The sequence below is a fragment of the Siphateles boraxobius genome, unplaced genomic scaffold, assembly GCF_051911475.1.
Source record: "Siphateles boraxobius isolate OS27281-9 unplaced genomic scaffold, OSU_SipBor_1 25, whole genome shotgun sequence".
NCBI classification, from domain to species: domain Eukaryota; kingdom Metazoa; phylum Chordata; class Actinopteri; order Cypriniformes; family Leuciscidae; genus Siphateles; species Siphateles boraxobius.
This window is the reverse complement of record NW_027508866.1, coordinates 21,247,167-21,299,814: the sequence shown is the minus strand read 5'-3', so window position 1 is coordinate 21,299,814 and position 52,648 is coordinate 21,247,167. Positions and strand designations below refer to the sequence as shown.

Sequence of the window (52,648 nt, the reverse complement as noted above, 5' to 3'; positions counted from 1 at the left end):
TGTGAAAATTACTTAATCTAACTGGAATCTAACTGATTTCAAAGTTGAATTGCAACAGAAAAGCAACCCTACCTATCTTTTCACAAATTAGATTAGGAATTAAAACCACATTTTATTTTTGTATTGAAAGAAATGCATAATCAATCTATTCTTTCAAGCAGCTCTATATATCCACAACTCAACTTGATTGTGACGTCACAGCAGATCGCACTCAACTGTAGTGTATTATTTTGAGAATTAATCCCGTAATTGTGTATAATATATTAATTATGTTGAGATTTAATTGCATAATACTAGCTAATTTATGTTCACAGTCAAAGTTTTTCGTTTGTGTAATTTTATTTTTCTACTTATAGGATTTTATATATTTTCTCCAACTTATATGCGTAGCCTATAGAAACAAATTCATAAGGAAAAAAGGGTAATAAGTAGGCTAATTAATTATTAAATAATAAATCATCTCCATGGTGAATTCCAAGTGATCAAGGGCTTTTTTTTTTTGCCAGAGGAAGAATTGCGATAAATGTGGATATCCAGAAACAGTAAATCATATACACAGTATTACTAGAATGTATAGTCTAGCGTACAATAGAGAAAGACTTGAATTAATTAAGTCACTAAAGGATATATTAGGAGAAGGAACAAATTATATAATACACAATAAAGTATTACATTTTTTTAATGACACAGAACTGGTAAAAAATATATAATTACATTTTTTTTTTAAATGTTATACTATACTCCAATCCAGTAGGTGGCGGACAATGCACCTTTAAGTTGGACCTTTACCAACCGCCATTTAAACAACAGAAGAAGAAGGAAACAGAGGAAAGGCATACACATTTGGAGTGGAACGCAGCCTTTATTTGTACTTCAAAACAATTATTACCGTCGCAGATATTACTTTAGGTCGTATAATTATGGCACCCTGACACATTTTTTGCACCAAGTATTTCCAGCAAACTCGCGAGACTATTCACGTGTCACATCATCAAATGTCTATAATAAACCTTACCCGCATTTAATGGTTCCGCACGGATATATGAAAAGATTTATCCAACGTACAGTTGTCTCTGTGTGGTTGACATCAACATTATTTAAGTAAGTTGAATATTCACAATTAACACTGACTCAGTCAAAACACGTAGATATATTCTTCTCGTTTTTAACGCCAGCAGTTGTCAAGTTGTTTATGCCTACACTCAAGTTAAAAGTACACTCATGTTTTTATGCTAGCACGATGACATTAACGTTAGCCACTTCACATATTTTGTGATGCTGCTGAGTTACAACGTCAACAACTGTCTTTTTGAGTCTATTGACTGTTCTCGTTTCAAAATATATACAGTAAAACGTATTTTTAAAGACGTGTTAGGACACTCTTTAAAGTTTATGTGAAAGAGGTTTCAGATTAAATTATTTTCAAGTTAAAAAAAAAATTCTTCACTGGCTAGTCTTTGTCCTATATATTTTAGATATATCTGGCGTAAAACTTCATACAACATTTGTATTTATCGAAAATGTGTGCTGATGCTATCCTGTTTAATGGAAGTGATATTGTTAAAGGCGTTTGTAATACAACTCAATTCAGTTTGTTTAAAGAATCAAACACATCGCAAAATGGCACAATAATGTCATGCAAGTTGTAAAAACTACAACACATCTGGTTAAAAAAAGCATCTTTATATAAAGAGTAGTCACTGTCAGAGAATGATCAATAATGAAGGCTGTGAAGCGTGAAATCACGGCGGTTTGATCAGTGCATTTGAGCGCGTCCTGATGCGGCTGGTCGCGTGGCTCTATTGTTCGCGTCACTCACGCGTTTATTTAAACAATAACAGAGCAAACTCCCATAACGCCAATCATATGACGCGTCACCATAGAGACTTCACACCGCAGACATGTCTATGCTTCATATACCACTGATCTATTATACAGATTCTATCCACACGACGCGCGTTCTGTCGTGTCACGTGAAAAACGTCATCTGGAAAGAACTGCTCGCATGTGAATAATAGTAGTAAACGTATCTTTAAAGGAATAAACAGGAAGTTATATTATATTAACTAAATTAATAAAATATATTTACTTATTAAATGATATTTAAAAATATATTTTCTTATACTGTTGGCATGCATGACATTTATTATTACAATTAAGCACATTCTTCACAATTTTTTATTACTGTAAGTGACACACACAAACACACATTATATAGGCTAGGTATATAACATTTTATCTACATTTTAATGTATGATTTACTTTACTTGCATTTAAAATGATTATTATTTTTTGTTTTTTACTAGAGAGAGTCTACAAATGTGTGTTCATTGGAAAAATATGATTCATTGCGATAAAATTCTTGTGACAGTTAAATAATAAATAGGGTCCATTTTCTACTGCAGTTCTTGTTTTTAGTGTTAAATGTGAACCGGACATGTTCTTGATGATCTTTTCGATATTCATCAGACAATGCTGGGTCGATTACTTACAAATTGTAATCGGTTACTGATTTCAAATTACATGACAAATTACCGGGGACAAATTACACAAAATTACACAAAAATTGTAGTTCGTAAAATAATGAATTGCATCATAAATTGAAGGTAATATAATCAGACTATTTTTTAATTTCTTTTAGATTACTTTTGACCTTACAATATTACCAATAATATTGCACCATATTCATATAAAAATACAAAGAGAAAGAAAATATATTCCATTCTTTATCAACAACAACATTAGGTGCATTAAATATCACATTGCTTCAGGGTTTTCCAGACTGGGGTTGTGAGATTAATGAAAAGCTAATAAGTACTTAAATCATAAAAATGTAGGCTAAAATTAAAATAAATTGTTTTAAAATAAAAACAATCAAAATAAAACGCTTACTAAAAATATATATATTTTTTTGTTTACCTTCATGTCATGTGACCATTAGACAACATCAGAGAACCGTGAATTAACTTTATTTATTATTATTATTATTATTATTATTATTATTATTATTATTATTATGGGCTTAACTTATGAAGTTTAACTCTCAGGGGATTTCAAGTAAGTATATTAGGACAAAGAGGTTCAGCTGACAAAAAAAGTTGGGGAATCTCTGGATTGTATCTAAAGAGCTTCTGAACGTATATAAACGGTAGACTTTTATAGAAAGGAAAAAGGTATTAGACAGGGAGAATCAACGAATTATGAAAAATTTACTGCCACTTTAAAAATAACATGTAATCAATAGAAAAGTAACAGTAGTCTGATTACGAGTATTTTAAAAGGTAATATAATCTAATTACAAATACTTAAATTTTAGAGTCTGATTACATAATCCATAATCCGTTACTCAGCACTGGATCAGATGTATGTAAAACCAAACAGAATGTGTTTTAAAGATGAAAAATGAAGGTTGGTTCTTAACCATCCAAATTACATAGACTTGAGGAAAAAGTAACTTTCTAGTGACCGCTACATATTACATCTGTAGGTGGCCTCCATAGTATTCGTAAATCTGCTTTAGTCAAAGAATATACAGTGTAAGCAACCCCTGCTGCAACAGTTAATTAAACAGGATTTGATATGGCGTGAGCCACGTGTGTCCACTAGATGTCAGTGAAGGCCAGAGGTGTGTGTTGGTGAGGTTTGGAGTTCAGTGCCAGGAGCTTCCCCTGAGAAACAGTCCAGACTCCAGACTAAAAAACCCAAACATCCTCAGCCTGTAAAGCACGTCGCCTGGCCAGCTGGCAGACTGCCTTCTCTAGGGCTGCTGTTCCCACAGGGAGGGAGAGCAAACATGTACACGTGTGTGCGAGACACTCAAATGTGTACATGTGGGTACTGACACCTGAGGCACTTGTTCACATGTTGCTCAACACGAGTCAATAACTGTTACGTTAACAAACTAGGGGGGGGAAAACCCCTGTTGTACGTTTCATCTTGTTATCTGAGGGTAAATCTCAGCCCTGAAGCGTTGCAAATACAATAGGGAGGGAGTGATATATAACACTTTTTTGTGTGTTGTTGACTTGAGAGAAACTGCATGAGAATGTGTGAGAACAATATTAAGACCAGCTGCCAAACTGCACATTTTTAGGGACTGCTACATGGGGAAAAATTATTTGTTTTGAGGTCATATAGCAAATCCTGCAGTAACTGAGAGACAAAACTATGCATTCTGAAGTCATGTTTTTCTTTCTTTTTCAATTTTAAACCGGTGATGAATGTTAATAAAGTCCACCAGGCAGAAGAATTATGCAATGTTAGACATGTTAGAGTCTCCTAAGCACGTTCAAGCCTGTTAACCAGATCTGTGTTGGGAATCAGTTTTTCTATGCACTTTACAGTCATAACAATCACTCTTTCCTTTCGCACAGGGTGTGGAAGCGCTGAGTTCAGACAGCGCCACCAGGTGTACAAGAATGAGCTTGGGAGGACAATCAAGAGGTGAGCATCGGTCGACCTGGGGACTTTTTTAATTAGCATTGTGTGCTTAAGCTAGCATGAATATGACTGCGCATTCCTAGGGATAATTATAAAAACAAACTTCTCACTGTAGGCCCATGTAGTTAAGTCAATATGAAAACAAATAGGCATACAAAATAAATCTGAATCGTATTTTGGTTTAGAGGCCGCTACTTGAGTTTTTTACACTACCTTTCAAAAGTTTGGGGTCTGTAAGATTCTGTTTTGATAAAAATTAATCCTGCAATTCGGCAAGAATGTAATAAATTGATCAAAAGTGGAGAGATTTCTCATGTTAAAAAATTATATTTCAAATAAATGAAACTTTTTATTCATCAAAGAATCACGAGAAGCAGCACAACTGTTTTCAACATTGATAAAAAAAATAATAAATGTTTCTTCATCATATTAGAATGATTTGTGAAGGATCATGTGACACTGAAGACTGGAGTAATGATGCGGAAAATTCAGCTTTGATCACAGAAATAAATTACATTTGAACATAATATGAAAATAGAACAGTTATTTTAAATTGTAAGAATATTTCACAATATTAATGTTTTTACTGCATGTTGAGTATGAGACTTCTTTAAAAAACATTAAAAAATCTTTTTTATACTGTACATTATGATGTTGTGATGCTTAAGCTCACTTGTGTATGTAAAACAAATCATTTTAGTTTTTAGTTTAAAAAAATTTGATTTAGATAAAAAAAAGTATAGAATTTTAATACCGGCCATTTTGCGGTTGTCGTCAATAACATGAAAATAATTATTGATTATATAAGTATATAGGTAATATAAATATTGGACAGAATTTTCTGTGCATCCCCAAAATTTAAATTGACCCTTTTTACTTTCTTAAAGATCCCATTTGTCAAAACTGAAATTTCCTGGCTTTTTTCATGATAGCAGATGTCTAGGGGCTATGAAACTGCCATATAAGTTTCAAAACAGTCAATCCACAGACAAATGCACACAGCCTGCATAAAGTAGCTGTGTCTTTTCACGAGCTATTGTGACTTCCGTATAAATGTGATGCGTCTCGGCCATAAAGCTGTGTTTGAACACCAAAATGACTAAAGGCGATTGTCAAATAGCAAGTGTGTTCTGTGCCTTAGTGTAAGTAAATATTTGTCTATATCAGCAGGTATCAGTAGCCTATTTTTGTCATTCAAAAAGAGAAACCTAAACTAGGACTCCAGATAAACAAAGCCGCGCTTGCTTACCATTTTCAATATTAATCTTGCTGATCACTTTCTTCATTCCAGTCGGCTCCTGTTATAATGAAAATATATGTGTAATCGAATGCTCAGGTAAGATTGCGTTTTAGAAAAGCCTTCTGTCTGTGCCATCTTGACTTGTTTGCTTGCTTTCATCACTTTCGCTTTAATTCTTGTGCGCCGACTCCTTTGCTAAACTGAACAGCCAATCAGAGTTCTCTCCCTCACCGACGGCCCAAGGCAGATTCAACATGCTGATTCGAACGGTGCAGAACACACCGAAAATACTAAGCCCACCGATGCTCAAAAACGGCCCGACAGCCGACCCTCGGCTTGGTGTGTCCCGGCCTTTACTGGGAAAGTCAGGTCAACTTCAACATCGTGACGGCGAGTTTTGCACGTACGAAAAAAAGTGATAATCTAATCGAAAAAGAGCTTGAAGTGTAGTTCACTCCACAAGTGGAAGTCATAGATGATATTGACTTCTGTAAGTAAATACCTGTCTCCTTCAAGAACATTCTCACTTTTCAAACTTCCCATTGACTAGCCGCATAGTCTACATTCCTCAATGTCCTTCCGGCCCACTTTCCTCCCATCCGTGTGTGTGTGTGTGTGTGTGTGTGTTAATGCCTGTAAAAGAATGAGGTTAGGGTGGAGAAGAGACATACACCAGAGGATATCATGTTTTTGTGTTTCATTGCACTGATATGCGTGCGTCACACCAATCACAGAAGCTTTACTTATGGGAAAAGACTATCCTAAGTAATGTTTAAGATAACCCATGAAGTATTGCGGGCAAATACGATGATCCCCGTGCAGGACTGTGTGTGTGAGTGTGTGGTGGTGCTAAGAGTGGACGGAGAAAAGCCCTTTGCACCACTTTCCCAGGCTGTCGGTCAGGAAGGTTGGGTTTTTTACACCGTGACCACCTTGTTGCCCTTTCCGGGGGAAATCCGAGACAAACACGAAGAAGGGGGGGGCGGTCGGGGGGGACAGGAAAACCGGCCCTGGGAAGAAGGAGAAGAAAGGTGTTGGCCACACAGCATGAGAGAGGCAGTTGCTTTCAGGGCTTCTCAAAGGACCATATACCTCCCCTCCGTTACCCCATTGTCAACGGCCGCTCCTGTCCCGCTCCCCCTTCCTCCTCAAAACTGGCTCATCTTCTCACAGTTTTGAGGCCTGGAATCACTGCCCCAAAATACAAAGCCCCAACACCTCTAACACAACAATAGACTCCTCCTTTCTCTCCCTGTTACGCGTATTAAATGTTAATTTCTGACCCTTTTTTACTTAATTCAAATGCGGTGTGAAGTATCCACATGTAACAATAGCTGACTGGGAAAAAGGAGTCAAGGAGTGCATTACAAAGGAAGTAAAATAGTTAAGCCTGTATCCTGGATTTAAGGGGGAAGAGTTAGGAAAGTCTTACGGTGGTGGGAAAAGCGCATCAAAACAGTGTAGAAAGTGAGCATGGAAACAAAATTCTGTTTACTTTCTTTAATAAGCATTCCTGGTCTTCTTATGAATGATTCATTGCTGCATTTTTTTCTGAAGGAAATCAAATTTGGTGTTCGCATTCTTTTGTCTTTCGTTTTCAGCAGACTTTTTCAAATGCTCCCTTCCAACCACCTGTCATATAGACACCACTTTTCACGATCCAGTCAGGTTATACTTGTCAAATATTCTGAAAAGTGGGTTGCGATTACGAATGCGGTTGCATTTTGTCTCTTGCAGCTCAAGTGAAGTGTGCACATTTTGTGGCACTAGTAGCACCAAACAAATTTGCAGGAATATTGTCTGTTTTCAAACATTGCCTGGTCTCCATTTAGTCAGTCAAACAGGTATTCCTGCCCCAAAAAACTCACGCCATTGGTTTAGCCGGTGTTATTTTGTATAAATCAAATTGTATTTTGATTTAAAAATGGCAACGCTTTTGTAAAATCATCAGACCAACGAAGGTGCACATGCTCTCAGTGTTGGGTTTAATGTATTACTAAGTACTTAATAACTGTAATTGAATTACTTTTCCCTTGAAAAAGTAAAGTAAGGGATTCCTATTAATTTTCCTGAAATTTAATTAGTTACTTCTGATGTAATTGCATAAAATACTTTATAGGCTATTTACATCAAAATTTTACATCTAACGATAAAATGGATGTTTTAATGTAACCTTCTCCCTTTAAATACTTTGGTCAGTTGAAGAATAATTTATGTAATTTTATATTATTTATTTGAAAGATTTAAAAGAGCAGTTTCATGTTTATCTTTGTATTGTTCAACTGGTGGAGGCTTCTTAAAGAGAATAATTAGTACAGTAATCTAATTACTCTGTTGAAGATTAGAGTAATTAGTAGCTAGTATTCAATTACTTTTTTTAGAGTAACTTACCCAACACTGTTGTAAGCACAAATGGGAAAAACAAGGTACCTGTTACAACGTTGTTTGCAGTCTTCGAGGCTGGACAGTTACGATATTTCACTAGCATTTGCATTTCAAAATAAGAGCCCCGGTTTATTTTGGACTTCTTTATAATTAAAACTCCAGCATTATGTAGAATTTTATTCTGCCTATTGATTGTATTTGGGTTAAAAAAATAAACTGTACCTGGGATTTTAATCAGTTTTTAGAATATACATGATTATTCCATATTATTTAATTCCATAATTGTTAAATAAACAGTTTAAAGCCAAAATATTAAAAAAGTCTTAGTTTTTGTATTAAAAACTTGATGACTATTAAAAATGTTGCTCGTAAATATCTGCGTGTATTCCTTAATTAAGAAAAGCCAATTATTTAATACTTTTTCATTGCCCCCATTACAGTTTATTATACAAAAAAAGGGGGAAAGGAAGTAAACAGAATGAATGTGATTATCATTAATTTTGGTGATAAAAATGCAATGATATAATTTTGGTAATAATCTGAACACTGCACAAGAAAATGTTCAATACAAGGTAAACCCTATCAAAAGCATGGGGGGGGGGGGGGGAGAGTAAGCGTCAAGCCCTAATGACTTTTTTATGGCTGACTTTACTAATTTTCTTTTTAACTCTCCCCTCAAATTACTTTGATCCACTTTTTATGATCCAATCAGGTCTTACTTTTTGAATGTTTAGAAATGAACATTGCAGAAAGACATTTTGCAATTATGAAAGCAGATCATTTGGAATTTAAACAACATTTAATTTGACAAACAGATTTGCAGAAATAATGCCATTAGTCGGTCAAACAGGTATTCCCGCCTGTTTGACTGTCTCACACCATTGATTCAAAAAGTGTTAGTATTTATGAATTAAAATATGTTTTGATGAAAGATTTGTAAAATCATCAGAGCAATGGCAGTTGGTGCTGTGGTGCCCATATGGGAAAAACATGTTCGAGTCCAGCCTGCAACATTGCCACTTTTTATTAAACAGTTAAAGCAGAGAGTGACCGGAAAAATACAATACAATTGCATGAAAACCAGCATGCAGTGAAGAGCGTATGAGTGTGACCCGGGTGTCGTGTGTTTGTGCCCAGGTGTTGACCCGGCGGCCCTGCAGGAGCACCTCTGGGGCCTCTGGAACAGGAAAGAGCAGGAGGAGGTAAGGCACAGATGTAATTACACTCGAGCAGAGCGCGAGAGGTGAGATGCTGGCGATAAGATCACTTGAGAAAAGAGATGTGCATGAGGGGCATAGCAAACCACTAGCTAAATTCCTCCATTTCTACCCACAGTATTTAGGAGATAATCCATTACTTTTCAAAATAACTATAGTATGTGATACAGATATTGCTCCAGCATTTATGGGCATAATTTAGACTTCCAATGAAACGATCGAAGTTGTAACCGCAGTGAATTAAAAGGAGGATTTGAGTCGTACAAGTTGTTATTAATTAATTTGCATTTATGGTATAACAATCATTACAAAAGAAAATCCTTTCAACTCATCCCTCAGTTTTTTTTAGAGAGAGAGATGTAATTTTCTGTGGTAATCCACATTATATCACAAATGCTTTTGATAGGGTTTACCTTGTATTGAACATTTTCTTGTGCAGTGTTCAGATTATTACCAAAATTATATCATTGCATTTTTATCACCAAAATTAATGATAATCACATTCATTCTGTTTACTTCCTTTCCCCCATTTTTTGTATAATAAACTGTAATGCATTTCCAGTGCTTTACTCAATTCTGTATATTATTTGGTTCAGAATTCAATTAGTTTGGGCTCACTATTAAATATTTTTATATTATAATAATAACAACACAATTGTAACTCGAGGAACAAATCAAATCTTTGTGCAACGTTGACCCGGTTTAGATTTGTATTTTGGGCAATAAGCAAATTCAGAATACACAATATTAAGTAATGCATATTATTAAAGTAATTTAAATTGATTATTAATATACTTAATCCCTATTTTTATTTTATAAATTTTTTCTTTAAATTTTTTTTCTTTTTTACATAAAATTGACACCATTTATTATTTATTTACTTAATCCATATCTTGATTTTATTTTTTATTTTTTTTGCTAACCCAACCTAACCCTAACCCTATTTGATTTTTAAATATTTTTTTATTTCTTTTTTTTAATTATTATTTCCTTTTCCATCCTGTCCCATCTGGCCAACCTGTCTGAAAAGCTCACCTCTTCCTCCCTCAGCTGCGGCAGTTTTTATCGGGCAGTTTCTCGCAGATGCAGGAGCCCTTGTCTGGTCTGCTGGACCTCCTGGAGGCCTGCGTTCCCGTCCAAAAGGGCAAGACCACCACTCTGAACCAGTTCATTCTCTCAGAGTTCATGCGCTGGAGGACTAGTAATCCCCAGGCCAGTCTGAATGTCCTGAGGGAAGAAGAGAGACTACGTTTCCAGCAGCAAGCGCTGGGTCTCCTCACAGACTCTCACCCCGGGTACATGGACCCCCTGCTGGAGGTGTATCAGCTGAGCTCGCTGAGGAAACCACTGCTGCTGGAACATGTGTCCTTCCTGCAGGACCTCCGCTGCTTCAAAGAGGTGTGAGGGGGACTCTTTTCACAACATGAGCGTACCAGACGAGGATGCAAGAAAAACAAAAGGGTTGCTAGGGGTAGAAACGTACATGGCCCAGGCCAGTTATGGGAAAAATATTTAATTATGGGCAAAATATGAAATATAATAAAAATATAATTATGATTTTGGAAGTGCAATATGGACTGGATTACGAAATGTTTTGGTTTTTTTGACAAAATTGTGACATTTTGAAGTGATCAGCATTGTATGATCAGAATTTGAGCTTCTGAGGTCACATTCATATTTTCATATTTATATTTCATATTTTCGTGTGAATTTTAAATAATTGTGTAAACTAAACGTTTATTAAATTGAATGTGCATCTCATTTGCTATCATTAAAGGGGGGGGGGGGGGGGTCAAAAAAAGTAAATTATATTTTGTTAATATTTTTTTAGTTATTTAATATTCATTTTATTTTGTGTCAATTAAATAAACAATAAAACAAATATTTGAAAATTCTACAATTTTTACTTTAACTTACTCAAAAATATTAGGCACCAAAAGATAATGTCAATAGAAAACTGTTAAATATTTATTAAAATTAATATATAATTATAATTGTTTTAACAAGCATTATAAATGTTATATAGAATCAACCTATTTGATTACTAATAATTTAAGATGCTTTTTTTATATTTGACAATACCGATATAATGAGCAGTATGACAGGAAATCTTGTATTTTCTAACAGGCGTTGGTGTTCAGTGTCAAAGTGGAGCTCCAGAAAGATCTGGACATGGAGAAGGTCAGTTCAATCACATTGATGAATATAGCTGGATGTTTCCTCTATCTTGTTTGGACTGTTGCTGTGTGTGCCGGCAGATGTGTGTGCCGGTCATTCTCCTGGACAAGCTGTCTCTGGCGGAGCTGTATGTGCGGGATCATCCTGACCTGCAGCGGCGGCTGCTCACACTGCTGGACTCCTGGTGTGATCCCAGCTTCAGCATCCAGGCTCTGGCCAGGTGAGGACATTCTCAATATAATTGAAAGGGGGAAAAAGTCCCTACCCTATTGCTCATTATGTCTCAATACAGAATTAAGAATTTATGAGGAAAATGTGCTTTGTGTAAAAAAAAAAAACAGGCTAAATTTAGGCTTAATTTTCTTTATGCAAAAAAAATCTTTTGGGGGCAGATGTGACCTGGACATTTCTTCATGACATTCACTTGAAATATCAACATTGAAACATTTATTATAATAATATTTATGACTTTTTTTATTAGTACCATTATTATTATTCATCTAGTCTATTCTCTTATTTTATAATATTCAATAAATGTATCCATCATTTATCATTCATCCACCTTTTTTTACATTGTTTAAATGTCTGGTTTTACTTTAACTTTACTTTTTTTTACTATAAAAATATTTCATAACATATAATAATATTATTATTATTTGTTAATCTATTTATTATTAGTCTAATCTATCATTTTACAATACTCATTTATCCATAGTTTATCATTCATCCATTTTTTCCCTACTGTATGTTTTAGTGATTTGATGCCTGATTTTTACATCTGCAAAGTTGGGTACAAATAAAAATGCTTATTATTATTATTATTAACAATAATAATGATAATTATAATAATCGGCTATTCTCTCTTTTTATAATTCTCATTTATCCATCATTGTTAATGAATTAATATTTTAAAGTTTAGATGCCTGATTTTACTTGTTGATTTAAAAATATGTAAAATTAATATAATTGTTTTAAAGTATTACTATGTATTAGTAATTATTATTATTATATTAACGAAAATATTTTCTTTCATTTTATAATACTCATTTATCCATTACTATTAATTCAACCATCTTTTTATGTTTAGATTCCTAATTTCACTTGTACAAAATGGTAAAATTAATAAATATTAGGATAATGTTTTACATTTATTACTAATATATATTAGTTATTATTATTATATGAATAATAATAGTTTAGCTTGTTCTGTCATATTATAATACTCATTTATCTATCATTTATCATTGATCCTTCTTTGATGCCTGATTTTTACTTCTGTGAGATGAATTAAAAAGTAATTAATTATGATAATAATGGCGATGATGATAATGTATATCTGGGTGCAGCTCTAATGCAGAGTTTGCTGAGTGATTGTGACGTTGTGATGTGTTGTGTGGTTTCAGTCAGTACCCATCCCTGGTTCTCTCCAAACATCAGATGGACCAGATTCAGCCCAAGCTGCTCAGTAAACATGTCTTCAGACTCATGGAGAAGTTCTGCATTGACCCAGGTGTGTGAGCCTGTTTGACACTCTCATCATATTTATGAATGCGTGTGTATTTGATGTTTACGCTCGTCCTGTTGGGTTTGATTTCTACAGGTCTGTGCTCTAATTCTGTCTACAAGAGGAAGCTGGACTCACTGAGGTTTCTCATGTACAAAACCTTTGGCGAGGTGAGGAAATTTTTGTATTTATGTTGGTTTCATGTGGTTTTGAAAAATATGTCATCCGGTGTAACCATCAAGTAAGAAAATATTTATTTTACACTTTTGATAAATGAACACATTGAATAAAAGTACATCTTTATCATTATTTTCATCAGTGTTTTTTAATATTATTTTTAAGGCAAGCAGTATATGTTATCACAAATGTTTTGTTGATATTTATTGAGTCGCACAGCATGACAACCTGAACTAACCTTGTCTGGTCTTAAATCAAATTATCTTGTCAAATTATATTTTAAGAAGCTTGCTGATTTTGAAACTCAATCAAGAGGGTCTATAAGAGTACCTGACTATGATATCATGTCCTGTTTTATAGTTTTTGTGGCGCTGCTCCCCATGATGTTGATTTAGCATACAGGTTTTTCAAATATTAACAATATAAAAAAATATATTATTAAATTATATACTTTAATTATAATGCCTAAATTAATGTTAAATATTTAAAAATATTATTTTAATATTAATATAAAATTATAATATTAATTTAAGTAAAATATTTATTATAAATATTGTATATAATTTATTATATATATATAAAATTTTTCAAATTTAAAGTTGATTAATATTTAATAAAATTTTACTTATATTAATATTTAATAATATTAAAAAATTTACATTATTTTATGAATTAGTAAAACAGTTTTGTTAAAATATAAATTCCTTTATTATAATAACAATAAAAGATAATGGCAAACATTTTTATACGGTTTTCTTTTTGTGAATTTTTATTTTATTTTTAAAACATGACAGTTGTAATTTCCTGATAAAATACATTTTAATACAGAAATTTACATCATTCTCATCTTAAAAGAGGTATTATTTTATGTGTAATGAGTTGCATTTTATAAAATGTATTTTTCAATAAATTAGTATTAGTCACGTAATCAAATATAATGTTTTCTAACCAATCATATCCTGATTAATAAGATGAAATCTCGCCCTTCATTTACCGCTGAATATTTTGTACACTCAGAAATGCATCACATTACAGAGGCTAAATGTGAACACTGTATGTATGTTAGTTTTTATTTTGATTTTAAAAACCTAGTATTAGTTTATAAGGCACTACATGGACTTGCTCCAGACTATCTTTTAAAAATGCTTACAGTATATGAACCTGTAAGGATTCTCAGATCCTCGGATTCTTTACTTTTAACAGTACCACACAGTAGAACTAAACGATTTGGTAATGCTGCTTTTAGTCGCTACGCTCCTCGTCTCTGGAATAACCTTCCATAAGAAGTAAGACGTGCTGAAAATATAAATAGTTTTAAGTCTAAATTAAAAACATATCTCTTTAGTCTGGCCTTCCTATAATATTGCATAATGTTTGTAATTTAATGTTGTTTTATTATTTTAATAAATCTTTATACAATATTATTTTATTTTTGTATTTGACCTGTATTTGTATTTTCTTTAAATTTTTTTGCCTGTAAAGCACTTTGAACTTTGAAACATTGATTTGTTTGGAAAAGTGCTATATAAATACAATTTGCCTGCTTGCTTTGCAAATACTGTATGTGATGTATTGCAGTGATGTGTCTGCTTCATTGTATTTGACAGAAAAGTATGTCTGAAGAGAACTGGAGAGACCATGTTCAGGTAATAGTTATTCTGGTTTGAGAACTTCAACATTTTAACTGAGCTTTAAATGAGTGAGTGTGTGTGTGTGATCTCAGGCCATGATTAAAGGTAATCTAGAGCTCCAGGTTCAGTTGGTGCAGCTGTTGGTTAAATACTGTAGCCTCCAGACTGCTGCCCAGTGGGCTGCACATTACAGCATACCCAGAAACAGGCTTCCAATAGGAGTCTGGGACAAAATTCAGAGCCTTTCCCCCAAAGAGCTGTAAGTATCAAAAAAAAATATACACACACACACAGACCTAAAAAAAAAAGACTATACTCGTGATAACCTCCCATTAATAATTTTCGTACCAATAATAGTATTTTTTGTAACCCTCACACAAATCTGCTGACAGACGTTTTTGATGTGTTCCACTAATTTTGAAGATACTTTGACTTCCACACACACACACAACCATCACCCTCACAAGTATATTCCTGTCACAGAGAGATGTGTGCTGTAAGCGGCACACCGGAGTCCTGGACACCCCCTCAGTCTGATCAGAAAATATACTACCAGATGCCTCTAGCCAGAGAAAATGTCCGCTTTGTAGAGACATTAGATAAAGTTGAGCAATGCAGAGAAGCTGTTTTAAAGGTAACACTTTGCTACAGTACTTTTATGTAAATTACGATTATGATTGGATTAACCTATGTGTACTGATGTGGTTCATATTGTAACATCAACTTTAATTATTTCTAAAGAACAAGGACGATTCTGTTTTCGATTATAAGTCTCATTTAACTGTTTCTCCTTGCTCTTCTTCAGCCTGGCTGTGTGGTGGGAATTGACATGGAGTGGAGAGCTGGTTTTGGCACGGTGTCTCCTCAGCGCGTGGCTCTGATCCAGCTGGCCCTAGAGGAACAGGTGTTTCTGCTGGACCTTTGTGCTCATGCCATTAGCCACCACAGCATCACAGTGGACTTCATCAGAGCTCTGCTGTCAGACAAGAGCATCATCAAACTAGGTAAGAGACCTCAAGACAAATCAAGTCACAGACTTGAAATTCTTCATATTGCCGGTGTTCGTAAACTGTGGGTGGCCTATCAGGAAAGATATGGAAATTCTGCCTTGAGCTTTGAATAGCATTTTTAGCTTGTGTATGTGTTTACTAGGTTATGGAATGTCTGGAGACTTGCGGAGTCTGGTCAGCACGTGGCCTGAGCTCAGGGAAGAGCCAATGAAAATGGAAGGAGTTCTGGACCTTCTCCACGTCCATCAGGAGGTACTGCTAAAAACGACCTGCAGCTTAACTATTTCTGATTGGATTGATTAGCTGAAAAATGCATCATATTCAAGTCCACATGTCGCTATTTTGGAACCTGTTGCTATTTTATTCTTTTTACAAATGAGACCTGTCCCAACAGCTTCAGCGGTGCCGGTTAAGGAACAAAGGGTGTCGGTCAGTGGTAGTTTGTGAGGGACCGGCAGAGAAGGGCCTGAGTCTGCTAGTACAGCAGGTGTTGGGAAAACCACTGGACAAAACCGAGCAACTGTCTAACTGGGAACGCCGGCCACTCCGGACTAGCCAACTCCGCTATGCTGGTAACACAAAATTCATGTGGTACCATTATGTTTTTGAACCTTCTCCCATTCTCTTTCTGTGTCTATTTTCAGCCGCTGATGCGTACTGCCTGCTGAACGTCTACCTTGTCCTCTCCCGGGACCCGAAGGCATATGGTTTGCCAGAGGACCTCTGCTCCATTCCCTCAGCCCAACTGGCCAAGAGCCGGGAGGAGAAGAAACCCAAAGAGAAGAAAAAGCAGTCTAAAAGAAGAGAGGTCAGTTTACTTGTCTGCCATGTCATGAGCCTGTAGTACAGAAAATTACTCTGTTGTCATAGTTACTGTCATAAAATTCAATATATAAATAGCTGATGAGAACATGTGGGGTTTTTATGATGGAGAAATGAAGGAGAACAACTAAAAATGTGGCAAACAGTAGTCCTTTTTTGAGGGGGTTTGTCTATCATTAGTCACATTGTGAATTATAAAAAAAATCTGTCATTTTAAGCCACTGCATATTTTATTAAAATTTTATATAAATATTTATATATAAAATATAAATATTTTATTTTATTTAAAGTGACAAGCCATCTAATATGTCTTGCCCACCCTTTTCTCCAATCTTTGGATGCAATATAGTGGATCACTATCTTTATGTCAAATGTTATCGTCTTCACCAGTGATGTTGGAGTGTGTTCCAATCTTTAGGCTCAGCAAAAGGCGAACGAGCCCCAGTCTGTGGAGAAGGACTGTTTTAAGGATTCGGAGTACCAAGGGCCCACCATCACGCCGCCAGAGCTACGAGTGGTCTGTGATAACATGCTGCAGGGTCTGGGACGTTTTTTGCGATGTCTGGGGGTGGACGTCAAGATGCTCGAAAACACAGATGACCATAAAGTTGCAGCGGAGGTGAAACATTTAGTCATCTTTTGTCGATATTTGACAATATGCATTTTGTCGATATTTGACAATATGCATTTTGTCGATATTTGACAATATGCATTAGTTACATTTAATTTTTAAACTGGTAGGACATCATGTAATGGTCATCAGCTGTTTCAGGTCATATTTAGAAAGAACAAGTGACTAAAAATCTGAATGGACCTCCATATGTGGCGTCCCTCAGGGCTCGATCCTTGGACTTTTGCTGTTTAACCTATATATGCCCACAGAAGGCCGAATAATGTAAAGTAACAGAAATGCCAAAGTAAAGGACCCAGATTTATCTATGGTTATCTTCAGTTTACTACAGCCTCATAGATTCTGCTACAATTAAATAGACAAAACAGAGGTTATCATATTTGGCCATAAAGAACATGTTAAGGCAAATTCCTCCTGAGGTTTAAAGACTTTTATATTATATATATAAAATTCCTCTATTATATTAATCTCAGTTTTAGTAGTGATGTCAAAGCATAACTAATTCACCCCACCATTATCTCGAAAAAAGTAATAATGTATTTGTTAATATATATCTTTATATTTTTAAAGCAATGTATTTGCTGTCATGTTATGCTATATTCTCTCCTCCAGCTGGCCCGTGCTGAAGGTCGTGTCATCCTCACCGCAGGTCAGCCCTACCAAACAGTAAGTCTGTGTTTGAGGTATTGAGAAACATGCAAGCTATGTGGGCTTTCTTGCATCCTACTGCCTGCATAGGTAGTGTGCCTATGATGCCTTAAAATACTGCCTCCATAGGAAGCTTGCTAGGTTTTATTACAAAGCTCCTCTCTGCTTAACAAAACTACAGTTCACTTGAATTTAATTTGTGCGTGAATGTGTGTATCTGTGTGAATAGCTACGGTCACAAGTCGGAGAGGGCCGCTGCCTGATTTTGGACTGCTCAGAAAAGGCACGTGACCAGGCCGTGCACGTTCTCAGACATTTCCACGTCCGCCTAACCCCTGCAGACATCTTCAGTCGATGCCAGGTCAGTTGTGCATGCCTATAAACAAGCTTGTATGCGTGTGTCTCTTACATTTGTTATCACTAGGACAAGAAACCTCTTCCTCTTTAAAAGGAACTTACTTTTTTTTTATCAACATTTATCAACTATTAAAAGGGAAGATAAAAGGAAATTCACTGATCATCGCTATTTTTATCAATCTCTAGATTGTGGAATATACCACAAAAAAGTGCGCTGACAGTGCAAACAAACACTAGGAGCCTTTAGAAAAGTTGACAAAATGGAGGAACAAGGTTTGTTTTTAAAGATCTTAGAGGAAATAACCAACCACCTTTTGCGTTATGAATTCTATTTGGAATTTCATTCAATCTTTAGGTTGAGATACTTTAATATTCTCAATGAAATTGCTCCCTGTCTTGACAAATGTTTGTCTTATCTGCAGACACAAGAGTTGTGAGACCAGAAGGAAGCTAAAGAGATAGAGGGCTTCTCTGGTGACAATTCTCCTGTTAATCATTTGCTTGAGATGTCACTGTCTTTTTCGGTAGAATAAGTGCAGGAGGAACTTTCTTCAGGCATTTCCTCTCACATAAGTGATGATCGGAATTCAGACAATGGGTATGGATAAGGAAATAAGCAATTACCGGAGGGATACAGAGGACAAACTGAAGGAAAGAGTTAAGACAAAAAAGGTACATAGTTATCATTAGAGATGCACTAATATGGTTGCTAGAGTATTCTTGGTGGTTGCTGGCTAATTGCTTACTAGTTCAACTCAAAAGATAGGCTATCTTTCTATGATAGGCTAAATTCATAAGTGAGATCACTTTGAAACATCACTACACACCTCTCTACAGAAAACCACATGGCATGTGGTGTCCCTCAGGGCTCGATCATTGGACCTTTGCTGTTTAACTACTATATGCCCTAACAAGGCCAAATAATCCAAAATTACAGAAGAGTGTACCATTGGTAGGCAGTTAGATCTACCTAGTGCTATTGTTGCTAGGGTGTTCTTGGTGGTTCCTGCTAATTGCTTACTTATTCAAGTCAAAGAGTTTCTGTGACTGGCTTAAATTATAAGTGAGATTGCTTAGAAACATCACAATACAACTCCCCCGCATTATTCAAGGTATAGATCATGCCCATAGACAAACAGGACTGGTTATGTGTCTAAATTTAATAATTGTGGTTGGAGGTTTAATTGAAATATGAGCAATAGTAAAAAGGGATTCTTTCATATTATCAAAACATAATATTGGCTAATACTGATAAGATGATCAAGGGATGAATAAATGGAGACTGGGAGATGATGAGAATAGAGTGAGAACACTGCAAGAGAGGACAGGCAGAAAGATGTAGTGAGAGATAACAGAGAAAAACAAAGGAAGAGACAGACTAGTGTTTGAGACAAATGGCGAGATGAGGCAGATATGTGCCTGACTCATTCATGTTGTAATACCTGATCTCCATTAGAGCTGCACCTCTGGCTCCACCACAGGTCTACAGTTGTTTATTACTTAAGAGTTCAAACTTGGAGCATCAAAACATCAGTGGCATAAATGTGACACAAGTTTTAAATATGCAAAAGTGTGAATGAGAATTGAATTCTTATTTCAATAAATAGCTACTTGGATATTCATCTTATCCTCACTTAAAGCCATCATATTGTTTTAAAATACTTTAAACAATTATGGACTTATTTTATGACCAATTAACTAATTTTATGATACTTTTAGGTGCCATTTATTCATTGTTTAAGCTTGAGGTTGTTTGTCCCGTGCACTTTTAGTGTAAAGAAAAGAGCAGGATGAATAAATAGTCACATGGGTCTGGAAAAACATGGAGATGAATAAATGATGACAGAATTTTAATTCTCAGTGAACCATTCTTTTAATAATACTTAGTACCGCCTATTATTGTTTATGTCATAGCCATTAAGCTGTTCACACGACATACTAAAAACTCAGTGACTGCGCAGTTCTACATGTATCATTTGCCACACACCTTGTAAAAGTCAAAAGAATTTCTACCACACCAAGTTCACACCTATAGCCAGTGAGGACAGGAGAATGCGGTTGAATTCCAGACGTGGGTCGTCTGAGCTCCGCATGGGTGGTGGTTTCCCCAAATGTGTCAATTTTGTGGCCACCAACCTTTCCTGATTGGGTGGCCGGTGGCTCCCATCCGGAACAGTCGCATTCCACCATTTGTTGCCTGAGGTTTCATCCACCTCTGCATGTTTGCCGAACAAATTGTACCAACAGATTATGCTAGAAAACCAAACTGTGGCATTTTTATGTTCTGAATGAGATGGAAACATTGGAATGTGATGGAAACATTGAAATAAACACTGTATTATTGTGGAGTGGGGAGGGGGGGAGTTGCACCCCAGGGCTGGTATGTGGAAGCCCACCCATGCTAAGTTAACCCTTTTGTTATCTGATGGTAAAGTCCTTTGATTAACAGTGGCTGGGTGACTTGCCCCCGGCTCTGAGAGACATTCCTAAAGCCCCCTGTGTGGCCCATTGATACTCATTGCCAATCATTAACCTCTACCCTGCCATAATCCTTTCTCTTTCTCTCAGTCTCTCTCTCTCACTGCTTTATCAGTTTATCAGCCTCTTCCTGAGCATTCCTCTCTGTCCACACCAGGTTTAAGTTAAGATCAGGGCTAAGCTGAGTTCAAAAGTGTGTCACCACACTAAATGGATTAGAGATACGACTAGGTGATTTTTACTGTCAGTAGAATATTCACCAAAATTACTGTAATCACTTTAAAGCAGACTAATAGTACCAGTCAATAGTTTGGATACACCTAAGAATTCTTTATTTTGACTATTTTCCAAATTTAGAATAGAATAATAGTAAAGTCATCAAAGTTATGAAATGTAAGCCCTTTTCACTCAGTAAAAAAAGAAACGGTAATTGTAACTTGGTTTTTCATAATTTTATTTGACATCCATTGAATTGATCAAAAGTGACATTAAATACATTTGTGATGTTACAAAGGACTTATATTTAAAATAAATGCTGTTATTTTGAAGTTTCTATTTATTAAAGAATCCTGAACTAAAAAATTCTACAAAAAGAATTAAGCAGCAAAAACTTTCAACATCAATAATAAGAAATATTTCTTGAGCATCAAATCATCATAGTAGAATAAGGATCATGTGACACTGAAGACTGGAATAATGATGCTGAAAACCACTAGAAAAATATATCCATCCATCCATCCAGAAGAAGCCTTTCATTAGCAGACAGTTAATGTAAAACAAGAGAAAAAAACAGAGCTCTTGAAGCCCCAACCAATAGAGAATAGTGAAAGGTATTTCTCTTTTATATAATAAAGGTCTCCTTCAGTGAAGGCTTGTGGAACTCAAGGAAAGCCCTTTGTTACAATCTCTCATTGTATCGTGACTCAGCAGCCACTACTAATATTGGCCCCTTTCGCACTAGGTAGTTCTAGGAACTTGGTTATAGTTGGTGTGTGTGTATGTATTTTATGTATATATATATATATATATATATATATATATATATATATATATATATATATATATATATATATATATATACACAGTATATGCCCAATAGTGTCACTAGCTGAGCAGAAATGCATAATCATGTTTCGCTTGGTCCTCTCTCAAAGTCGCGTATGATTTTCTCATTAGCGTAAAGGTTGAGAGGTCCATCTATCGCTGGTCCATGTTTGTAGAGTTGATTCGTGGAGGAAATGAATAGGATACAATCTGTGTGTGAACACTTTTTTTTTTTTTTAATGGCGGGTGCTGGTGTTTAGCATGCGTTCGTCTAATCAACGTACATTTGCGTCAATGCTAGTTCCTATTATGCTGGATTAGACCCTACTCTGAAGTAGGAGCTAATTTAGTCCCCACAAAAGACGTTCCTAGAACTAAAATCGTTCCCAGTTCCTGCGGTGCAAAGATGCCAAAATTGGGTACTTCCGCCATCAGTTCTAGGAACTATGAATAGGTCCCTAGGCCCCTAATGTAATGGTATTATGGGTAGTTGCTCACTGCCAATAGTCAATAGAGCCCACCCCCAAGACTTTTATGATATTCTGGTCCCTCAATATGGTCTGAGTCCCTCCTTTTATTATAAATCTGTTTTTTTTTTCCCTCCCATTTTATCACATCATCTGCCAGGAAAAAATCCGAAGTAAAAGCATGTCTACTCGACTCAGGGTTAAGGATCTGAACAAAGAAGACTAAGTATGAGCAACAGTAATAGTGATGCTTGCTTCAGCAAGAACCTCTTATTTTGGTCCCATGGATATGATTCCTTGAAATCAACACCATATTTTTCATATCTCGCACCACTCCTCTGTCTGGTATCCAGTAATACAGTACAATTCCTCACACATTACCATGTTACTCGTATCATTCCCTCTCATACCATTCCATAACCGTCACATTGATTTAAACTGGCAGGGCCAATACTTGATCTCTGCTATTTCTCTGGGTAACTCTCCGCAGATGTGGCATTCAAACCACGGAGTCGATCTTTCTACATTTACTCGTTGATCTTCGTACAGCAGCATCAGATGACCCCCGACCCTTTTTTTAGATGTGAGACTAGCAGGTTCTTCGTAATGCAGACGCTGCCATGGCATTCACACAGGAGTTCCCACGGTACCATGGAGGGGAGGTTTGGGGGGCCCTGGCTGTGGGGTGTGAACAGGAACCGAAACGACGTGAGATGATAGAATGAGAGAGAGGAAGAGAAAGAGTGAGAGGGTGTTTGAAAGAAGGATTTCTGCCTCTTTGATCTAGCGAAGGCTGAGAAAAAGGGAAGAATGTGAAAAGACAGGACAACTTTGAGGTTCTACTGCAGCAGTGTATTTCAGATCCTCTTTTCTCTTGGCACATTTCATACCATTGTTATTTGAGGTCTAAACCATATGAAGCACATTCGGTGACTGTCGGGGATTACAAAAAAAGTTCAGAGTTACTCTTTTCCATATGATGAAAGTGAATAGGACAGTGGCTGTGGTGCAATATTTTGAGTTAATAATGAATTTTTATGATTATGAAAAAAGATTTGATGAAGAATTGATGAAAATCCAGATATCATTTTGCTTCAGAAGACTTAAATTCAGCCCAGGGTCAAATAGACAACTTTATAATGCTTTAAGTTTGCACATTTTTGCCCTTTTTAGAGCTTGACCTGGTTCCCATCTAGCCTGGCTAATGTCAGACCGAGTCTCATTGAGATGTCGGTCTGGGAACCGCATGTTCATTTTCTCGTATTTGAGGCGTGGTTTACGAATGCCCAGAGCCGTTTATTGGGTGCTACGAATGTCTATCAAATGTGCCTGTACGTAGCTCATAGCCAATCGTTTCAATTATACCAGATGACGTATGTAGAGCGACAGAAATTAGACGAGGATGAAGACGATGGGTCGGAGATTTAACTAAACTACTTATAACAATATCTAAGGCTGCATCGAAAGGTAACTTCGCGTCTCCTGCCATGTTGGATCCATAGGTATAAACAAACTGCTTCGGTGTGTCGCATAGACGTCGTCATTGTCTTGCTGCTCCCTCCCCGTTCTGTGATTGGTCCCCTCGCTGAGGCGAAAATCTGGTCCATGGAATCCAGACTTTCTAGCAGCGTGAATAAAATCGCGCTGCGGGCAAGGAAGCATGTGGAAACCCAGACTAGTTCCCATCAACTTTCACTGTATAAAAAAGCAGCAGTTTCACTGGTGAGAGTGAAGACAGCACAAGTCAAAACCAGGCAGAAATTTTAAATTAGGAATATTGGCAATGGTTAGCACTTAAATATAATTCCAAAAGTTTCTTGAGCACTAAATCAGCATATTGAAATGATTTATGAAGGATCATGTGACATTGAACCAGGGTTATTATCGTCAAATAAAACTAAAACCATACTTTACTTTCCCAAAGCTATTTACTAATTTTTGGCACCAATGAGTTTTTTTGCACCTTGGACGCACATTATTCTAAAGGGGAAAAAAGATTTATAATAGAAATTTGTCTTTGTCCACCTCTGTGAAATGACTCCCCTCATACTGACTATCATATAGAGACACTTTGTTTTCACCATCCAGTAAGTTTAACTCTGCTTTTTTCTTTCTATCTTATCTTTACTCCGAAACATGGAACATTACAGAAGTAAAATGAGTTGCAAATATTGTTTCATTTCCATATTAATGGAAGGAAAAACCCAATCTAGGTCAGCGAGTTCAAAAACAGGAATGTTGTCTTGCTGTTGTGTTCCCGCTCTACCCCAACCCCTGCCTGTAGGGCAAGAAGGAAAGGGAAAAGGAGGAAGAGAGAGGAGACGAGAGCAGGGAGACATTCCTCAAACATGCCAAGACATTCCGAGGGAAACCATCCCAAATATTTCCCACTGCGATCCACACTGTGAGTGTGTGTATGAGCGAATGACTCCTGTTTCTGGGCCCAATCTGACACACTAACTGACAAACTGACAAGCTGTCTGCACCGGAGCAGAGTACGGACCACAGGGTGTGTGTGTGTGTGTGTGGGAAAGTGTGAGTGAGAAAGTCAATGTGACAATAATTGAATCTGTGCTTGTTGGTGAGACTGAAAGAAGTGGAAGGGTCAAAAGGACACATAAAGCACATCATTTGAAAGGCACAGGAATCTTATTTGATTTTCTTTCTTTTTCTTCAACTTCCCTCATAAAGAGCAAGATCCTGGCTACTCATATGTAGATATATTTTCGACTATTGGCATAAGGGTCTTTTCAAGTGGGGGATCTTGGACATCATAAGCTGTACAGTTTTTGTTTTACATGCAGTTTAGGGGGAGGGTTTATCTGAAATTGATTATACCACAATAATCTGTTGTCAAAAAATTTCAAATAATGGCATGAAAATCTCTATTCTGCTCATGGATTACTATTTCAGGGGACCCAAAAAGCCAGGGCCGCAAAATTTCATAGAAAAAAGAAAACTATAGGGCTTTTAGTTTTATCAAGATCAATGTGTTATTAATTAAATAATCTTTAATCTAGTAATTCTTTACACATTTACATATATATATAAATGATTAGTGCTTAATTTTTCATTCTGCTTTCGAAAGGCTGGTTGGAAATCATGACCTGCTTGTTGGTAGAAAAATTATGTAAATGTAAATGTTTTCCAGAGAATATTACATGTATTCACTTTTTTTGAACAGTGATCATATAGAACGCAATTTATTGAATTTATTATTATTATATTTATTATATTTTTAATATTAATTATTATTCATAACATTATTTTATTATTTATAATAATTAACTTAATATTAATTTAAATATTAGTTTACCTCATGTTCTCTTTACAATATCACACTTATTTTCTCAAACAAAATAAATGGGTCTTTTATACATAAAATGATTATAATCATGATCAAAAAGTAAAAAAAATCATAAAAGGATCATTAAACTTAGTGTGGGCGTTCTATCTGATGTTGAGTCTAGGTCAGGAGACTTGCGTGTGATGTTTTTGTTAGTCAGTGGAAATGAGCTCAATGATGCTTGTTAAGATTATCTTACACCTTTTCACACCAGTAAACAGTTGGAGAACTATGTGGTTTGGCTAACCTCTTCCCACTTTCACACCCCTGATGTGTCATTTTGGCGGAAAGAGTTGCAAAATTGCACTTCTGTCTGTGTGTCCGGTGCAAGCGGTCAATCTGTGCGGACAGGATTAGGGTGTGCGACTTTGAGTCCTGAATGCGTGTGTGTGTGTGTGTGCTTGTATTCGAGATGTATAATAGGAGCGTAATTCCTGTTGGCACCCCTGGTGGCTCTCTCTCTCTGGGTCTGCGATTCGCTGCGGTGACGAATCAGTAGCACCCGGCAGCTGGAATGTCCTGTTTGCCTAGATCTGTTTGTGCTTTCTGCACACTGTTTTGATTGGCCTGACTGGCATTGGTGTGTATGTGTGTGTCGGTAACGCAATGCGGATCCTTGCTGTTTGATGTGAGCCATTGTGTCAGAGCCAAGCTGCTTCCTGCTACTGCAGAGAGAAAGACAGTGAGGGACCATTACTTGGACTTTTCCTAAATATACCTTTAAATAGTGCGTAATATCCGTATTTTCCACAGAACTCACAAAAAATAATCTTTGTTATTTTCGACTTAATGTTTATGGACAACATCTGTAATATGTTGTCTGTTAGCACAGATGATAATTTTTATAATTTTTATAATTTTTACCACCACTAGAGCCGTACGCATTTAGACAGGTAGCATTGTGGTCTTTAAATCGACATGCATGTAATTGATCTTGTTGTGAACGATTTCTCCATGCAAGTTTAACTTTTTATGACATTTTTTATCAAAATAGCTGTTTTTTCTCGTCATAGTCATGATGCTGTCCATCACAGTTCAGTTAAGGCATCAGAACCACGTCTCCTCACAGCAGATCTTCATTTGTGTGACGGAGGGATTCCTGACGCTGTTTTGACGCCTTTACTCATTTTATAAGCTCTTCACGAGTTTTCAGCTGCTCAAAATACCATCATATGTAGCTACGCACTTACAGCGAGCACATTTATCCCAGAACACAGCATTGTTTTGGATGTTCTGTAAATTCTGACACGAAATATACCTAATAAAAGCCAACCAATCGGGTTGTGAACATCTCTATGCCTTTGGGTTCAGTATCTTCGGTGTTTGGTGTTAAAATGCCAATGTTAACGGTAAGCGGACCAGAACTAAATGTTTTTTTTTTTTGGTCTGGACCAAGCGAACTGAACTACAAGTGTGTACACCCCTAGTCCCCATAAACCCGTCCCTTTCATAGAATAACTGCGCCTCACATTCAGATCTGCCTTCATCCAATCAACAACCAATGGATGAACTAAGTTTTATGGTAAACTGTTTCACGTCACAATATGTAAGAAGTGATATGTCGCCATTTCCTTTACATCGTGACTTTAAGGCAGCATGTCAAGTTTAAAAAATGTTTAAAATGCATCTTGAGATCCCTACAATCTGTGTCATTTTGTTGCAGCTCGTTTTAGCTGTTTGAGTACAATAACACATCTGATAAATGTAGGCAATCCACATAACATTAACCGAAACCAGTCTTGTTTTTGAGAACGACTAAGATTTTCCAGTCTCTCAGTCCATGGCATGACCAGCTACAATGGTAAACCAGTGACCTTTGCTTGGGATCCACAAGAGGATCCCAGGAAGGAGAACACTGTATATATAGCATATCGTAACACCCATAAAGGGGTGTTCAAACTGCATCGCTGCAGGTCACCCAGACACTGTACTATAGTTGGCAACTAGTTGGTGTTCGTACACAACTGCTGTATCCTGCTGTAACAGGTGACTTGCGCTTCATTATCTTCACCGTCACAACACTGTGCATTGTACAAATTCAAACTCTGCTCAACTTTGTTGTATCTTGTAACTATCAGTTACGCTGTTGTCAAATTGCCTGAATTACCTACTCGAAAAATGTGTGAATGCCTGTTAAAGCACAAATTAAACAGAGCAAACTCTAACCATCTTTAACACACAACTTTACAGCTCAACAACTCAAATAAAATTTCCACTGAAGAGTTCATGTAATTACTTTAACAAAAATACAAGCTTAAAGAGATAGTTCACAGAAAAATTCTGTCATCATTTACTCACCCACAAGTTGTTCCAAACCTGTATGAGTTTCTTTTTTCTGCTGAACAAAAAGGATATTTAGAAGAACGTTGGTAACCAGACAGTCGCCATTAGCTGTTTCCATCCATATTTTAAAATTTGCGCATAAGTTAAATTCGCAACTTTGGGTGGAAACACAGCTATTCAATTCTATTATATTTTTTTCCTACTATGGAACTCAATGACTACCGTCAACTGTCTGGTTACAAACATTCTTCAAAATATCTCCCTTTGTGTTCAACAGAATAAAGAAACTCATACAGGTTTGGAACAACTTGTGGGTGAGTAAATGATGACAGAATTTCAATTTTTGTGTGAACTATCGCTTTAACGTATGAGCTTTTTAAGCCTCTGATTTAGCCATACACCCTGTCCGATAGACTTATATTGAAAATAACCCAGAAGTTCATTTTAACACACCTGTAAAACCACAAAAACTCATAGCTTTCAAGGAAATGAACTCTGCATTCGGTGGCCGTGTGATTGCGTGTTCAATCACGCCAAATGTTCCCTCTACAACCAGAAAGCCCGTTTTTATCATCCACCATGCGAAAAATCTTAAATCTGATCGATTACAAAAGTAATAGCATACCTCTCTCCCTAACAAGCTACATGACTTGAGGTATCATTCGTGCCTGCGAATGCCATGGGAGGAGTTATGCATTACTCTGTAAGTATGAACAATAATAAAAGCGATGCTTGCTTTAGCAAAATGAGAGCTGATGAATGTCTGTGAGAAAAAAAACACAAAGGAGAAAGATACAGTAAACATAAGAAGAGGGAGAATTCTTCCCAAGTAAGGGAAAGGGAGGGTAAATGATTGACGGATCTTTTCAGAAAGAGATAGGAATGGAATGAGAGAGGGAAAGAGAGAGCGAGAGATGAAATGAGCTCTTCCTCTCGCTGCTTTCTGCTTGAGAGCATTCCTGTGCAGCGATGATGTCATGAGAACTGGCCCGGGGCAGACAGGCCTGCTAATGTTGTTCAGAGAGGAGGGGCCGCACTCTTTCACCTCACCGAGAAACAGAACCATAGATCACTTCCATACAGCACGCAAATATGTGTGTTGGAAGAGAAGCTCAGACACAAACACAGTCAGTGTGTGTGTGCGCTTTTGTGTAATTACCCTTCAGGAATTCTCCAAATTTTCTGAAATTCGTGGTGCCTTTGTCATGTTTTAGGCTTCTGTCATGGTAATTGATACTCTAAATATGCGACACTGTTTTCCTGAAGTTTGACATTCTTAAGCAAGCAACATCATTTAAAATATAGGTCACATCAGCACATCAGCACATCAGTTGTGTTTTGCTTAACCCCTTCAAACGTGCTCGTCAACACGGCCGTCTGTTGTTGTTGCATCTCCAGTAGTTTGTTGTTTGTTGCATACCTGGAAGTGTGCGTACAGTATTCATGTACTATGCTAATGATTTATTTCATGGTCGCTGTTAGGGCTGAGCAAAAAAAAAAAGATTATTTTTTTGATCATGCAAATCGTGCGTGCGTTTTCAAGCCTTGCCAATTTAAGCATTCAAGCGCAAGATAACTCGTGCGATGTTGCAGATGTTACTCAGACAGCATGCAAATAATAAAATGAATTCTCTTTCACGTCTCCCTGCGCTTAAACGGACAAATTCAAACATTTATCTCAAAATGCTCACCTTTGCGAAGTATCCAAGTAAACATAGTCGGTTATGCCTTAAGCAGTTGAGAAAGAATGCATGTGTATCAGTATTTTGGATACGTGCATTCATCTTAAAGCGCCAGCAGCCTAATATTGCTGCCGCTGTTATGTCTGTCATTAAGGTTAATCAAACTACAAAAGACAAAGAAATCACTCCCTGCTCTTCACTGACAATGACATTTTGTAACTTTAATAAGGATTAACCTTTATTTAATTTGTATGCAGTTATTTTACATTTGATTTCTTTATTCAATTTCTGTACCTGAGAACTGTTAGACCTAGCTGAAAAACCTTAAAAGCACTTCATTTGTTAATTTGTTCATTTCATTTGTATCTTTGTTCTGTTGTATTTATTTATTTGTGTTATTGCTTGTTTCATTATTTGTTTTTGTTTTTTATTAATAAGTGTTTAGTTGTTGTTAATAACCTTTGAATTTTATATTGGTAGTTTTAGCTATGGTATCGAAATTGGATTCGAGTATTGGTCATTTTCACTGGTATCTAATATTTTGGGTGTCATAACTTTATTTATTACAATACAAGGATACATGTGTCAAAACCAACAAAAACAATAACTGTTTTATTCATTTATTACTTTTTATGTGGTGGGGCTAGTGAAAATTGAATTCATCTAATCGAATTGAGATACAGCTGCTTTTCAGGTATTAGGTACAATTATGCTATCAGATGTTAATACTATATTATACTATCAGATGTATAATACTATGTTAAATGTTAATACTATATTTTCAATATTTTAGTATTGAATGATTACAGCATTCATGTAAAAGGTACTCCTAAAAGATTTTAAAGAATACCATAGGATTACAAAAAAGTTTTGATTGTCTTTGTCACTCTTTCCTTCTCCACTCTTTTTTTCCTGTCTCTTTCGACCCCCTAATAGTTGGATGTGTGTGAGTGTGCTTTGATGGGCATTTTTATGAGCTGTACGTAAGGAGGGTTGCTCAATGCGGTCATTCTTATGAATGGAGTGTGTGCGTGTAGGAGGAAGGCATCATGTGTAGGTCCACGATTTACTGTGAAAGGGAGACCGACTGTGTCATCGTGTGTGTATATCTGCCAGCTTTTCCATCCCCAGAATTTATCTACAAATTTCCATGTTTTCAGCGACTGTTTTATGTTTTAGTTAATCTATCATTTAAGTCCATTTTTATCTCCATTCGTCTTTCATGAACCTACATGGCATGCCTCTAAAGTGCAGGGCTACGTGCAGGGTTCCCTGTAGCTCTGCAGAATGGCCTGCAGTTGCCAATGTAAATGCTAACTTACTTTGCTTTGGCTGAGCCGCTAAATGGGACTTAGTTGGTCATCTAAATTATTCCGTGTTTATCTCCCTGGTTCTCTTACTTTGAACAAGTAGCCTTTTCTGTAATTTTACCTTAGCAATAAAGTACTTTGTAAAGCACAGCCTCGAAGTGGCCTGAAAAGTATGTCACGCTTAATGTTGAATGTCACTGAATGTTTGATTGGCATTGAATTAGATGGCAAAATATAAAACCAAAAGACATTTATTTTAAACAAAGATAGCACAAAGCATACTTTTTAAGCAAAAATATGCTTATTTAGCCCTGGTCCATATTTTATGCCATAGAGCAGCTTGAACAACATAATTGTTCTCTGAAAACATTTACATTATGGTAAATGACATTTATTCTAATGAAAAAGATACATTTTCAAGCAAAACCTCAAAAATAATATTTTATTAGTTGTTGAACATTTGTGGTTACCCTTTTTAGGTTACCTGTGTGAACTTAGTGAGAACTGATGTCATCCACTAAAAATCACCTTATTAGCAGTTTGGCCAAGTTCACTTTCCACAATACATTTGTCATTTTTCACATTTGTCAGGAACAATAGTTTACTCAAAATGGGCCTTTTGTTATGCCTCTCACATTAAATCATACATGCACATGTTTGAAAACAAGAATTTGATGGATGTGCTTCTAACTAGTGCTGCTGATTGACTGAAGAGCAGTTTCTAAGGTTAATAGGGTTGTTCTATCTGTTGTAGCTAATAGTGGTTTGCCTAGTGTCAATGGACATGTTGTTGGACTTGATGGATTATTTTTGCATGGCTGGTCTTTGCACTTTGCACAGTGTGGATGCCTCTCTAAAATGGGCCCCCCAGTGAAGCCTGTCACTTCAGCTTGTGAGCTATAACAGCTCAGGAACCCCACTGTTAATGAGTATTTGTTTCTGTGTGTGTTAATGAGGGATGGAATGGTGACCCGTAGTGTGCTTGTTTGTGGTTAGTGAGTGAAAGTACTTAACGTAGTGCTAAACATAAGACATTTAATCAGTTTTTCTACTTTACTGCGCTCGTTGCTTGCACTCCGCCCAGATTCGGGCTTGGGAATGGGGGTCAACAGAGGCTGGCAGTGCTTCCTCTGTGTCTGATCCGGCTGATGTTATCGAGGGTTGGAAGTCTGTTTGCTTTGGGACTACTGGGCAGTTAGGGGTGGGAAGGGTCGAAGAGCAGCCCCCCGTGGGACAGGCGAGGTATACGGACATGGGGGTCAGCCTCTCTGGCTTGGGAAAGGGCTGGGAGAGCCTAGACCACTGAACGACGTCAAATAAAATTGGAGTGGAAAAATATCCAAATTCAGACAAGAAAAGATGCACACTCGCCCCTTTTCTCTTTCCCTCCCTGTCTTTGGTTTTCTCACAGGAACTACGCTAGTGCATCCGTGATGCTTGCGCATGAGGAAAAGGAGGAGGTGCCAAGGTTAGGCTCATCCGCTTCACCTTTTAATGGATAAAAGGGATTCCCCAGTGATATCATCTGAACTTGTCAAATTAGCCAGTTTGTTGGCAAGCCAAAGCATGCTGGGATATGTTCATTACTTGCCCGGGCTTTTATAATATTTTCTTCTCAATAGCCTGCCACGTTTGATCTCTAGATTTCTGCTTTCTTTTGAGTAACTTTGAAAATCTCCATTACAAAGAGAGGCGACATCGATGGCCCCAAAGCCACAGTGTAAAAGCAGTGGCCCAAAGAGCCTGAAATCAAAGAGACAAACTTAGCCGCTGAAGGAAAACTTTCCCGCTCCTTCCTTACCTTCCCCTGCCAGATCCTGATTGGTCAGGTTGCGTACCTGTCTCTGTCCGTCTGTTTAAACCCTCCCTCTGGGAGGTATTTCTGATTTTCTTTCTCACCGTTTTTTCCCCTCAGTCTTTTCTTTGCTGTCTATTTTGGTGAGCCAGGCCGGTCTAGCCGGTTCCCACAGAGTGGTTCCCATGGTTATCGGCGAGGAGATAGCGTCAAGGATGGAGGATGATTGGGATAGGGGGTGGGGCGTTTGACAGACCGGGAAAGACAGCTCTGCACTGAGAGATAGCAGCTCTGTTACATGGAGGGGGGCCGGGGAAGCTAGTGGGGTTACGGGGGTCCGGCTCTCAGAGATATCAGGGGGCAAACGGAGCTGGAGCCGGTGGGGGTGATGGTGGACTGAGGTGGGGCGGAGCAACAGGCTTGCTGGGGCACTGTGAGAGGGACAGATTCAGTTCCCACACTCATAATGACTGTGTCACAGGAGACTGAAAAGGGACAGCCTCTGGCCCTGGGGAATTTAGCAGGACCGACCAGAACGCGAGTGAAGGAGGGGTGGCAAAGGCTGCCGATGGGGTCTGTGACACAGGCACTCTCTCAGGCTTTTTAGGCTTCACCTCATCGCTTTCACACCCGAGATGAACCCCAAACCCAACCTCAAGCCCTCCTCTACCTCAACGTTTCCACTTCATCTCCCCCTCCCCTCGGTGTCTTTCCCCCCAGGCTTTTGTTCACCATGTTGTCCCGTTTCCTGTCTACACCCTTGTTCTTGTTTCTCTCTCACACTTCTTTTTGTCCACCCCTGCTGCCATCTCAAAGCCTTTCATTTTTGTCCTTTCCTTGGAGAAGGGGTGCTTTGAAGTTGCCTTTCTCCTCTCAGGCTCTCATGTCTTATCCAGCATCATTAGCACTTGACCTCTCTCCCCTCACGCCCTTTCATTTCACTTTATCTCCCCCTTGCTGTGTGTGTGCGTGCACGATTATCTTAGTCAGAAAATCAAGCTCATTGGTCCTCATTTGCACTCTCTTTTCACGGCACAATGAGCCTTTCATGTTTGCTAAACTGTTTTCCAGAGTTTGATACTGTCGTCGCTTTTGTGACACAGCTACCTGGTATAAGTGTTGTGTCACTGGGATCAATGTAGACCTTTTTTGCACATGGCCGACAGTAGGTAAATCTATGCTAGGTCAACAAAAATAGGTAGAGATTTTTGAGAAGTATGTGTGCTAAGTGGGAAAGATTCTTACTTGCAAGGATGGTTTTCAATATTGGGTTTTGACCCACCCTGTGGTCTGGAAACTGTTTTTGTCAGCCTGCTGGGTCTGAAATCTGTGGTGCCCAGTGGAGTGGGCCAGGCACCAGTCATCCCACAACTTTCTCAGGCTCGTCCCCCCCCCTTAAGGGCTGCCATAGTGAATATTTACAGTTGGGGATGAATCATGAAGACTTCACAATAGCATTCCGAACATGCTGAAGTGTGTCGGTTAAAGAGAGCAGGCAAGGGAAGAAAGACAGGTGTGAAACGCAGCATGAGGCTTGCGCAACAGAAAGTGGTGGCGCTCCCATGACAAGACACCAGGAGACAGGACGGGACAAATACTGCAGCGAGTTACTGTGGGTGTGGTGGGAAGACTTTGCGACACGACTATCTTGGCTTCAGCTTCCTCTTTCTACTTCTTAGCTAAAAAACTTTCAACCCCGCCCCCCCCCCCCCCCCCCCCCCCCCAAAAGAAAAAGAAAAAAATGTATTCAATACAATTTGAGAAAAATATTTCTTCATCTATAACAGTACACAATACAATCTCATAGTTCCATCATCTTTAAAACCCTCAATGTTCTTCATTAACTTGTAGAACAAAAACTTATGTCTTATTCTTGCTTTCACCACTCCTAAAAGTGCCATCCACATCATTTCCTTCTGTCTTTTTCCTTCTTGTCAAAATAATTGCTTGGCCAACAATTAAAATCAATAAACGCCCCTTTCTTCTATTTTCTTTAGGCAGCTATATCTACCTATTTTTATTGTATATATTTACCGGTTTAGGATGCACAATATAGTGGTACCTTATCAATTATCACCAATATTAGAGATTTATCATATTGGTCAATTTTGGATATTTAATTGTGCATGCTTATATCCTATTATTCATATATATTTAGAGTACCTTTGCTGTCATCCAATGTTGATTTGCAGTAAATTAAAAAACTAATACGTTAATGTTTAACGTTGTCAAATGTAACCTTTAACAAAGCATAAAATGAATATACATTTTTCATACTAACAATTATAATGTAATGCCTAAAATCACTCGTAGAATTTTAAAAGTTTATATTCCTTTTTAGTGTTTTAGTTCGTCATTTATTTTCGCAAAAATATATAAATATATAAATAATAATTGCATTATCTAAGTTGACCAGAATTGTAATATCGGTGTACAAATAATATCAAAGTATGGAAGATGCAATGGATCTTGCAGGGTGTTTCATGAACATTTTCAAAAAAAAAATTTTTTTTTGCTATTTAATCTGGATTTAAACCCATTTACTGAAATTGATGGTTCAAAATAACTGATTTCTAACTAGCACTTTATGGAACCTAATGGCCAAATAGAAAAATGTAATTCAAATCAAAATCACTCACAATCACAATTATCACTAGCAAAATATATTTCACCCAGCCCTAACCATCATTTATTTACATCTAGTTGAGGACGAAAAAAAGCTCCCCAGCGACATCCTCAAGGGTATTTACTGCTGGAAGTATGTAAGAGTCATTGATCTGACCGCCTGAGACGAAAGAATGAGAAGAGAGAAAAAGAAAGAGCTGTGAGCCATTCTTGGTTTCAGGGCTCGTAGTGGGGCTATTATCCCCCTATTTGGGCAGTGCTAAAGAGCTCAGCTCTGAGAGAGGGGTAAGTATCAATAGGGTGGGTGGAAAGGCTAGCTTCACAGAGGCCAAGCTACCACACAAAACCCCCAGTGCCCCCCTGAGCCCTGCAGCTAAAGCCCACACAAAGAGTCTCCTCACTGGCCATTATTTCCCGACTCCCGTGGTTCTCTGCAGAGCTCCAGTCCCAAACCAACCCCCCTCGTCCAGAGCTGCCAAGAAACTTTTCTGGGTATGAGCTGTTCCAAGACCAACAGGAGAGAGTTTTCTGAACACATGTATGTTATTAGAAAAAGAGAAAAGTGTCAGAACAGTTTGCTTGTAGACTGCATCCTGTCCAACTGTCTGGTCAGGTTCGGCTCTCTGGGCAATGAACGGACCATTAGCACTGACAACAACACTAATCTAAAACACCTCCAGGCAGGGTCACGGGAGAAAGAGAGGTCAGGCCTGATGAGCTTTCTACTAATGCCTCAAGTAAACGAGCAGTCTACATCCAAGAGACTTTCCTCCAGTATTGAGGAAGCTGCTCATAATTTTAACAAGCTGCTCATAATTTCATAAAGGATTAGTTCACTCCAGAATTAAAATTTGCTGATAATTTACTCACCTCCACATTATCCAAGATGTTAATGTCTGTCTTTCTTCAGTCAAAATCAAATGAAGGTTTTTGAGGAAAACATTCCAGGATTTTTCTCCATATAGTGACTTCAATGGGGTTCAACAGTTTGAAGGTCGAAATTGCAGCTTCAAAGACTCTACGGGATCCCAACCGAGGAATAAGGGTCTTATCTAGCAAACGATTATAAAAAAAAAAAGTTTTATATATATACAGTCACAAATAACTTTCATTTAGTTTGTTTGCTTTTTGTTACCACTTTGTATAGCTAGCTACATTATCAAAATGTAAGCACCGACCCAGTGTTTACAAAGCGAACGTGCAAAAAGACTGTCAAATGCCATTTACTGAAAACAATTGCGTGACCTTTCCAAAGTGACTAGGGAATACGATACGAGCATACTTTTTAACCACAAATGCTCGTCTTGCACATGCTCTGTGATGCCCGTCCATGATTTCACACAATACCTGGTCACTTTGGAAAGGTCACGCAAATTTTTTTTTACGTCACATTGGCGGATATACAAAAAACATATATTTTTCTCCTCCAACTTCAAAATCATCCAACATAGTTGTTTTACCTTTTTTTTGTTTTTTGTAAACGGCATTTGACTTAGTCTTTGCACGTTCGCTTTGTAAACACCGGGTCGGTGCTTACATTTTGATAATGTAGTTAGCTATATAAGGTGGTAGCAAAAAGCAAACAAACGAAATTAAAGCTATTTATGACTGTCAGAGTTAATGTGTTCGCGTTTTGTCATTATATAACAAGCAGACAGATTATATATTTTCAGACAGCATAAAAATGTGCAGGAAATACAAACAAGGGAATTCTTTAATTCGGTGTCATTATATAGATATGAGTGTAATACACACAAATTGCAGAGCCCAATAATATAGTTTTCCTTCCTTAAAAAGTAACTGAATGTGTCGCTAAATCCCTTTTAATAGAAAAACCATTGGTATGAATATATAGTTAAATATTTGAATCAATAGACAGAACTAAAAATATTTATTTGTAAATACTTGTTTTTGCAGTAATTATGTATGTACACAATTTGATTTGAAGTAATACATTTTTTATATTATATTATAATGTTCCCCTCTGTCCTGTGTCAGTTATTATAATTATTTTATTTTTGTTTTACATTGGTATTTTTTCTTTTAGGATTAGGTCAGTAGAATTTATTCTCTTTTATTGTATGGTTTTGTATAGTTTATTTTACCATTGTGTAATGTAATGAAAAGATATATTTTATATAAAAAAAATTAAAATATATATATATATATAATTTTTTTTTTTTTTTTTATAAATTAAACTATAATAATATTGGTTCAATTGGAGTGATTTATATATACAGATTCTCTGTTAGAAAAAAAAATTTGACTAATGCCAACCCCAATTTATTTTCCCACAAAATATCTACATTTCTCAAGACGGTAGTGATCTTGTTATTTGCCGCCCAAGCTTGCAACACATGTGTCAAACGCTGAGGTTTGCTGTGCCGACAGGGCAGGAATCTGAACCGCACTCCTGTTCCCACGCTTACCTGCCTCTGCTTCAGTTTGAAACATACCAGTCTCCTCTCATTGGTCAGATACTCGGTCATGTGACCCAGCCAGCCACAGCACAAACCCGCCGCCTGTATGCAGACCAGGATTTTCCCATGGGAGCGGCAGTGAGAGAGAGAGAGGGTGAACGGAGTCCAAATGAGTATTTTCCCTCCACTCCCCTCCCCCACCTCTCGTCTATGGGAGCTATCTGTCTCTCGTCTCTGGCTTTTCTCGAGCACGTCTAACTAATTGGAAATGGTTTTAGCTCGTTGGAGGCTCATGCTGGCCTCATATAGAGGTGACGTTTGAAACACATACTCAATACTGTGCTTTTGTGCTGTACAAACAGTAACCTGTCAAATCTTGTGCAGTCTTTCCATTTGGTACAACAACACAACGTGACTAACCTTACTACTAACTACATTTTCTCAAGAAATTATGAAGGCAAATACCAAAACTCGCTGTCATATGCTTGGATGTTGTATGTAGTTGCCAGGACTTGTGTTGTTTTGAGTGGTTTTTAGCTCTTTTTTAGCACATTGCTAACTGGTTTGTGTTCTGGGGTTTTTAAGGTGTTTGCTTACTGGTCCGAGTCAAAAGGGCCCCTTTTGCAAGTGTTTAATGTTTTGGTCCCTAAATATGGCTCATGTTGTCCCTGCTAAAATTAAGTTTAATGGGATTTTTTTTGCGTTTAATTGTTGACCAGAGAAAATCAAAGCTTGAATGCTTTATAAAGTAATGTCTCTTCTCTTTTAGGGTTGCATTTGGGGGAATTTAAGATTTAAAAAAAAAAAAACAGGTGATTTGTGATTTTTTTCTTTTTTCTTTTTTTGCACAATTTTGCAACAACTGAATTGTTGTCTACAACATGGGATAACATCCATGAATGTCATTCACAGACATTACTAGACAACAGTAGTGGGAACGCCCGCTAGTGATCTCACTTTAATCTCTAAACAAGTCACATCATTAATTTCCATACCACAAACGGTGTGGGATGAGTTTGACCGTTAAATACTACAAAGTTTCCAAAGCGTGTCCTAACTAGGTGTGATGGATTCTATATCTTTATCTGAGTTTTTGTTAGCCTGGTTAACGTCAGACTGAGTCTCATTGAGACATCGGTCTGGGAACCACATGTTCATTTTCTCGTATTTGAGGCGTGGTTTACGAATGCCCAGAGCCGTTACGTAGCTCATAGCCAATTGTTTCAATTATACCAGATGACGTATGTAGAGCGACAGAAATTAGACGAGGATGAAGACGATGGGTCAGAGATTTAACTAAACTACTTATAACAATATCTAAGGCTGCATCGAAAGGTAACTTCGCGTCTCCTGCCATGTTGGATCCATAGGTATAAACAAACTGCTTCGGTGTGTCGCATAGACGTCGTCATTGTCTTGCTGCTCCCTCCACGTTCTGTGATTGGTCCCCTCGCTGAGGCGAAAATCTGGTCCATTGAATCCAGACTTTCTAGCAGCGTGAATAAAATCGCGCTGCGGGCAAGGCAGCATGGGGAAAACCAGGCTAAGTTTTTGTCCTAATCTGAGACAAATGAAGAGTGCCACTGTTGCCCTCAGTGAAATCTCACTGGTTAAAAATCCCACTCCACTTCTGCATCGCACCTGTATAATATGGCGAAGCATACAAATCTTCAGAGGAATTCTTCAGAAATGTCCAACCTGAAGTGTGATTTTAGGATGTGTTCACACTTAGCATGTTTGGTGTGATTGCTCTGACACTGTGGTTCATTTGAATAAGTGTGAATGCTGCCATCTGAACCCTGGTGTCACCAAACAAGATGACCGAGACGTTGAGAAGATGGATCTCGCTCCGCTTCCAAACAAACTCTGGTACGATTGAAATATGAACGCAACACGGACCAAAGACATGTAAACGAACCAAAAACAGGACATGATGTCACTAGATGAGGTCCTAAAAAGGACAGAAAGCTCAAGAATAGCTGTTATTTTCTCGTCATTGTCATGATGCTGTCCATCACAGTTCAGTTCAGGCATCAGAGCCGCGTCTCCTCACAGCAGATCTTCATTTGTGTGACGGAGGGATTCCTGACGCTGTTTTGACTCCTTTACACATTTTATAAGCTCTTCACGGGTTCTCAGCTGCTCAAAATACCATCATATGTAGCTGCACACATACAACGAAAGCATTTAGCCCAGAACACGGCATTGTTTTGGATGTTCATTAAGTTCCGTCTCAAAATATACATCATAAAATACGACCAATCAGGTTGTGAACATATCTCTCAATGCCTTTAGGTTCAGTATCTTTTACTTCACTGTTAAAATGCCAACGTGAACGCTAAGCGCACCAGGACTACATTTTTTTGGTCTGGACCAAATTAAACGAACTACAAGTGTGAACACTCATGAGAGACAATGTTGGAATTGAAATGCACAAGTGACTGACAATCACGAATACCCGCAATAGCAACTAGCCCTGGCTCCTACACATATGGCGTTGACATACTTGCCATAGGGTTTGGTGTTGTCACGCTTCGTTTTTTCCTCCTCGCTGGTTCATGTATAAGGCAAAACTTGCGCGTGTGGTTTTGGAGGCAAACACAGATGGAGAAAGAGCGCGACGGTGCAGGCATGAGTATGAAGAGTTGGCGGAGCAGGTTTTGACTTGCTTTTGCATGGGAAACTCAGGAGCTGGGTAAATAGTTGGCGGTATGTTTTTGGCCACTCAGCCACTGCGGTGTGTGGGAAGAGATCACTCAAGGTGGAATGGAGAGAGCGTGAGAGTGAGCAGCCAGGGGTTGCAAAGGGCACCTGTGTAGGTCACACACACCTTGCTTTTTCACAGCTGTGTGTATGTGCGTGCGTGTGTGAAAACATGTATACTTCAAACTGAATTCTGTGTGGATCCAGTACTTAAAGTCTGTCTGAAAACATTCAGTTTGCAGAATTCTGTTTATGAACTGATATAATTTACTCTACTAGTCAAAAGTTTGTGATAATTAACATATTTTATGTTTTCTAAATAAGTCTCTTCTACTCACCAAGGCTGCATTTATTTGATTAAAAAATACAATAAAAACTGTAATATTGTGAAATATTATTATAATTAAAAGAACTGTTTTCTATTTTAATATATGTTAAAATGTAATTTATTCATGCGATCAAAGCTTTATTTTCAACATCATTACTCCAGTCTTCAGTGTCACATGATCCTTCAGAAATCATTCTAATATGATGATTTGAATAATATTTTAATGCTAAATTGTTCTTATTATCAATTTTGAAAGCAGTTTAATTTTTTTTCTATTTTTTGTGGAAACCATGATACATTTTTTCAGTAGTCTTTGAATAGAAAATTCAAAAGAACAGCATTTATATGAAAAAAGCAAAAATAAAGATATTTATAATGTTACAAAAGATTTCTATCCATTTAATACTCCCTTTCTTTTTTTAAATCTTAATTATCGATAACTTTTGAATGATAGTGTATCACGACTTACACAAAATGTAAGTAACGAAAACTGTTTTGAACTTTATTAATAGTAAATGTTTCTTGAGCATCAAATCATCATATTAGAATGATTTCTGAAGATTACTGGAGTAATGATGCTGAAAATACAGCTTTGATCACAGGAATAAATTATATTTTAACATATATTACAATAGAAAAAAGCTATTTTAAATGTTAATAATATTTCACAGTATTAATGTTTTTACTGTATTTTTGATCAAATAAATGCAGACTTATTTGATCAAAATAAAATGCAGATAAATCCATGCATAAGAGTCTTCTTTCAAAAACAATTGTTCCAAACTTTTGGCCGCTAGTGTACATCTACATAATTAACTTTATTTAGCCTCATGTTGTTTAAAACCCTGTATACCCTATTCAAAAGGAGAAATTTAGTGTATGTGATAAATTTTCACTTCTCTATATTTCAAGTCGTCTTAACTAATATGGAAGTTGTAAACTTGAGTTTTCGGTGGTTTTTTTGGGCCTTGTTGGAACTTGACTGCCATATACTATGAACTGATATTGTGTAAAAGAAAAGACTGCCTGAAAAAATTCTCCTTTTGTGTAACAGAAATAATAACCGTGGTGGTTTTCAAACCACATGAGTGTGAGAAAATAATTACAAACTTTTCACTGTTCCTTTTAAACTGAGAAGTCTTTCGATTTCAGTTTTATTTCTGAGAACAGAATTCCGGTCCCATGTGTTCACTGACTGAATTGTCACTGTCGTGTTAAGGTGTCCCATTTAGCATGTCTCAGTCTGGGCGGTGTTGCAGAGGTGGAGATGGCGTTTAGTGACGAGGCTTTTAGCACTCATGTGTTGTTTGAAAGGGTGGGAATCGGTTCTTCGCTGAGGATGAGACAGAAGCCACACTGAGGTGTGAAATCAAGAGAGGCGACGCAAACTTTTAACCTCACACCTAGCCTGCGTCACTGGAGACGAGTGTGTGTGTGTGTGTGTGTGTGTGTGTGTGTGTGTGTGTGTGTGTGTGCGCGCGCGTGAGAGAGTTTGGCACTGGATTAACCAGACCGAGTAACCAGTCCGAGTTCACAACCTACTATCTACCAATGTGTGTATATACATCGTTAAAAAGTTTGGGGTCAGTAGGATTGTTCTTTTTTGTTTTGTTTTTTAAGAATAAATACTTTTATTCAGCAAGGAAGCATTAAATTGACCAAAAGTGACAGTAAAGACATTTACATATAACAATGTTACACAGTAATTATTTTTCAAATAAATGCGGCTCTTTTGAACTTTCGATTCATCAAAGAATCCTTAAAAAATGTATCACTGTTTTCAGAAAAATATTAATCAGCACAACATGTTTTCAGCATTGATAATAATAAATGTTTCTTGAGCATCAAATCATCATATTAGGATGATTTTTGAAGGATCATGAGACACTGAAGACTGGAGTAATGATGCAGAAAATACAGCTTTGATCACAGGAATAAATTACAGTTCTCTATTGTAATATATGTTAAACTGTAATTTAAAATTGAAAAATTATTTCTCAAGTACATTTTTTTACTGTATTTTTGTGCAGAAGAGACTTCTTTCAAAAACATTAAAACAATATTACTGACCCCAAATTATGGAACGGTAGTCTGTATGGTGTAAATGCTGTGAGTTTGGTAGACAAATCTAAATTGTAAATAGATACATTTATTTTTGTATAATGTGTATACATATACATTTCTTTACAAAGTTAACATTTTATTTATTTATTATTTTATTTATTTTCAATGGATCACATCAAATTCCTTACATACTGCACTTTTGATTCATATAAGAGAGCACAATATGAGTATTTCATATTAGTTATTAATTATTTCATAGTTTTGATATCTTTACTGTTATTCTAAAATGTGGAAAATGATAATAAAATAGAATAAGTATAAACCGTATAAAAGCTATATATAAACTGTCAACATAAGAGAGATTTTATTGTCTACCACTTGATTTAACATCTTGTTGGTGAATTGATTTGCATGACGTCATAATGTTTTATTACACATTGATGTGTTTTTTCTGTCACCTGTTTCAAGGCTTGCAACTGTAATGAGTACTTTAAGCTGTCCAGAGAGGATATGACCCGCATGATGAAAGAGAGAGGTTGGTGCTCGTTTTCCTTTTATTGTCCATTTCAAAACAGCATATATATTTGAATGTACATCTTAAATTGTATTTACAGATTTAATGAATTAGCGTTTGATTTTAACAGGATTTCCCCCCAGTTTTTTGTCAGTATCAGAGGATAGCACGCTTTGAGCTCTATTGGTTTTTTTCTTTCTCTTCAAAGGTCTTCTTCAGGACATCGTATCTAAGCGGGATGACTGCGAACCACAGGATGAAACACAAGAAGATTACAATAGCTGGAGGCCCCCAGAGGGCCCCGAGTTCACCCCTCATTGCCGCTGGGCCCCACGCACGGCCCTGGACCCCCAGACCTTCAGATTCCCCAGCGGGGCCGAAGTTCAGCTGGAGACGGTTCCCCCAGGCCTCCTTCCCCGGATTCCCGTGTACTTCATCTGCACCGGCTGTGGAAAGGTGTTTTGGGAAGGGACGCACTACGACCGGGTGCTGTCCCAGTTCCAGAAGGTCCTGCACGTCAGCGAAAACCTCGCATGAGATCGACCGTGAGAGAGACCAGGTGTAATGAACTCTCGCTGTTGCTTTGCGGGTTTTTTTTTTCTTTCAGATTTTTTCAAATTCTTTTTATGGAGGTATTTTTTATTTGCTACACTGTGTCATGATAAATGTGCAAAAGCATCGATTAAACGTTTCGGAAGGTTTCATTTTGTGTTTTTGCACTATAAAACAAAATGAACTCAAATTTGTTTTGCACAAAATAATACACGTAATGCCATAAATGTTTACAAACCTCCTAAGTTGTTCTTAAAATACAAGTGTTAATTGTTTTTAATAACACTTTATAAAAAGATGAATCACAAATTCATCACAAATGGTATTAAAACAGGATTTTTGTTGAATTCACTCAAAATTCAATCATTTTAAATTTCTTTGCACAAAATCTTGTTTTTCTCTTTTTTTAAAAGAACTTTTTTTTATCTAAATTTGTTTTACACAATATAATACAGTTAATGCCATACATTGTTTACAAACTTAAGTTGTTCATAAAATGTGTTAAAGGTTTTTGATAATACTTTATAAAAACGGGATTTACGTTGGATTAACCCCTTCAAAATGACGGCTTTTTTTCCAGCCATTGTTTTATGATTGTTAAGCTCAATGTAAATATTTAGCAAGTTATATATCTCTTGCAGTTATCTCTGAACCCCCCCCCCCCCAAAAAAAATTGTTTGCTTTTTTTTTTCTTCTTCTTTTTTTTCCAGATCAGATGTTGTTTATGTTTAGTCTTGAAGTCACATCTCCATTTGTAAATCTGTCAAAACTACAGAATAATATGCCTGGGTTCCCCAAAGACAGCGCTGCTGAAATCATGCCAGACGCTGTTTTCCTTCCAAGTTTTGCGAGTTCATAACAGGATGGGTCGCATACAGTCAGTCCTTCAGTTCAAGTTCAATAAAGTCGCACTCAAACAGAGCTGTCTATATCTGTGTCCTCTTTTAAATGTGCGCTCCCTGAATACAAGCATCAAAGTGTTGACTGTAACCGTAGCTCTGCGTGTTTGCATTAGCTGGAGATAATCTTGTCTGCTTGCAGTAGGAGCTCTACCTAGCCCTGTTCAGGCCGCCCCGGCTCTTCTGCACTTCTGTTATTCGATACTGGCCCTTTCTTTGCTGGGAAGAAAAGCTCGCCTCTTTCCCACGCTCCTTGAGCACGTGGTACTGGGGCAGAAAGTGGACTCTGAAGCCCCTCCCTCTATTGAGACGTCATGCTAACCCCACAGGTTCCCCGGGCCGGTGACTCAGGGGCCTCTGCCTGCGCTCTTCCCCCTCCTCTCCACTGTCTGGCTCCGGCGCCAGAAAGCTCGCGCAGAGGCCGGCTGGCGGATCCTGCGTGCCTCCATTCATACTGTGCTGTGCTGTACTCGGTTGGTAGTTCCTGAAGAGTAAAATGCAATGCAAAAGGACTTCTTTATAATATCACGCTTAATTATTTCTAAGTCAGTAACCATACTACAGTAAAACCAAATTTAGTTTTGTGTTTATTATGATTTTACTACAAAACCAGAGTTAAGCTGGAGGTGCTGTATTTAGTTGCGCAGTTACTGGTTTTACTGTTTATTAAACTACAATATTCAGTTAAACCAAGGTTTTGTGTAGTAAAATCACTGTATTATTTTAGTTACATTGGTTTTACTGTTGCAAAACCAGGTTATCTTTGTTTTTACTACAAAATTCATAGTTAAACCATGGTTATTGTTGTGAAATTGTGATAATCTTTTAGTTACAATCAATGGTTTTACGGCAAATTCTGTAGTAAAACCAGATTAGTTTTTAGTTATTTTGGTTTAACAACAAAATTCAGGGTTAAACCATGGTTATTGTAGTAAAATCATGGTTAATTTTGTAGTTACTATTATTTTAATACAAAATTCTTAGTTAAACCATGTTTATTATAGTAAAATCATGGCAATCTTTTAATTACAATGGTTTTACTGCAAATTCAGCTAATTATTTGGTTTTACTGCTAAAATTACAGTTAAACCATGCTACTGTAGTAAAGCCATGGTTCATTTGGTAGGTTCTATGGTTTTACTACAAAACTGCATGTGTTCAAGTCAATAAAAAGTAGCTACAGTTTCAGTAGGATGTTTAATTTTGGAAAACTGGAACAAAGAGCTCGTATCAATGAATCATATACTGAAAACTGTTTCCAGCAGCAAATTAGATGTGACCAATATCATAAATTTCATTATTTAATTTTTTGTGATTATAACATTTGCTCACAAACATTCATACATACATATTTACTAACAGCCATATGAGCGTTCTTCTAACATAAAGAAACGCCAAATATTTTAACTTTATCCTGCGAGGAGCTAAATGTGAATCTGAACTTTGTGTTTTGAGATTTGAACAAAACAGGGTTTCAGAGATTTAGATGCCACAGAGATCGACTTTCCAGCTTTTATGACGCATATTAATCTTTAATAAGGCATCTTTGCACCCGTCGACACTGGGAGGAGTTTTTAGCTGGCTCTCACTGGGTTAGATTTCTGATAAATGTGGCCCGGTGGCACAGGCCCAGGTGGAATGACACACTTCCTGTTAAGTACTGTACATCTGACATTGAGCAAATGGCTCGCAGGCTATTCTCAGCGGCGGCTCCATTAGCGCCTCATTAGAGCTTGTTTCTTTGATGTGGACTTAAACTGCGTAACTTAAAATTCCCATACAGGTTCGGTTTTTGTGTGAAGGAATACAACTTTTAAAAGATGTTCAAAAAAATGTCATTGACCCTCTGAAGTATACAGTGACCCTAAAAAGTATTCGGACAGTTAAAGTCTCAAATTTTACTGTATTTTCACTGTAAATTTTCAAAGATGGGCTTATTCGAGTTTTATAGGCCTATTTCAGTCGTTCTACATCAAATGTTCATGTTTAATTCGGTTACTTGCAGTTTCTTTGTAATAACTTTTTTCTTATTTATTACGTTTCTTTGTAATAAATTTACTAGCAATTTCTGAGCGAAAATAATTTTTTCAAATAAAACTAACACTATGAGTTTTTCTCAAAATTTGACTTTTCTGAGACCGTTTTGCATAGATAATGAACTGGTTATTTTTAGTAGATTTGAAGTCAGTTTCTTCTCAAGTTCACATTCAGAGTAGGTGTAGTTCATCACATTATAACATGATCCACTAATGTTTGACAACCACAAAGTAGCACAACACTTTTTGTCTTAATTTTCAACAGTATCTACTTATTATATATTATTATATCATATATCATCTAAAAAATTATGAAAAAAGGATTAAGTACAATGGAAAAATAAGCATTTTTAGCTTGAAAAGGTGCACAAGCATTTCCCCCAAATAAATGACACTTACTTTTAGTGAGAGCGAGCGTCTAAATCTCTGACTGCCTTTCAGATTAACCCTGGTTTTTTCAAACTACAAAAAATACAAAGTTCAGATTCACATTCAGTTCATTGCAAGATAGTAATGAAATATTAGGGATTTTGTTGCCACATATTGTCAATTTGTAAATCTGAATGTTTTTGTGTAAATGTTAAAGTCACTAAATAAAAACAGCACATAAATGATATTGGTCACATCTAATTTGCTGCTGAAGCCAGTTTTCAGGATATGATGCATTGGATTTTCCTAAATTCCACTTAAGTTTTAATGTTTTTATTAATCGCTGTGACATTCGTACATTTTTAGCATGCCTCAAGTGTCGAAGCTTTTTGGGGGCCACAGTAGGAAAATTTAACAACAAGTAGCAGAAAGTGTGCAAATTCCCAGGTCCAGAGATAACCGGTCGGGCACTGGGAGAGGCCCTCCGTTTTCTCAGCAAATATTTTCCAAAAGGCCAGCGCACGGACACATCTTTCTGATTAGCCAACAGATGTGCTGAGATATTTTAGCTCTAGCCTGGCAGGTCTTAAAGAACACTTCTGTTTCACACATGGTCAAATACCTCACAAGTGCACATCGCTTCATTCTATCAAAACTTGGGAAAGAAAAACTTCCAAAAGCTTTATGCTTTAGCCGGTTGAAATATAATTCGTGAGCATACTGAAATCTGGTATACTTCACAGAACAGAATTCCTGAAATTCGGTATTCACACATGAGAGATTAAAGGATATATGATGGAGGGTATATGATGGAGGGGAGAAGACATGCTAAGATACTATAAATAATTAATAATGTGGACTAGTTATTACTTCCACATTTTAAACCAGTGAGTATGTGTGAACTCTGGTTTCACACGGTTTATTTTTGAGTTTTGAGTTTCATGTACAAAAAGAACGTTAACATGAGAACTCTATATCCGACTCATAACCAAGGATTAGTGAACTTTTATCCGTAGTTTTTAATTTTTGGATAGCTGGGAGCTGGCATGGAAAAGACGTAAATACAAGCATAAATCAAATTGTATAAAACTGAGAGTTGCATTGAACATGCACATTCCAAACTACCTACTTTATGAGGCATACATTGCAAAGTCATTAAATAATGAACAATGTATAGTGTCAAATACAGTGGCGGCCTTTGCAATTCGGAGGCCAGTCTTTTTTCGAAAGCAAGCAAATGCAAATGCTTATGTTAGGCCCATTTCAGGTGAAATGGAGAAAGAGACAAAGAGAAAGTCAGTATAAACTAAGAAGAATGTATATGTTGAAAATATTAAGACTAAGAACTACCACAAAAAATAGATGTATATCTGTTAAAGGGGTAAACCTATGGAATAATTGTGATTATAGGAATTAAAATTGTGTACTTTACTCTGTAAATTCAAGAAAATGTTTTAAAACAAGGTGATAATTATATAACTCAGTATGAATAATGTGTGTACGTCATGTAATATCTGATATGTGTACCTTTGTAATCATGTATGTACATCTTGGAAATTGTCTTATGCAACTGTTTGTTTATTTTGAATGGACTAAATCCAGAGAGGAAAGTGACACTCATTAAAACATTATGTATAAAGGGTAGGCATAATAAGCATAGACTTCAGCCTACACCTTTTTCGGTTATTATGAATAGCTTATATATATTTTTCTTTACTTTGGAAAATTAGGTGTGAAGACCGAAATAATTTTTTGTTGTTAAATAGGTGAAACAGCATCACATTTAAATTTTACTTTCTTAATTTGACACACATTATATTGTGGGGAAATCAAATATTTAGTTGAACTTCTGCTTCTTAATAGCTTTGGTTAAAGTTAAAACACATTTTTACATTTGTTGCAGATAGGCAACATATTGACTTCATTTGACAGCCAGTGATCATCTGAAGCAATTCTGAGCACTTTTTTGACAGAGGTGTATTAAACTAGTCAGACAGAGATATGTTTTATTGTGGGCTGTAGCCTATTAGCCTACTGTATTCTAATATAAGGACACATAGGCTACAAGTTGTATATGCAAATTGTAAGAATACAGTAATGGTAGTTACTATTTCACTCAGATACCTGTTCAGAATGTTTTACTGTAAGTTAAAACTACAGTAATAAAGAACTGTGAAAATAAAATGATGACAATAATATAACAAACGGAAATTTGTTTGTTGTTGTTGTTGAATATTTACGGATCTTTGTCAGTTTATAGGTGAATTCAGGTTGATTGGCACACTTTTTGCTATTGAGATGACTGGGGAAAAGTGTCCCATTCAACCTGAATTCACCCTCTATGTCAATTTACGTTAAACTCGTCACCAACAGTCTTGGCCATATGAAAAAGTAATTTTACTGTGCTAAAAAGTACCTTGTAGGCGCGGTTATACGTGAAACAGAACAGTTTGGCAGATCAAATGTTTAAAGTTTTTGTACTACAAATGGAGCAAACGGCTGCACACTATACTACGTGTGTGTGTGTGTGTGGCTTTACACGCCAAACTGCGGCGTGTGAGGATAGGCGAGTGCACTGCGCAGAAATTGCAGTCGTCCGGTTCCCACGGTACAGCTTCTATGCGTGTCACTCAAGTTCCTGCCCCGCGCATGCGCATAGTGGGCTGAATCTTCAGGTTTGACTATAGGGCGCATGCGTGACACCGGGAAGTTTGTACACCGCGCGCGACGCGCACCTCTATGGACGCGCACAGGAAATCTCACAGACTGTGTTATTGACTTTAAACAGCTGGAATGGCTGCTTCACAAGTCTAATGGTTCAGAGAAAGGTGTTTCGTGTTACTTTTTAGCAACCCCTATAAAGAAGCGGTTATTGCCATTTGGTGTAGACAGGTAGGAAAGTGATCAATAACAATAATTTAAAAAATCTGATTTTATCTGAATGACAGTTAAAAAATAAGAAGAAATGGATCCAGATACTTTTTGAAGCCCACTTATTTTAAGGTTCAGAGAAAAAATGTCTAGAAATCACAAAGTGGGTCTCTCTTTATGTTTTATACCGTAATAACAGGTGAATGTTTTCCATAGGCTATATAATACCTCGAGATATGATTCCAAACTGCGTACAGTTTGCTTTTGGCAAGACTTATATGTAAGACAATATTGTCGGTTTCTGAATAAAAGCCCAACCCAAGCCTTGCTGTCGAGTTATGTCCATCTTTCAAGTGGTTATTTATATCAGTTAAAAGATTTTTCCTCTCTCTAATGTGTGCATATTAACACATAATAACCTAATAACGCAGTCACTGTGGGATGTTTGGGCAACGAGACACGCCCATTTCTCAGTTTCAACGCGTGGCCACTCCCCCAAGCCAACCCCTCAGCCAATCAGCATCGCACAACCCCTCCCATTCCACAATACTTGATTCAATAGAGACGTTTTGTTATGCAAAGTAGTTCGTCTAAAATATCCCCCTGGCAACCCAGCTCTGGGCAGTGAATTACCGGGACCGCGCGACGGACAAACAGAAGCGGGCAAGCGGGCAGTTTTTTGAGTCACTTCTACCCGTCCACACGTAAATAGGCAAGTACATCTTTACTTGTTTGGTTTTAGATGGAACGTGGGATAGTACTTTAACAGTTTCTGTGTTTATTTCAGTCACCATTGCCAAATAAACCACAGCGGGACGTGAGAGACGCATTTCCTGAGGTAAATTTACCTCAGACGTCTTTAAATCTAACGGCCCCTCGATGTGCTTAACCGGAGATGCCACCGTTCACACGCCTCCTTTCTCACTCTAAATAACTCCATATTCTGCCGTAACCTGGTGCTGCTACTGAGACAAACACACACACACACACACACACACACACACACACGGAGACTTGCACCTTGTGGATCATTGAACTTTCTCGCTAGTTCTTTGGATTTATACACCATAGTCAGTGACTGCATTTGCACACCAAGTGTGTCGTTTACTTGTCCTTTTTGGGATATACGCTAGTTTCACACACCTAAACTGGGTTTAGTCCAGTAAAGCCGCGACTATATCCAAGTAAGTTACTCGAGACGGTAACGGCGAAAAGAGGCGGTTAAAGCATCATGAGCCAGGCGGAGATATCGACGTGCTCGGCGCCGCAGAGAGTCTTCCAGGAGGCGGTGAAGAAAGGCAACACGAAGGAGCTCCATTCGCTTCTGCAGAACATGACCAACTGCGAGTTTAACGTCAACTCCTTCGGCCCCGAGGGACAGACGGCTCTGCATCAGTCGGTCATCGACGGGAATTTGGAGCTCGTGAAACTGCTGGTGAAATTCGGTGCCGATATTCGGCTGGCGAACCGAGAGGGATGGAGCGCGTTGCACATCGCCGCGTTTGGAGGACACCAAGACATCGTGTTATACCTCATCACCAAGGCCAAGTACTCCTCCGGCGCGCGGTGATCCGGTAGAAACACGCGGAAAGACCGGGCACGTTTGAAACTAGCATTGATCTGCCAAGCTTTGACACGACAGACGGCGGCGAAGTTCCCTTGTACCTTAAACCAAAATGAGGGCTGTAGCCTTTTTCTTTCCCGTGAGTAACGTTAACGTATATGGTCAAATCTGGCGACGAGAAACTGTTTGGGGATGTGCGTTGGTACTATAGCTTTTTCTTGAATGTGTAAGTCACCAGATCTGGACTGTGTGGCTTTACCCAGGGCTTGACCTCTTGGCCTGTCACCCTGGAGAAATCGAGATGGCACTTGATGCTGTGGCTGAATGCTGGAATAGTTAAACTCCAGAACGAAGGCCAACATCTGTTTTGGCTAAACACTGTCTTTAATACAAACCGTAAGTCGTTTCATCAATCAGATCGTGTGGCATTGGTGACCAGTGCTGAAATATGTCCTCGGAAATAACAATTGACTTATTCTTAAGTACTGTACACATAGCTTTACTGTTTTTCTCTGTACAAGTAGTGTAACGTTATTGTGCTCTGCCTTCACCTAGCAGACGGCTTCCACACAGCTTTCAGGCCAGTGCGACCCACGTCTATGGTTAACGTGTTACTAAAAACCGCTGCTTTCGCTTTTTTTTTTGTATCAAAACGTCAGGAAAGTCGCCTTTGGGACACACTTTATAATCTTCTTTTCAGTATTTTTTAATTAACACCCTGGTCATCACTGTGAATACAGGCTGGGTTTGTCTTTTTATTTATGAAGGTACATTGAGATGATGCATTTAAATTATGTTGTGGTTATTTTTAAGACTATAGCCTAAGTGTAAAAGTATGTAGGGTGACCTAAAGCTGCTTCGGACTTGTTACAGGCTAAACTGTCCCGTGTGGAGATTCCGCTCCACGGCCCCCCTACGTGTACAATTTTTTTTTTTTTTTTTTGGGGGGGGGGGAAATGCGTCCCCTTCTACTTTTATTCTGGTTCTCTGCATCAGCTACCTCGACTTGAAAGTATTCGACAATATCATATGCTCTCTTTCTCAAGCCTTCTCCTTAA

General features: G+C 37.4%; 2 protein-coding genes across 4 annotated transcripts; both read left to right on the top strand.

Annotated features, from left to right (window-relative positions):
- The first annotated feature begins 794 nt into the window (after nucleotides 1-794).
- exd3 (exonuclease 3'-5' domain containing 3) lies at nucleotides 795-44,772 on the top strand. 3 transcript variants are annotated; one of them, XR_013207134.1, is made up of 20 exons: nucleotides 795-1,101; nucleotides 4,374-4,443; nucleotides 9,203-9,267; nucleotides 10,333-10,680; nucleotides 11,410-11,463; nucleotides 11,541-11,680; nucleotides 12,864-12,970; nucleotides 13,061-13,134; nucleotides 14,749-14,787; nucleotides 14,865-15,031; nucleotides 15,256-15,406; nucleotides 15,578-15,776; nucleotides 15,925-16,034; nucleotides 16,177-16,354; nucleotides 16,427-16,590; nucleotides 17,023-17,223; nucleotides 17,848-17,901; nucleotides 18,113-18,244; nucleotides 18,769-18,912; nucleotides 43,254-43,320. XR_013207134.1 is itself a non-coding variant. In XM_077243153.1 (20 exons), exons 2-20 carry the CDS (start codon nucleotides 4,419-4,421, stop codon nucleotides 43,834-43,836), a joined length of 2,604 nt encoding a protein of 867 aa, XP_077099268.1. In that variant the 5' UTR covers nucleotides 795-1,101; nucleotides 4,374-4,418; the 3' UTR covers nucleotides 43,837-44,772. The 3 variants fall into 3 exon arrangements, 2 of the variants coding, with proteins under 2 accessions (XP_077099268.1, XP_077099269.1); XM_077243153.1 differs by lacking the exon at nucleotides 18,769-18,912 and adding an exon at nucleotides 43,508-44,772; XM_077243154.1 differs by lacking the exons at nucleotides 795-1,101; nucleotides 18,769-18,912 and adding exons at nucleotides 3,650-3,830; nucleotides 43,508-44,772.
- A 6,347-nt stretch (nucleotides 44,773-51,119) lies between these two features.
- nrarpa (NOTCH regulated ankyrin repeat protein a) lies at nucleotides 51,120-51,730 on the top strand. The gene has a single exon (XM_077243149.1). The coding sequence runs from the start codon at nucleotides 51,258-51,260 to the stop codon at nucleotides 51,594-51,596; it is 339 nt and encodes a 112-aa protein (XP_077099264.1). The 5' UTR covers nucleotides 51,120-51,257; the 3' UTR covers nucleotides 51,597-51,730.
- Nucleotides 51,731-52,648: the final 918 nt, after the last annotated feature.

Coding starts and splice junctions, on each gene's coding strand:
- exd3 (XM_077243153.1), top strand. CDS start 4,419: ATGAGCTTGGGAGGACAATCAAGAG. Junction 18,245..43,253: donor ACATCTTCAGTCGATGCCAG/GTCAGTTGTGCA, acceptor ACCTGTTTCAAG/GCTTGCAACTGTAATGAGTA. Junction 43,321..43,507: donor CCGCATGATGAAAGAGAGAG/GTTGGTGCTCGT, acceptor TTCTCTTCAAAG/GTCTTCTTCAGGACATCGTA.
- nrarpa (XM_077243149.1), top strand. CDS start 51,258: ATGAGCCAGGCGGAGATATCGACGTGCTCGGCGCCGCAGAGAGTCTTC.